General features: G+C 42.9%; 3 protein-coding genes across 4 annotated transcripts; 2 read left to right on the forward strand and 1 right to left on the reverse strand.

The window, feature by feature from the left end:
• Positions 1 to 9387: 9387 nt before the first annotated feature.
• Positions 9388 to 13015, forward strand: LOC115152012 (ankyrin repeat domain-containing protein 34C-like). Its single transcript, XM_029696446.1, has 2 exons — positions 9388 to 9772; positions 11038 to 13015. Exon 2 carries the CDS (start codon positions 11100 to 11102, stop codon positions 12669 to 12671), a length of 1572 nt encoding a protein of 523 aa, XP_029552306.1. The 5' UTR covers positions 9388 to 9772; positions 11038 to 11099; the 3' UTR covers positions 12672 to 13015.
• Positions 13016 to 30806: 17791 nt separating this feature from the next.
• Positions 30807 to 39712, forward strand: idh2 (isocitrate dehydrogenase (NADP(+)) 2). The gene is made up of 11 exons (XM_029696449.1): positions 30807 to 31015; positions 34573 to 34664; positions 35488 to 35653; positions 35853 to 36013; positions 36092 to 36235; positions 36585 to 36721; positions 38057 to 38208; positions 38346 to 38458; positions 38765 to 38862; positions 39054 to 39146; positions 39323 to 39712. Exons 1-11 carry the CDS (start codon positions 30901 to 30903, stop codon positions 39405 to 39407), a joined length of 1356 nt encoding a protein of 451 aa, XP_029552309.1. The 5' UTR covers positions 30807 to 30900; the 3' UTR covers positions 39408 to 39712.
• Positions 39713 to 39764: 52 nt separating this feature from the next.
• LOC115152013 (zinc finger protein 710) lies at positions 39765 to 48348 on the reverse strand. 2 transcript variants are annotated; one of them, XM_029696448.1, is made up of 5 exons: positions 48284 to 48348; positions 44503 to 46005; positions 43108 to 43299; positions 42854 to 43028; positions 39765 to 42049 (listed from the first exon to the last, which is right to left on the reverse strand). In XM_029696448.1, the coding sequence occupies exons 1-5, from the start codon at positions 48326 to 48328 to the stop codon at positions 41883 to 41885; spliced, it is 2082 nt and encodes a 693-aa protein (XP_029552308.1). In that variant the 5' UTR covers positions 48329 to 48348; the 3' UTR covers positions 39765 to 41882. The 2 variants fall into 2 exon arrangements, with proteins under 2 accessions (XP_029552308.1, XP_029552307.1); XM_029696447.1 differs by having other exon boundaries at positions 44473 to 46005.
• Between the last annotated feature and the right edge of the window lie 23741 nt (positions 48349 to 72089).

Consider the following 72089-nt stretch of genomic DNA (forward strand, 5'->3'; position numbering starts at 1 on the left):
CATCCATCTCTGTAACAACACAAAAAAATATGGGATATTTCTACCTGTTATGGAAAAATATGTTAATAAATACTGTGGTGAGGTCTAAAGAAACCCCAGTTTAAGAGAGAATTCATCAAGAGAATGAAAATAACAAGCTCTTTTGATAATGAGTAGCATTGAAACAGCTCCTTCTATAAAATATGTTCTGTAAACCTTTCAAGTCCTCTCTGTTTGGACATGGAACAGAGGCAGATTTATTTCAATAGAAGTACACTATATATTAAAAAGTATGTGGAAATCCCTTCAAATGAGTGGATTTGACTATTTCAGCCACACCCACTGCTGACAGGTGTATACAAATCAAGCACACAGCCATGCAATCTCCTTAGACAAACCTTGGCAGTAGAATGGCCTTATTGAAGAGCTCAGTGACTTTCAAAGTAGCATCGTCATAGGATGGCACCTTTCCAACAAGTCAGTTCATCAAATTTCTGCCCTGCTAGAGCTGACCCGGTCAACTGTAAGTGCTGTTATTGTAAAGTGGAAACTTCTAGGAGCAATAACAGCTCAGCTGTGAAGTGGTAGGCCACACAAGCTCAAAGAATGGGACCACCAAGTGCGTAGCGCATAAATATCACTACCGAGTTCCAAACTGCTTCTTGAAACAACATCAGCACATCTTATTTTTCCTTTATTTAACTAGGCAAGTCATTTAAGAACAAATTATTATTTTCAATGACAGCCTAGGAACAGTGGGTTCAGGGGCAGAACAACAGATTTTTACCTTCAGCTCGGGAATTCGATCTTGCAACCTTCCGGTTACTAGTCCAACGCTCTAACCACTAGGCTACCTGTCGCCCCATGAGATGGGTTTCCATGGCTATGCAGCTGCACACAAGCCTAAGATCGCCATGCGCAATGCCAAGTGTTGGCTGGAGTGATGTAAAGCTCACTGCCATTGGACTCTGGAGCTGTGGAAACGCGTTCTCCGGACTGATGAATCACGCTTCACCATGTGGCAGTCAGATGGACAAATCTGGGTTTGGTGGATGCCAGGAGAACGCCACCTGCAGAATGCACAGTGCAAACTGTCAAGTTTGCTGGAAGAGGAATAATGGTCTGCGGCTGTTTTTAATGGTTCGTGCTAGACCCTTTAGTTCCAGTGAAGGGAACTCTTAACGCTACAGCTCACAATGACATTCTAGACGATTCTGTGCTTCCAACTTTGTGGCAACAGTTTGAGGAAGGCCCTTCCTGTTTCAGCATGACAATTACCCTTGCACAAAGCGAGGTACGTGCAGAAATGGTTTGTCGAGAACGGTGTGGAAGAACTTGACTGACCTGCACAGATCCCTGACCTCACCTAGGGCTGTGGCGGTCACAACATTTCATCAGCCGGTGATTGTCAAGCAAATAACTATCGTTCTCACGGTAATTGACTGTTAATTAACAAAAACACATTTAGCATCTTCTGGCTTCCAAAGATGCAGACGTTTGGTATATGTACATTTTAATCCATGTAAAATAGCCTACACCTTTACAATAAATCTATTATTTATTTTAGACAGGTCTAAAGAAGCATGATATGAAGAAAATGTAGTCTATTTCAGAAGAACAGAATAACATATTGTCCTTAAGTTAGGTCCATCTGGGTTTGCCAAATGGCTGTGTGCTACACTAGTTCATTAAGCAGACAAGATTTGCTTAGAATTTTGTGGCATTATTTTAAATAATTGTATAATTTGAAGAATACAATTGAACAAAGTTTAATAAAATAAAAAGTATATTTTCTCCAAACGATTTGAGGGAGTGCGCACATGCAGTTATTCTGTGTTGAGCTGTTAACAAATAAATAGGTACTCCATTAAGTTTCATTTAGAGTTATTAATGTAACTTTAGCTGTTCTACAAACATTGGCCTATATGTTTTGAATTGTAATACATTATAAGGCTGCATGATGCGACTCTAATGATGATTTGAAAAATGCTGCTTGAAAGGCATGAGCTCAGATTTTTTTGGCACAGGCTGTACACACTTCATCAGTCTCTCATTCACAATTTGACAAGCACTTGATAATGCCTCTAATTCCACGGATGCATCCCCTTTGTGTGGTCTTAATGCACCCTAAAGAAATCAATGCCCTTTAGCCAGTGACTGTTGTGCCCTTGGCTCAGAGTGCTGCATTGTGCCCTTCTCCCTGAGTCCTTCACACTCCAAAGCACCTCCCCCTCACATGTCTGTTTCACCTTTCTCTGTTTCTTGCTCCTGTTTCCTAGTGCTTCCCGGGTTTGACCCTTCTGCCTGCCCTGAGCCTGCCTGCCATTCTATACCTTGCCCCACCTCACTGGATTATTGACCGTGCCTTCCATGACCCTGAGAATGCCGTTCTGGACCCTTTGCACCTTCTTTGGATTACTGACCTATGCCTGCCTTTGACCTGTCATTTGCCTGCCCCTGTATTAGAAATAAACTTTGTGTCTTCGACACTGTCTGCATCTGGGTCATACCTGAAACGTGATAACATGATCGGGTTTTTCTTACAGGCTACAAGTGAAGACAGACACATCGGGGATGCAACTGCGCACATCCTTATCCAATTACGAGGTGCATACTGAAGATATTGGAAGAACTGTCCACATTGACTTTGTCAGCCAACAAGATGAGTAGGCTTAACGAACAGCAAAAGAACTAGCCTATGTCAATCTACTACCCGCATTGTACAAATTTTGCCTATTCTATTCTGTGAAAGAAATTAATATTCAAAACATAGTCTGGGACAGTTGGGGATACGACAGATCCCGATTAATACAACCACTAGCATCAAAAATACTTTTTTACGCAATGTGGCTGACACAACAGATCAGAATGTTTAGTTTAAAATGTTAAACTACTAGTCTATTACTTCACATTATAAGCACAGCAATGCACACATGGCAGTAGGCGCGAATGTATAGAATGTCATATTTTTGGGGGGGGGGGGATTTTCATACATAGCAGTTTTACCCTGGTTTTAGTGTTTAGAAATGAAATCACTTCATGTATCTAGTCCTCCCATTTAAAGGTGCCATAATATTTTGGAGAAATTCACTTATGTGAATTAAAGTAGTCAAAAGTATTTGGTCCCAAATTCCTAGCCACCATATTCCTAGTACTTGCAGTTTGTTTTGGTTGTGTTTCAGATTATGTTGTTCCCAATTGAAATGAATGGTAACTAATGTATTGTCATTTTGGAGTCACTTTTTTGTAAATAAGAATAGAATGTTTCCGAATACTTCTACATTCATGTGGATGCTACCATGATTACAGATAATCATGAATGAATCGTGAATAATGATGAGTGAAAAAGTTACAGAGGCACAAAATCATAGCCCCAAGACATGCTAATATCTCACCTTCACCAATAACAGCGAAAGTTAACATTTTTTAGGGGGGGTATGATCTTTGTTCCTGATTATCCATAATCATGGTAGCATCCACATTAATGTAGAAGTGTTCATAAACATCTTATATTCTTATTTAGAATGGGGCGGCCGAAAGGTTTGTGGCTCGAATCCCTGGCTGAGAAGGTAAAAATCTGTTCTGCACCTGAACAAGGCAGTTCCTAGGCAGTCATTGTAAGAAAGAATTTGGTCTCCTTTTTTTCAATTTTCGCCTAAAATGACATACCCAAATCTAACTGCCTGTAGCTCAGGCTCTGAAGCAAGGATATACATATTCCTGGTACAATTTGAAAGGAAAAACTTTGAAGTTTATGGAAATGTGAAAGGAATGTAGTAGAATATAACACAATTCATCTGGTAAGAGATAATAGAAAGAAAAAAAAACAACAGTTCTTTTGTATTTTTTGTACCATCATCTTTGAAATGCAAGAGATGTATTATTCCAGCCCAGGTGCAATTTAGATTTTGGTCACTAGATGGCATCAGTGTATGTGCAAAGTTTTAGACTGATCCAATGAACCATTTGTATTTCTGTTCAAAATGTTGTATCAAGACTGCCCAAATGTGCCTAATTTGTTTATGAATAACTTATGTTCAATATTGTGCACTCTCCTCAAACAATAGCATGGTATTCTTTCACTGTAATAGCTACTGTAAATTGGACAGTGCAGTTAGATTAACAAGAATGTAAGCTTTCTGCCAATATCCGATATGTCTATGTCCTGGGAAATCTTCTTGTTACTTACAACCTCATGCTAATCGCATTAGCCTACATTAGCTCAACCGTCCCATGGAAGGGACACCGATCCCGAAGATGTTTTTAACTGGCTTGCCTAGTTAAATAAAAGGTAAAAAATAAAAAAATGGGAGGACTTGATACAGTTGCGGCAAAATATATTGGCACCCTTGCACTTTTCTTCATTAATTCCCATTTTCTTCTAAAATAAGTAAAAACTTGTAAATAAATGTTTGTATACCTTGTTATTGGATTTTCAACATTGGAGAACCAATTGTATTTTTGTAAAGTTAAGTTTACAATTTTAATTACGAAAATAAAGACAAACGGCATTAACAAAATGGAGCTAGTACTTAGTTGCACAGCCTTTGGCCAAGATAACTGCAGACAAATGATTCTTGTATCCATCAATGAGCTTGTTGCACCTTTCTACTGGCAATTTGGCTTACTTTTCAGCAGCGAACTGCTCTAATTCTTCCACGTTTGAGTGATACCCTTCACTAACTGCTATTTTCAGCTCTCGTGTTTCTTCTTGAACTGTTCCTGGGTGCTTTTTGATGTGTGTTTGTGGTTGTTGTCCTGCTGGAAGACTCACAACCTTCAATAGGGACCCAGTTTTTGAACAATGGGTTGACAATTGGACTCCAAAAGAGCTGATAATCTGATGATTTTATGATACCTTGCAAACGTTTAAGGCCCTCAGTACCAGAGGCAGAAAATCAAACCCACAGCATTATCAAAGCTCCCCATATTTGATTGTAGGGAGGGTCAGGATGCCAAGGTCTTTTGGAGTGATATGTTCAACCCAGTGTCCAAAAACTCTGTCTCTGTTGAAGGTTGTGGAACTTCCAGAAGGACAACAACCCCAAACAAATGTACCATGGAATGTTTCAAGAAATAAAAACGCTGAATTTTTCTGGAGTGGCCAGCGTCCAGATCTGAATCACATCCATAACCTGTGGCGAGAGCTAAAAACAGCAGTTGGTGGAGGGCACCCCTCAAATATTGAAGAATTAGAGCATCTTGCTGCTGAAAAGTGGGCCATATTGCCAGTAGAGAGGTGCAGCAAGCTACAAGAAACATTTGTTGGCAGTTATCTTGGCCAATGCCTGTGCAACCAAGTATTAGCTCCAGGGTGCCAATACTTTTGTCCATGCCATTTGTCTTTATTTTCAAAAATAAAATGGTAAACTTAAGTTTACAAAACAAATTGTTCTGCATTGTTGAAATTCCAATAACATTGTAAATAAACATTATTTGTCAAGGGTGTGTATGGGAGGCAAATTCAGGTGCAGGAGAGCAGAGTGTAGTGAACAGGCGCACTTTAATTCCGTTCCAATAATGACAGCACATAAAAACAATAACGTGCCAAAAACACGGAACACAGCAAAAGTAAAGCGCCTGACAATATCCACAATACAAAACAAACAATTACACACAAAGACACGGAGGGGAACAGTGGACTAAATACATGCAGTAATTATGGAATGAAAACCAGGTATGTAATGGAACAAGACAAAACTAATGGAATATGAGAAATGGAGCGGCGATGGCTAGAAAGCCGGTGACGTCGACTCGCTGCCCAACAAGGAGAGGAGCCGACTTCGGCGGAAGTCGTGACAGTATTTCAATTGTTTTACTTATTTTAGAGGATATTTTAATTATTTAAGAAAACTGAAAGAGTGCCAATATATTTGGCCACAACGGTAAGACTGGGGCAAAATTGATATGTATAAAAATACCCTCAAATAAAAGATGACATTCTGTACTGTCACATCATATGAAATATTTGATTTCAAATCCAAAATGATGGAGTACAGGGCCAAATGTACATCATAAGTTGGCATGGCATCTGAGTAGAATTCAAATTTCAACTGTCTCACTCATGTTGATATCAGTTGATCATAAAAAAGACCATGCTAAACTAGTACAGAGATCTAACTTGTACATTATTATTTTGGGATATGTCTTGCTGTTTCCTACCATTAGATGTGATTCCATAAGACTGTATCTTGGGAAACCCTCCAGATCTCTTGGGATTTCATACTGTACTTGTGGGTTGTCTAATTAAAACAAAATAAACTCTTAAATGTCTTCATTTTAAAAGATGTTGTTCCATTTATGTCAAGCTTGAACTTTTCATAGGTATGATCCAGAAATACACCCCCTGTTCTTTTAGCCCATCGAGAAGCATCGCATGGTATCAGAGTCGAGAGACAAAATCCTATATTTAGAAGGAGGCAGTGCAGCAGGTGTGATGTTAGCCAATTAAACTCAACTCCAGGATGTACTTCACATCAACTGAGTTGAGCGGCGACCAATGTCCCCTCTCATTTTTTTCATCACTGAGCAAATTTCATCTCTGCTGAGCGCAAACTTCAACATTGTGAAAATTCTGTGCAACTTCCGGTGCGCATTTACTGTGACCGCTGAGGCCGTACCTGCTTTAAGTTAACAGTGGCCAAGTAGACTAATGTGGTTATTTGATCATAATGTAGGCCCTCCAGAGTGGCCTACCATCAAAAACAAAATGGATCCCATAACATTTTAACATAGAAATAGCTGATCTGTCATCCAGTCTACAATAGCAGCAAATGTGTGGTGTTCAATGTAGGCCTACATTCCATGATACTTTTGAAAAAGGCTTGACATTAATCTGTTAATCCACTTGTCCTTCAGACAAGGAGGTGACTGAAAATGTTGTTGTTTGATGCAAGAAACCCACTTTACAAATAAAAATGCATTATTATTCCCATAACATTATTAGAGAGAATCAGACAAATTATGCTACCATCTGCCTTTTGGCTACGTAACTTATTCAAGACTGTCTCAAAATACAACAGTGCCCCTATAAGACATAAAAAAAGCTCTTTACCTGACTGGCTTTTCAAAGATGGCTAGAAAAGCACACATTATTTGCTCTTGTAGGAAGCAACCACTCCCCCATTGTTGACTAGAAATCAGCTATAACTGGGCTAATAACTCACTAACTAGCAAAGAATATGAACAAATATGCACAGGTGGAAACATGCAGCTCTCACTTTGACATAATAACAAGCGCATCTACTCATGCTATAAACACAGTCTAGCTCAAAGTGAATGGCACAGATCCATATATGGTAACAACTATTTGCATGTAAGGTTACTGCAGCTCTGATTGGTTATGACAGACAGGTCTGTGTAGAGTACAGGCCTGAGTCATCCCAGTCAATGCAATATAATCCTACTCCAATGCGCTCTGCCTACAATAAAATCTCTTACAGTTTTGTATACTAAGTCTTGCATAGTTCGTTTTGTTTTGGTATGTAACATTGAAAGTGGCTAATATTGCGTTGATTTGATCACAATTCCCACAGTAAAGGGAAATGTTGATAGTGTTAACTAAAGGGGAAAACTAGAAAGTTGAGTGAAGTTCAATCTCATGCATCTCTGCATGAGCAGAAATGTCTTCTGCGTGGCGCGCAGCTTAGAGGGAACATTGGCATCGACTAGTGTGTGCTGACATCACATGAAAAAAAATACAGATTTCAGCACACAAAAATACTGTGTAATTGTGTGCTATTCTTTGGGTGCTGAAATCCGTAGTTTTTATCAAAACTTAATTTTACGTGACGGTGGAGCTCCAGTCCACCCACACTAGTTGCCGCTCAACTTCGTGGATGTGATGTATATCGGGGAGTTGAGTTTAATTGGCTAGTGCGATGTAAGATATCTGAAGATGGGAACTCGTCCCATGGGTGACAGCGCTTATGCTCTCTGTTTTAATTATTTATTTCCCCTTTAATATGCAGCAGACGACAGCAGCGTTGGGGCAAAGATCATATGGAGACTGCTGATGTCTGTAGTTCCCAAGTTAATGAACGCGCTTAGACCGGTAAGCTTGGGGAATATGGCTTTGCCCTGTGTTATGATCCCCACTCCATAATCTACCTCCCTGAAGTGGCACCAGTGTGGATTGACTATCCCCTCACCTCAAAATGATACAGACTGTCTTATTTCAGCATCTACATTATTCTAATTATCATGGTATATTACAGCCTCTCTGCTTACACCCACCAACAAAGATCCCTTTTTGTTGCTTGACAACACTCATCAGAACACCTTTACTCCATTATATTTTACCTCTCAGAGATCTACATCTAGGCAATGCCCTTTCCTTGGATTACCTCTCCTGTTTAAGTGGTGTCTGTACCAAGAATCATGTGGACTGTTTCTACACAGAATAGCCAGACAGCCATAATGACTTTCTATCAGTTCCTGGGATGAACACAAGCATGGAAGTAGGTGACTCCCTGCTGTTCCATAAACCACCTCTCCCATGTGCCTCCCTGGTAAATAACAACATTTCCCAGGAGTCTGTCAAGCAATCACTAGGGGGGGGGGGGGAAATCACTGACATCCTTGACTGTTAAAGTCCTGCAACATCAGAGTGGTGATAAATCTGTCCCCTATAAGGAAAAATGCAGGGGTCATAAGGGCTAATGATCAATGGGCTTTGGGATTCTTTGTGCAAATGGAAAACATCAACAAATACATTTGGGTAAAGGACATAAGAGCCCTCCTGTTTCTTGGTGCAATGTTATTGTTCTGATTACCTGTTCCTTGCAAAGCTGAGAACTCCATAGCTCTCATCAGGAACTGCTTCTCTGCTGTCTCATAGCAACCTATAAATAGAAATGTCCCTATTAGGCAGTATGGCTGTGATGGCTGGAACAAGTTGAGGCCCCTTTAATTGTGCTGTAAACATGTCCTGTTTTCAAGATGATGATTTACCCATTATTTTTTTTTGCAATATAATAAATCCAAGACAAAAATGTAAAAAAACATCTGCAATGTGTATTCAAGAAATAAACATGAGTGTATTTGTTTTTGTGTTCAGGAGGGCTAAATATTGCAACCAATTTACAATTTTGATGTCTTGGACATGTGGACACCCTGAGATGACATCAGCACAAGTATACCACTTCTGTCATAGGGCAGACAAGTGACAGCCACCTTCCCTGGCTCAACATCTGTGATGTTAATATGAATGATCACATGAAACTGTATAACTTCCAGTGTTCAAAAATATTCAATTATACTTTTTGTATATACTGAATCTTGATTCTCCCTATGTTGTGGGAGTGGGACATAAGCTAATCTATAAAAAATGTTTTGTCATTATATATAAACATGTGTTATAAAACTGTGAACCTTTCCATTTTATTGGAAGGTAGAACTGGATTGTTTGTGTGATGCATGACAGAGGTTCTCACCAGACGCAATCTTTATTTTTGTCGACTCTGACGTCAAGAAAATGCACGTTTCATTCACCAGGCAAAAAAAAACAAGTTATTTACAACCTCAGTATCTTGAGGTTGTGGTTATTGAATGCGCAGTGAAAGGAATGCCGCCTAATGGATTGATTTAGTGCGTTTCCATAACAAAAGCGAGGAGCATGATGCGCTATGCTGCCAGAGCTCTGAACCTAAACGAGGACAGTATTTGAGAAGCTCCGAATAAATTCAGGGACTATAAAGAAGAACCTTGTAGTTTCATTTTTTCCCCCATTATGTTTCAGGGTCGCTAATGACAAAACATTGGGACACCTTTGAACATGACAAGCCTGCATCAGGTAAGATAAGTGGTGGAACGACACTTACACCTTCTTGACATCTTGAACATAAGAATATGTGGATTAATGCAGGTTATTTTCACACAAAAAAACGTAGTCTACATATTAATATACTATTCATGTGATGTCCAATATCCAAGGCTTCATACCAACATTTTAAAGCCCACACACTTTTGAGTAGACTAGTATACTATAATTCGATAATGGAAGATAGTTTAGCTAATGAGAATATTAAAATGTGAGGAGTCCATGGTTATGTGAGGAGTCAAAATAACACTTTAAATTGTGGTCCTTCAGGTTACTTGTGTTGATAACAAGTTTGCTGTTATTTTAACGACATAAAGGAATCATAGTAAGAACTATATGCCTGTAAAAAAAGTCGCCTAAATTGTACAACAGATTAGGAATGTTGTAGTGAAACGTTTTCTAACAGATGCGCGTCTCTAACACAAGTTATCCAAAATGAGGCCAATGGACAGCGACGCGGTATAGCCCAGTCTAATGGGAATCTATTCAACAGATAATGCACGTTAGGTAGCCTACCCGAAGAAGACATCTTAGTTGTCGTTGAATCGAGTACGAAAAAATAATCTGAACATTACATAGATGTTTTTGCTGAAAACATGTGACCCGACTCAACTCTTCTAGGATGATTAACGCTTATGGTGACGATGTTTTTTTTCTACAACCATATGATTATCTCAATATGTCATGTTATTTATTATTGGTCTTTTATGATCGAAAAGTTCAACTAATTAATTTATAGGCTTGGATCTGGTAATTGGTCAATTACAGAGCAACATTAACAAAATAACATTACAATATTGAATACTAGGCTATTGCCCATCTACATCTAACAAGCAATACATTCAAGATAAATGGCTTGATTACATATAGGCTATAATGTACATTCTTCCATCGAATTGATGTTTTACACAGGGATATGGAAGCTTACAGAAGATACACAAGTTTAGGCCCCTATTCACAAAAGTATATATTTTTCATTGCCACTAGCACAGTTTACTGTTTTGACAATAAAACTACCTAAATAGGTATAAAGTTCCTTCCACAATTTCCATACCTGTTCATGTCTTAATAAAATAGATTTTTAGCACACAGACTGCCTCCTGGTGGTAGTCTTAGGAGAGGCTTGGAAAGTATCCATTGTGCTTGTGTGTTGGTGATAATACTAGATGGATGAATCAGTAAGCCGACCTATATATTAAGCAAAATATCATGCAAAATAATCTATGCTTTGTTTGAAGGGCTGCAGGTTGTGACTGCCTTTCACCACTGAGGGAGGGCACTATCTGTGGTTGTCTTGGCGATGATGGCAGACATACTAGAGCTGCGGACAGACGCGAACTCTCTCCTGAAGGCGGTGTGGCTCCGACGCCTGCGGCTCACCAGGGTCCTGCTGGATGGGGGTGCCTATATCAATGAGAGCAACGAGCAAGGAGAGACACCGCTCATGGTGGCCTGCATGTCCAAACACAATGACCCGCAGAGCGTCAGTAAGGCAAAGCTGGTTAAGTACCTACTGGATAACAAGGCTGATCCCAACATCCAGGATAAAGCAGGCCGGACAGCCCTGATGCACGCCTGCAGCCAGAGGGCGGGACATGAGGTGGTGTCCCACCTGTTGACCAATGGGGCAGACCCAAGTCTGGAAGACAGGAGTGGGGCCTCTGCTCTGGTCTATGCCATTAACGCAGACGATAAGGAGACCCTAAAGGGTCTCCTAGACGCATGTAAAGCCAAGGGCAAAGAGGTCATCATTATCACCACAGACAAGTCACCCTCTGGCACCAAAACCACCAAGCAGTACCTGAATGCCCCCCCTTCCCCAGAGCTAGAGGATAAGGGCTCCCCTGCATTCTGCACCACTCCCTCTGACATTGAGCTCAACACCTCCTCCTCACCCAACTCAGCCGAGCAGCACAACACTATCTTCAGTTTCCAGACAAAGTTGAAAACATCGTTCAGCACAGCAGCAAAGCTTCCCAATGGGCCGACTTCTCCCACACGGCGACCAGCCAACCCCAAGCGTGCTCGTTTACCCCAGCTGAAGCGTCTGCAGTCAGAGCCCTGGGGGCTGATCGCTCCCTCCGTCCTCGCTACAGCTGCGGCCCACGAGGAGAGTAAGAGAACCACCTCTGATGAGGACGTTGTCACAGGCATCAATGGACTTTCTCTGTCCAAGAGATCGACTCTGTCTCGACAAAACAGTGTGGATGGCAAGGATGTGTTGTTTCCACAAATTTCGTCCTCATTATCTGTCCCTCCAACTTCCAAATCGGCATATGAGAGGAGTCTGTGTCAGCAGCACCAGCCCCTAGCCCGGCGTAGCACCGTCCCTGCAGAGCAGGACAGTAGCAGTAACAGTGGGCCAGACAGTTTGAGAGACACGGTCTACAGGAGATGGCTGGGCACTGACCACTATGACTCAGACTCCCAGCTGTACTCAGACTGTGGCATGCTGGACTCTCCTAAGGTTCCTCTAGAAAGGAAGAAACTCAACGGGTCTCCATTAGCCATGCTGACCAACTCCAGGGAGTCCCTAGACATCAACAACAGCACGTCATCTCTCAGCACAGCACGACGGTGCGCACCAGGCCTCCTGGAGAGGCGAGGCTCAGGGACCCTGCTGCTGGACTACATTTCCCATACCCGGCCTGGCCATCTACCCCCCCTGAACTTCAACCCCAACCCTCCTATACCTGACATTGGAACCAGCAGCAAGCCCTCGTCTCCTCTTGCCTCAGGTTTCAGATCAATAGCTCCAGTAGCAGCAAACTCACCAAATAGAGGCCAGCTCAAGTCAAAGAAGAAACTTGTAAGGAGGCACTCTATGCAAGTGGAGCAAATGAAACAACTCTCTGCTTTTGAGGAGCTGTAGTGGGACTCATTGTTTGTAGATGTAGCAATGTTCACCACATAAAAAAAATGTTACTTTTCTAAAGGAAATGTCCTGATTTTGTAGATTTTTATTTTTATTTCAACCTTTCCTCTTAGAAAACCAGTGTAACAAGAATATAACTTGCTTATACAGTTGTAAATGTTATGAATGCTCTTAGAATATCAGCACCACCTATTCAACATTACAGGTTAGACACTAGCAACATCTCAAGGTAACAACTGACGTCTGAGAGATTCAAAAGCATTACATTTCTAGACATTTAAAAATCACAAAAACGATTTGAATGTAACCATATTGTCACGTCCTGGCCAGTATAAGGGTTAATTAGTATTGTAGTTTGGTCAGGACGTGGCAGAGGGTATTCGTTTTATGTGGTTCGGGGTGGTGTGTTTTGTTGAAGGGGCATTTGGTTTAAGTATTCCGGGGTTTTTGGGCACTGTTTGGTTTTCAGGTATTCTATGTTTAGTCTAGTATGTCTGTTTCTATGTTTGGTTAATTGGGGTTGGGACTCTCAGTTGAAGGCAGGTGTTGTCTATCTGCCTTTGATTGAGAGTCCCATATATTAGGGTGTGTTTGTTATTTGTGGGTGATTGTTCTGTGTTTAGCCTTGTGCCTTACCAGACTGTTTTTTGATCGTTCGTGTTTTGTTATTTTTGTACGTTCAGTTTGAAAGCAAATAAACATCAAGATGAGCCTGCACATACCTGCTGCGTTTTGGTCCTCCTTAACAGACGACAACCATGACACATATGAATAATAATTACTTGTTGGCCAATCAAGTCCTTTAGATGTGCAATCCTAAGGACACATACAGTAGGAGGTACATGTGTAGCCAACAAGCCAGCTGGTTGTGTAGAATTATGTTATTCATTCAAAATGCAGATGGGCTTACTAGAAATACAAAAAAAATGTGTTGTTATGTTTTGTATGTTGTAGCTCTAGTATGAAAGGGAGTTTGATTGTTTTGTGGTAAACTTGTATACAGTGCCTTCAAGACAAATTATCGGAAAAGAAGGTGGATCAAAAAGTTATTTATAAGTCCCAATGCAACCAAAAGGTGTTTTGTTTTAGTGCCGTTGGTTTCCTGCCCAATATGAAAGGCTCAGAAAACATACAAATCCTATGACTTATATGCCTTAAGTACAATTAAAGAGATTATGGAAATCAGCACTTCATTATCATAAATTCTAAATTGCCCAAGAGAAAAATAAATGTTGTTTCTCCAAATGTTTTGTAGATATAGCAGGGCATGTATTTTCATACATCAGTTCCATGACAAAACATAAACTCAGCAAAAAAAGAAACGTCCTCTCACTGTCAACTGCGTTCATTTTCAGCAAACTTAACATGTGTAAACATAACAAGATTCAACAACAGACATAAACTGAACAAGTTCCACAGACATGTGTCCCTGAACAAAGGGGGGGGGGTGTCAAAATCTAAAGTAACAGTCAGTATCTGGTGTGGCCACCAGCTGCATTAAGTACTGCAGTGCATCTCCTCCTCATGGACTACACCAGATTTGCCAGTTCTTGCTGTGAGATGTTACCCCACTCTTCCACCAAGGCACCTGCAAGTTCCCAGACATTTCTGGGGGGAATGGCCCTGGCCCTCACCATCCGATTCAACAGGTGCCAGATGTGCTCAATGGGATTGAGATCCGTGCTCTTCGCTGGCCATGGCAGAACACTGACATTTTACATTTACGTCATTTAGCAGACACTCTTATCCAGTGCGACTTACAGTAGTGAATGCATACATTTCATACAATTTCATACATTTTTTTCTGTGCTGGCCCCCCGTGGGAATCGAACCCACAACCCTGGCGTTGCAAACACCATGCTCTACCAACTGAGCATTCCTGTCTTGCAGGAAATCACACACAGAACGAGCAGTATGGCTGGTGGCATTGTCATGCTGGAGGGTCATGTCAGGATGAGCCTGCAGGAAGGGTACCACATGAGGGAGGAGGATGTCTTCCCTGTAACGCACAGTGTTGAGATTGCCTGCAATGACAACAAGTTCAGTCCGATGATGCTGTTACACACCGCCCCAGACCATGACGAACCCTCCACCTCCAAATCGATCCCGCTCCAGAGTACAGGCCTCGGTGTAACACTCATTCCTTCGACGATAAACCCGAATCCGAACATCACCCATGGTGAGACAAAACAGCGACTCGTCAGTGAAGAGCACTTTTAGCCAGTCTAGTCTGGTCCAGCAACGGTGGGTTTGTGCCCATATGCGACGTTATTGCCGGTGATGTCTGGTGAGGACAGGCCTACAAGCCCTCAGTCCAGCCTCTCTCAGCCTATTGCGGACAGTCTGAGCACTGATGGAGGGATTGTGCGTTCCTGGTGTAACTCAGGCAGTTGTTGTTGCCCTCCTGTACCTGTCCCGCAGGTGTGATGTTCGGATGTACCGATCCTGTGCAGGTGTCGTTACACGTGGTCTGCCACTGTGAGGACGATCAGCTGTCAGTCCTGTCTCCCTGTAGTGCTGTCTTAGGCGTCTCACTTTTTTTGCTGAGTTTAATATCTGGACACTACAAACGTAAATACAGACTTTAGTGGTTGTTGTTCCCCTAGAATATAATTTACACTTATGGCAACTGAAGTAAAAGTTAATACAGCTGCCATGTAACTTAACTGTGAGATATTCCTTCTGTTTAAACATTAACATATTTTGATGCATAGTATTTTTGTATGTAGTTTGCTGTATATTCTAAATAAATGTCTCTAAAGCACTTGTCATTCAACAGTTTCTTACCAAATGCAATGATTTTTGAATGCATTTCACTTACAGAGTTCATCATCATCAGATTGTAATATGTGTTGACTGCTGTGTATAGTTTCATTCTAAAGGCTAGGCCAGTCCTGGTGGTAATCAGGTCCATCATGCCAGACCAACCATGGAGGCACTCAAGTCCCACAGCTTCTTGGCAGCTGCCCTGAGGGGCCACAGTTTGAGGTGCAGTCACTTTAGCTAGGATAGAAAAAAAAGTCAACTGCAATGTCTCTCCTGCCCTCTATCCACCATTCATAGTGACAATAGCGGTTGGTGGATTGTTCGTCCAGATCTGCAATAGGCTAACTAGCAATCATACCACACAGCTCAAAAAGCTCCCCTATTGATCTTGTTTAGGGACAATACAATTATCCTACCTAAACTAGCCTAAAGCACCACAATGCAATGAACAATTGCATTATTATTTTCAAGGGAGTACAACATTGTACTCTAGGCTGCAGTGAAAATCTCATTTGAATATTGGAGCAAAAGGGCTGTGATTTGAATGTTTCATTCCACTTGGATCAGTTGTGGGCCTACTCTCTGCAGTTTATAAGGTTTAGAAAGGCACAGTAGCAGGCCAGTCTGGCTGTATTCTTATTTCTGATACTGAGATGCACTGTCTGTTGTGGATCATCATTCTCCCAAGTCGTCCTTTAATAATGTGGCTACATATGCTCCAAGCATGCCCAGTTATTCAGGAACGCCTAAAGAACACTGATTCCTCTCCGATGGTAAATCTAGCATCATAATGTTGAAAATCTGATTGCCCTTAGCTGATCATTCTCTGCAGCCAGCTCTGATCGTAGTGTAGTGAAACAGGCAGGGAGAGTGAGCTCATCGGTGGTGGTCAGCGAACCCTCAACCTTCTGGCCCGTAGCCCTGCTTGGCCTCTACTGTGCCACTTCAGCATGCTGAAGTGGAAAGTAGATATCCACGTATATAAACACAGGTTCCCTACAGTTATTATTATTTTGGTCTTGAACATTATTTGTAGTTAATTTTATGTGGCGGAGGGAGTGCAATTGTTTTTACAGTACAAGGAGAGGGTCAAGTAAATGTCCCTTAATACAACAACTCCTTAAGTCTATTGACACACCCATGTGTCAATCTAAGTAACATAATAAAAAAATCCCCATCAAAATCCGTCAGTTTAAACTAATGATTTTCTTTTTTTGCATGGGTTGCATTGCAATCTGCTTCCGCCTATGTCGGCCATCTGCATCTGCGTTGGAAAGTGGCCGAGCTACAGTGGTGTTTGTCAGACCTTGAGACATCCCGAAATTTGGTCTTATCACGAAAAGGTCTGTAGCGTCTGAACGGTTTGGCCTACAAACTATTATAGAAAGATGAGACTCTCACGAACACAATGGTGTTCTCCGATTTGCTCTATGACACCCACAAGTGTCACAGGACTCGTCTGAAGGGAACGCATACAAATTAATGGAAGAATGGAGGTAGTTTTGTGGCAACAAAAATATAGGACAGATATAGGACAGACACTTCAGAACTTTATTATTTTTCGGTATTTATGAATGTCTTATTCAATGCGTTTCTATAGGCTATAGTAGTAAAGGTCAAGGAAAATATTATATACCCCCAAAAATATACCTAAAGGGGTCCTAAAATTCCTAATCAAATAGTTAAATGATCCATGGTATGGCCATGTTAAAACTATTCCATGTGTTAGCTTTATGCATCTGTTCAGAGAAAGAGATGAAGCCTGGGCCAAGTACCATAGAACCAAAGATCAGACTGATTGGGAATCCTATAGAAAATTAAGAAACGCCAGTAAAACTAAAATTAGAAATGCAAAAGCCTTGTTCTACATGGATAGTCTTATAAAGAATTAAAAAATTAGCACAGCAGTTTTGTTAATACACATACTGTATTACCTTTTAAAATAGGTTAAATAATCAACCCATTCAGCAACTAATCCTCCAGGACATTCATGAGCCAGCAGATATAGCTTATGTTTTTAATCACTATTTCTCACCTATTAGCTCATCTGTTACCTCAAATAATAATTCCACCCATAATTCCATTAATGCTACAGTGCCTTCGAAAAATTCAGACCCCTTCCCTTTTTCCACATTTTGTGACGTTACAGCCTTATTCTAAAATTGATGAAATAAAACATTTGTCATCAATCTACACACAATGACCCATAATTCCAAAGGAAAAACAAAGAGCTCCGAGACAGCATTATGTTGAGGCACAGATCTGTGGAAAGGTACCAAAAAGGTTCTGCAGCATTGAAGGTCCCCAAGAACACAGTGGCCTCCATCATTCTTAAATGGAAGAATTTTGGAACCACCAAGACTCTTCCTAGAGCTGGCTGTCCGGCCAAACTGAGCAATCGAGGGCGAAGGGCCTTGGTCAGGGAGGTGACCAAGAACCCGATGGTCACGCTGACATAGCTCTAGAGTTCCTCCACCAATCTGGCCAGGTGGAAGCCACTCCTCAGTAAAAAGGCACATGACAGCCTGCTTGGAGTTTGCCAAAAGGCACCTAAAGGACTCTCAGATCATGAGAAACAAGATTCTCTGCTCTGATGAACCCAAGATTGAACTCTTTGGCCTGAATGCCAAGCATTACTTCTGGAGGAAATCTGACACCATCTCTACAGTTAAGCATGGTGGTGGCAGCATCATGCTGTGGGGATGTTTTTCAGTGGCAGGGACTGGGTGACTAGTCAGGATAGATGGAAAAATGAACGGAGCAAAGTACAGAGACATCCTTGATGAAAACCTGCTCCAGAGCACTCAGGACCTCAGACTGGGGCGAAGGTTCACCTTCCAAAAGGACAATGACCTTAAGCACACAGCCAAGACAATGCAGGAGAGGCTTCAGGACAAGTCTTTGAATGTCCTTGAGTGCCCAGCCAGAGCCCAGACTTAAACCCGATCTAACATCTCTGGAGAGACCTGAAAATAGCTGTGCAGCGACACTCCCCATCCAACCTGACGGTGCTTGAGAGCTTCTGCAGTGAAGAATGGGAGAAACTCCCCAAATATAGGCATGCCAAGTTTGTAGCGTCATACCCGTGAAGATTTGAGGCTGTAATCGCTGCCAAAGGTGCTCCAACAAAGTAAAGGGTCTGAATACTTCCGTAAATGTGATATTTAAGGTTTTTTTTATACATTTGCAAACATTTCTAAAAACATATTTTCACTTTGTCATTATGGGGTATTGTGTATAGATTGAAGAGAAGAAAAAAATAATTTCATCCATCTCAGAATAAGGCTGTAAAGTAACAAAATGTGGTAAAAGGGGTCTGAATACTTTCCCAATGCTCTGTAGGTCTTTTTTTCATGTATTTTTATTTAACCTTTATTTAGCTAGGCAAGTCAGTTAAGAACAAATTCTTATTTACAATGATGGCCTACCCCGGCCAAACCCGGACGACGCTGGGCCAATTGTGTGCCTCCCTATGGCACTCCCAATCACGGCCGGATGTGATACAGCCTGGACACTTGGAACCAGGAGATCAACACCGCAAATCAGAAATGTAACTTTATAAAGATTAAACCAACTGATATACTGCCTCTCCTCAATTAAATTAATATCAAGAAAGGATCTGGCCTGGATGGACTGGAACCCATATTTATAAAGTGTGCTGCTAATGTTATAATGTATCCTCTAGTCTAGCCGATCTATTCTACATGTCTTTAACAACTGGGGAAATACCTTTTGTATGGAAATGTACCCAACTGACCCCTCTTCCTTAGGCTCACATATCTATAGACCTATATCAGTAATCAGTAATTGTCTTTGAGAAATTAATACATTACCAAATATATCAGTACCTAGAAGTAAATTTCACCCTTTCAATCTGGCTTTAGACCCAACAATTCTACTCCTACAGCATTAGTGACACTAAAATATATATCATCTGACCAACGAAAACTAACTGGTGCCATTTTTATTGATTAATCAAATGCATTTGATTTAGTTGATTATTCTGTCCCAGTGGTCACAGATGTCAGTTCAATGTCTAGGTTTGATTTGCATTTGGTTGAGTTGTCAACTAATGTGAACTCAAAAAAAATTCACCATGGATTTAGGTTAAGTTGGGTGAAAAAGACAAAACACCCTTACGTTGATGACTTTTTGCAAATCCAATCAGTTTATCACGTTGATTCAACGTCATCACATGGAATGTTTGTGTTGAAATTATGTGGAAACAACATTGATTCCCAATGGGATCTTACTAGGCAAACTTTAAAACATTGGTTTTACTAACAATTGACTAAACTGGATCCATACATATCTTATGACTAGAGAAGGACACAAATCACAACTTCTGGACTCCGTAGAGGAGTACCTCAAGGCTCAGTATAGGCCCCCCTTCTTTTCTCTATATTCATAAATTAATTGCCTCTAACTTGTCAGAATTTAAATGTTCACTTATATGCTGATGATACTTTTAATTGATACTTTTAATTGATACTAGTAATTTTTTCAACAATTGTTTGACAGATTATTTCACATATAATTCACTGTATCACAATTTCAGTGGGTCAGAAGTTTACATACACTAAATTGACTGTGCCTTTAATCAGCTTGGAAAATTCCAGAAAATTATGTCATGGCTTTAGAAGCTTCTGATTGGCCAACTGACATCATTTGAGTCATTTGGAGTTGTACCTGTGGATGTATTTCAAGGCCTACCTTCAAACTCAGTGCCTCTTTGCTTGACATCATGGGAAAATCAAAAGAAATCAGACAAGACCTCAGAAAAAAAACTCAGGAAGGAGACGCGTTCTGTCTCCAAGAGATGAACATACTTTGGTGCGAAAAGTGCAAATCAATCCCAGAACAACAGCAAAGGACCTTGTGAAGATGCTGGAGGAAACAGGTATAAAAGTATCTGTATCCACAGTAAAACGAGTCCTGTATCGACATAACCTGAAAGGACGCTCAGCAAGGAAGAAGCCACTACTCCAAAACCTCCATAAAAAAAATACAGACTACGGTTTGCAACTGCACATGGGGACAAAGATCGTACTTTTTGGAGAATTGTCCTCTGGTCTGACGAAACAAAAATAGAACTGTTTGGCCATAATGACCATCGTTATGTTTGAAAGAAAAAGGGGGACGCTTGCAAGCCGAAGAAAACCATCCCAACCGTGAAGCACAGGGGGGGGCAGCATCATGCTGTGGGGGTGCTTTGCTGCAGGAGGGACTGGTGGACTTCACAAAATAGATGGCATCATGAGGGAGGAAAATTATGTGGATATATTGAAGCAACATCAAGACATCAGTCAGGAAGTTAAAGCTTGGTCGCAAATGGGTCTTCCAAATGGACAATGACCCCAAGCATACTTCCAAAGTTGTGGCAAAATGGCTTAAGGACAACAAAGTCAAGGTATTGGAGTGACCATCACAAAGCCCTGACCTCAATCCTATAGAAAATGTGTAGGCAGAACTGAAAAAGCATGTGCGAGCAAGGAGGCCTACAAACCTGACTCAGTTAGACCAGCTCTGTCAGGAGGAATTGGCCAAAATTCACCCAACTTATTGTGGGAAGCTTGTGGAAGGCTACCCGAAACGTTTGACCCAAGTTAAACAATTTAAAGGCAATGCTACCAAATACTAATTGAGTGTTTGTAAACTTCTGACCCACTGGGAATGTGATTAAAGAAATAAACGCTAAAATAAATCATTCTCTCTACTATTCTGACATTTCACATTCTTAAAATAAAGTGGTGATCCTAACTGACCTAAGACAGGGAATTTTTACAAGGATTAAATGTCAGGAATTGTGAAAAACTGAGTTTAAATATATTTGGCTAAGGTGTATGTAAACTTCCGACTTCAACTGTATCATCATTAATTGAATTTAGACTTACAAAATGACCAAACCCGGTCACAGGCTTGGATAACACTGGAGGCCCCTTTGTTCTCCACAGAGATGGGTAAAGCTGCTTTTAGTTTTTTTGCGCCCCTTTATGTGAAAAATATATATTTTGATTTGTTTAACACTTTTTTTGGTTACTATATGATTCCATATGTCATAGTTTAGATGTCTTCACTATTATTCTACAATGTAGAAAATAGTAAAAATAAAGAAAAACCATTGAATGAGTAGGTGTGTCCAAACTTTTGACTGGTACTGTATGTTTGATGTATTTATGCAGGGCTCATCTAAAAAAATAGAACCTAGTCTCAGTATGACTTCCCAGTTCATTGTTATTAATATTAGACAGTAGTTGCCTTATTATTCTTGTTTCTATGCATTTTCTTTCTAGGTTTGTTTAAGTTTTTCATTTGGATACTTGAAAATTATATGGTGCATCTCAAAAGACTTCATTGCGCAAAAACCTAAAATAAATAAATAGATTTTTTAATATATTTTTTTAAACCTGTAATTGTAATAAGAGCGATCCCTGTCGGATGTCCAAAAAAAGTATTTATTGCTTTACTGTAGTTCTGCATATTATCAGTATTGTAACAGCTTCTGACTATAGAAGTAGCCTCTGATTCAATGGTGCACGCGTCTATTCAAAGTTATAAAACCTGTGGTTAATTCAACTAAAATATATTACCATCCCATACATACCAACTTTGTCAAAATACAGTAAAACTGTTTACCAATGTGATATAATGTGCAATCAGGAAGTACAGGAAGGTCACGGGAACAACTTGTTAGAGCGGTCAGTGCTTTGGAATCCTTGGGATGTCCCTACCCTAAACTCTAACCCTAACCTTAGGCCCTACCCTTAGCCTAACCATAACCCTTACTTAAACCTAGTCTCAACCAGAAGTTACGGTTTTCAGGGCAAATGGAAAGAGAGCATGTGACGTGACTTGCGCTTTGGACGTTAACAAGGCGACACTCCATATGAACTCCTCCTCCACATTTACTGGATTGGTTGAACAGTGCAGAAGAGAACCTCCTCAGACACTTTTTTTTCTTCACGTCAAAACCAGTATGTAGGGGGATCTAGTTTCAAGCATTTCTTTTAAGCCTTCTATGTTAAGTTACCCTAACCTTTTTTTATTTAACTATGCAAGTCAGTTAAGAACAAATTTGTATTTACAATGGCACTAAACTCATATATAGTTCCATGAAAATGTTTTAACTGGTACCGGGGATCATCAGATGTGTCTTGTGAGGCTTATGGGCATCCTAGAGCAACACAATCATACCTGTGAGAGTCTCCACTTTCAATAGTGGTTATAATAGTTTGTAGGCCAAACCGTTCTGATGCTACAGACATTTTTGTGAGAAGACCGATGTTGGAGATTTTCTGGATTTTTTTGTATTATGTTATTTTGATTTCCGTGGTGGCGCAAACATTGTAGGCCAAGGGTTAAAGAATGATTCTCTAAAAAACAACAAATTAATCCCTTTGAAAACCTCATATGTGGCATTGATAGGAGTCAGTAAGAAACATTTATGCTAGTTTCAAAATTGGCTACAAAGTGTAAATAAGATCATTTTTGTCATAAATTCAGTCTTGTTTAGAAAAGAGTTAGTAACCTGAGTGTGTCACAACGAGTCAATTGTAGGTTGGGTTTGGATTACAATTATGTCAACAATTCATGCCCCCCTTTGCCAAGCTCCATGTGGAAATCACCCCTCTGCCCACTTCGCTTCCCTTCATGTTTCATCTGCCGTTTGAGACTGAAAAGTCCAATACGTATTGACCATGCCTCCGGCTCTGGTTCGACAATGCATGCTTCTAACAGGATGCACAGCCAACTATAGCTGGCATGCACTGCTGAAGGACCCTGCCGTGCAGAATAGGTGGATGGAGTTCGTTGGTCCCCAGTGGTGGTGAGTATACCGGTAACTAGACCATAGACTGCTGGTTATGTATCTGACATTATTTTTTGCTTAATGTCTACTTAAATGCATATAATGTCCAGGGCATAACCTAGCCTGGTGGAACCTGCCTGATCGCTGTGTTCACCATTCTATTGGACTTCACATTTTATGATATCTGAAGTGAAATAAAGGTGAACACATCGATCTGGTTGATTCCACCAGGCTAATCATAATAGACATTGATAATGTAATCAGTGCTCTATGTGTGTGTGTGTGTGTTTGTGTGTGACCGACCAGTATCTGAGCTGAGCTACGCTGCTATGCCCATCAATGAGGCTCTGGCAAAGGCCTCACCTCCAGCCTCACCTCTTGTCTTGTCTTGTCTTATCACCAATGGTTGTTGATGGGAAGAACAGAATAAGGTAGGTTTAGTCTGACCTGTTCACACTTCAACATAGTATCTGTTTGTGTGTCAGATATCACCTACTCTAACTGACATTGGTAATAGAACAGCAACTACGTATGTGTGTATGTCTTCACAGATACCTACATTTGGGAGACTTGCAAGATGTGATAGAGTCCAGACTGACAGACGGGCTTGATGCTGATGTCTCAATGGAGCGAGCCCTTGCACTCAGCAATAAAATTATACAAGACATCTATAACTTTTTATCATAACTTGTTACTATTGAATCAAATGGTAGTATCAAGGGTGGGGGGTGGTATATGACACCATACAGGAAGGTATGATGACTGACATGTTTGGTAAGGTGGCCCGTCTGGAGGCGGCAAGGTAGCTCCAGCACCACCAGACAAAAAGTTGATAGGTACACTATCTCTATCGGCTGTGAATGACAATAAATGATGAAAGACGGGTGTAATATTTGCAAATTTTTATATTAGCAGAACACTGCTTCTACTATATTATGTGAAGGATGGTTTATTTTACATGGAACTTATACTTGAAAGTCATCAAAACACTTTGTTTAGAATATCTATAGCAATTTCATTCTTCTCCGGTCCGGAGCGAGCAGTCGCACTTCGCTTCGCTCCACAGGTAATATTACACTTCTTTACATTACAACGGTTTGGTTTGTTTGATCTGAACAATTTTTCTTAGCTATCAAAGATAATTGTGTAGTTTAGAGTAATTAGAGTAATTAGCTGTTTTTTCGTCCTCCTAACGTAGTCAACACTGCTAGCTGCTAGCTAGTCAACACTGCTAGCTAGCCAACCGTTACCGACTAGCAGCGCTGTAGATACTAATACATTACAACGGAACGATTTGACTAGTGCAGTGTTAGCTAGCTAGCTACATAGCTGTCTTTGTCATAGCTTGATAATTGTGTAGTTTAGTAATTATCGAGGTTAGCTAGGTTAGCTAGCCAGCTATTTCCGTCCCCCGCGACGCCATTGTTCCATACCTAGCCAACTATTACCGACGAGCAGCATTGTAGAAACTAAATACATTACAAAGGAACGTCTTGATTAGTGTTATGTTATGTTAGCTAGCTACAAAGTTGCTTTTGTATAATAGCCAACCTCTACCGACTAGCAGCACTGTAGAAACTATTACATTACAACGGAACGACTTGATTAGTGTAGTGTTGTGTTAGTTAGCTAGCATTTTCGTCATTTTAGTCAATAAGATTTTCGCAACGTAAGCTTAACTTTCTGAACATTCGAGACGTGTAGTCCACTTGTCATTCCAATCTCCTTTGCATTAGCGTAGCCTCTTCTGTAGCTTGTCAACTATGTGTCTGTCTATCCCTGTTCTCTCCCCTCTGCACAGGCCATACAAACGCTTCACACCGCGTGGCCGCTGCCACTCTAACCTGGTGGTCCCAGCGCGCACGACCCACGTGGAGTTCCAGGTCTCCGGCAGCCTCTGGAACTGCCGGTCTGCGGCCAACAAGGCTGAGTTCATCTCAGCCTATGCTACCCTCCAGTCCCTAGACTTCCTGGCACTGACGGAAACATGGATTACCACAGATAACACTGCTACTCCTACTGCTCTCTCCTCGTCTGCCTACGTGTTCTCGCATACCCCTAGAGCATCGAGCCAGCGGGGTGGTGGCACTGGAATCCTCATCTCTCCCAAGTGGACATTCTCTCTCTTTCTCCCCTGACCCATCTGTCTATCTCCTCATTTGAATTCCATGCTGTCACAGTTACCAGCCCTTTCAAGCTTAACATCCTTATCATTTATCGCCCTCCAGGTTCCCTTGGAGAGTTCATCAATGAGCTTGATGCCTTGATAAGTTCCTTCCCTGAGGATGGCTCACCTCTCAAGCTGCGAGCTGCGAGCTCACAGAACAGGGCTCCGGGCAGCCGAGCGGAAATGGAGGAAAACTCGCCTCCCTGCGGACCTGGCATCCTTTCACGCCCTCCTCTCTACATTTTCCTCTTCTGTCTCTGCTGCTAAAGCCACTTTCTACCACTCTAAATTCCAAGCATCTGCCTCTAACCCTAGGAAGCTCTTTGCTACCTTCTCCTCCCTCCTGAATCCTCCTCCCCCTCCCCCCGCTCCTCCCTCTCTGCGGATGACTTCGTCAACCATTTTGAAAAGAAGGCTGATGACATCCGATCCTTGTTTGCTATGCCAAACGACACCGCTGGTCCTGCTCACACTGCCCTACCCTGTGCTTTGACCTCTTTCTCCCCTCTCTCTCCAGATGAAATCTCGCGTCTCGTGACGGCCGGCCGCCCAACAACCTGCCCACTTGACCCTATCCCCTCCTCTCTTCTCCAGACCATTTCCGGAGACCTTCTCCCCTACCTCACCTCGCTCATCAACTCATCCTTGACCGCTGGCTACGTCCCTTCCGTCTTCAAGAGAGCGAGAGTTGCACCCCTTCTGAAAAAACCTACACTCGATCCCTCCGATATCAACAACTACAGACCAGTATCCCTTCTTCCTTTTCTCTCCAAAACTCTTGAACGTGCCGTCCTTGGCCAGCTCTCCTGCTATCTCTCTCAGAATGACCTTCTTGATCCTAATCAGTCAGGTTTCAAGACTGGGCATTCAACTGAGACTGCTCTTCTCTGTGTCACGGAGGCTCTCCGCACTGCTAAAGCTAACTCTCTCTCCTCTGCTCTCATCCTTCTAGACCTATCTGCTGCCTTTGATACTGTGAACCATCAGATCCTCCTCTCCACCCTCTCCGAGCTGGGCATCTCCGGCGCGGCCCACGCTTGGATTGCGTCCTACCTGACAGGTCACTCCTACCAGGTGGCGTGGCGAGAATCTGTCTCCGCACCACGTGCTCTCACCACTGGTGTCCCCCAGGGCTCTGTTCTAGGCCCTCTCCTATTCTCACTATACACCAAGTCACTTGGCTCGGTCATATCCTCACATGGTCTCTCCTATCATTGCTACGCAGACGACACACAATTAATCTTCTCCTTTCCCCCTTCTGATAACCAGGTGGAGAATCGCATCTCTGCATGTCTGGCAGACATATCAGTGTGGATGACGGCTCACCACCTCAAGCTGAACCTCGGCAAGACGGAGCTGCTCTTCCTCCCGGGGAAGGACTGCCCGTTCCATGATCTCGCCATCACGGTTGACAACTCCCTTGTGTCCTCCTCCCAGAGTGCTAAGAACCTTGGCGTGATCCTGGACAACACCCTGTCGTTCTCAACTAACATCAAGGCGGTGACCCGTTCCTGTAGGTTCATGCTCTACAACATTCGCAGAGTACGACCCTGCCTCACACAGGAAGCGGCGCAGGTCCTAGTCCAGGCACTTGTCATTTCCCGTCTGGATTACTGCAACTCGCTGTTGGCTGGGCTCCCTGCCTGTGCCATTAAACCCCTACAACTCATCCAGAACGCCGCAGCCCGTCTGGTGTTCAACCTTCCCAAGTTCTCTCACGTCACCCCGCTCCTCCGCTCTCTCCACTGGCTTCCAGTTGAAGCTCGCATCCGCTACAAGTCCATGGTGCTTGCCTACGGAGCTGTGAGGGGAACGGCACCTCCGTACCTTCAGGCTCTGATCAGGCCCTACACCCAAACAAGGGCACTGCGTTCATCCACCTCTGGCTTGCTCGCCTCCCTACCTCTGAGGAAGCACAGTTCCCGCTCAGCCCAGTCAAAACTGTTCGCTGCTCTGGCACCCCAATGGTGGAACAAGCTCCCTCACGACGCCAGGACAGCGGAGTCAATCACCACCTTCCGGAGACACCTGAAACCCCACCTCTTTAAGGAATACCTGGGATAGGATAAAGTAATCCTTCTAACCCCCCCCCCCCCCAAAAGATTTAGATGCACTATTGTAAAGTGGTTGTTCCACTGGATATCATAAGGTGAATGCACCAATTTGTAAGTCGCTCTGGATAAGAGCGTCTGCTAAATGACTTAAATGTAAATGTAAATATTACTCTTTAAGCTATCTTGCCATAACTGATTTGACAGAGAAATATCAGCTAGATTGGATAGCCAGCTTCAGCCATCACCAAACTATGCTAGATAGCTGCTGTCAGCTTGGCTAAACACAAAGTCAGCGCAAACTTTAGCCTACACATAGAACTGACCATCTTGAGATGGTGAGTCAGTCAGGAGGGAAGGAGTCCTCAACTTCAAAACTTTGTTCTCGCCATAGCAAAGCTAGCCTAGCTTACCTCGCTGTACTCACTACTGCATTTGTTTGTTGTGATTGCATGGCAAAGACACACCCCCATCAAACTTCTTAGGATCCCTCAACCTTGATCCATCATCCTCTACATTCTTCACTGCCTCAGCATACGACACCTGTACTTCTCTGGCACTGGCCACCTCAACCTGCCTATTTCACACCAGACACTTCTGATCCCCAGTAATATCAGCACCCCTACAGTTGACACGCACAACTTGTTCACCCAAACAATACATTCCTCTGTCCCATGCGCTCCTGCACACTCCTCACATCTAGGAATATCCCTCCTACACACTGCTATAACATGACCATAAGCATGGCACCTGAAACACCGTAGTGGTTTCGGCACAAAAGCTCTAACAGGATACCTGACATATCCTAACATGACTTTGTCAGCCAAAAGGCAGCGATCCACTTTCTCCAAGAATGTCACTCCTACTGGGCCAGAATCATTGTTGTCATAACCATTGGGAAAAGACTCAGGGATCTTCACCACACCTGCCACCTCACTCATCAACTTCACTTTCTAAGCTATCGGAGCACACTTTGCACTGTTTGTACTTAGCGGAATCTTCCTCGACACACTGTTTCCCTTTGCACTCAGCTCCTCTCCTTCTTCCTTGCTTTCCCATCTCCGCTTCCGACCAAGAAACGGGGTCTCCTCCACTCACCATCTTTCCGGGCTGCTTCTCTCTCGTCATAACCGCCGGTCTCCAAAGACAATTATCATACATTTCTGACAACATACATGAAAATTGACCATGTCTCCATTTCCTCCTCTTAATGTTTTTAACTCGGCAAGTCAGTTATAAACAAATTCTTATTACGGCCTTACCCGGCCAAACCTGGACGACGCTGGGCCAATTGCACACCACCTTATGGGACTCCCAGTCACGACCGGATGTGTAGCCTGGATTCGAGCCAGGGACTGCAGTGATGCCTTTTGCACTGAGATGCAGTGCCTAAGACCACTGCAACACTCCGGAGCCCCATTTCCGCCATCCTCGCAGATAACCCTTGTTTCAACACAACACAATACATCTTCTGTTAGCTAACATGACAAAGCCATCCAGCTAGCCAGCCGCCATAATATCTCCAATCGAACAGCGGAATCATATTGGTATAAATGAATTGTATGGGTTGCCTATCATTTCATATACAATATTCATCCAGCAGAGGTTGCTCTAGGCCCACTCAGGTTCTAGAAATGCATTCATATTTTATTCCAGCAGGTGGGGCTGATAGAACAAATTGTCAAAGGATTTTTCAAAGACCTACAACTGTATAAAAACCACACTTAGGAGATAACATCTTTCTTGGGCCACATTTATGCAATGTGATTACTTATATATTGCCTATTGGGTGTCATCTACACAAAAAGATTGCTAGATCGAATCCCCAAGCTGACAAGGTAAAAATCTGTCGTTCTGCCCCTGAACAAGGCAGTTAACCCACTGTTCCTGGCCGTCATTGTAAAAAAGCATTTGTTCTAAACTCACTTACCTAGTTAAAAATAACCTCTTTCACATGGAGAAACTTATCCTATAAGTGTAGAATGTCATGATTTTTTCTCTCTTACTGGTTTGTATTGTGATACAGTATGTTATGCTAGATTTAGATCATTTGAAATGTTTTTACATTTCACTAGGGTGTACTAGAGAGATGTGGGTAAACTGGACATTGTGTCATCTCTGAAGCAAGACCCGAATCTTGCATGCGCTGGCAATCTGTCACGAGACGAGAGACTACTATGTGTGCCATCCAGAACAGAAGGTGCCCTAAAGATATGTACCTGACCTTTGTACCGTAGGGCCTTTTGTTGGGTGATTCTTCATCTGTTAGACTATTTCAACTGTCATTGGTTGAACTGCATTCCAACTGTATTCCAAAACTGTTTACATTCCAAGGGTCCAAAGGTTGGGTGCTCACTCAAGTCATCACATTATGTCATAGCACTGACTCTCCTCTGACTGGCCTTTCATCTAGATCACTGTAATAGTGAAAATGAATGCAAACATCTTGTCCAGGTATCTAGAGGATAACCAACCACAAGCCCATCTATTCGGAAAATTGATACATTTGTGGCCTTCTGCGTTTCAAAGTGATGCAGTGTTTTTGTCCTTTAATGCTCCCTCTTCCTTGGGAGGTGACCTGGCTGCTCTGAGCTGAGGGGACTTTAATATGCTGCAAGCTTTGACTCCCACATGACTACACACTACCCATTCTTTCTCCCAGTATGGTAACCCGCCCCAGCTAAAATTAGGGCCCTTCACTGCGATGACTGAGGATATGGAATGTGAGAGGATTGTTTCTGCTTCATAAACCAGTCCATACACCACCCATCTGGGCCTATCAACCCATAGAATATATAACCTACACTGAATTTGGACTATCAGCATAGTGCCTTTGCTCTTACTGCTGAGAATCAATTATACCTACATAAAGACACTCGTCTATTCACTTTATAATCTATTACATCTATACATGGCTGCATGGCTATTCACTCTATAATCTATAATCTATTCGATCTATGCATGGCAGCATGTAACATTCTGCCTGTATGACGGTCCAGGCTTCTAACATCAAATAAAATTGTATTTGTCACATGCGCCGAATACAACAGGTGTAGACTTTACCGTGAAATGCGTACTTACGAGCTCTTTCCCAATGATGTTAAAAATAAGACATTTTTAAAATGATAACACAGGTGGAATAAAGACCACAAGAATGCGGCTATATACAGGGAGTACCATATCCCGTACCATACATCTCCATGAACGAAAATGAACTGGCCCTTATCTGGAGTCTAGACAGCAGTACTAAAATGAAACTCATAAATACTCTTCTGATTGGGGATGGTCAATTAGAAGTCCCTCCCTCCTCTATGACTTTTGACGTAGCGTCTAGCGTGGGGAGGTGCTACGTCTATCGCAGTGCGCGGCATTTCATTTCGACCCTTCTTTGCTCGGAGTTTGTCGGATATCAGCTGCTAGTAATTTGGGCAAGCCATGGCTGGATACTTGAAGGTCCTCAGCTCTCTATCTAGGTCGGCGGCCACTTTCTCCAAAAACCCCGCGGTACTCGCGCCAGCTGCAACCTGCCAGAGTTTGCAACAGAGGAACTGTGAGTTTTGAGCAAAATGTCCGACCTTTAACATGGTTACATGATATTTTACAAAATCATACAGAAAGTGAATGTATAATGCCTATCGCACAACCCCGTCAAATAACGTTGGCCTAGTCACTGTATGGAAGCTAGCCATAGACGGAAGAGGAAGCGAGACTTCTCATTCATTTTTTCTGGTTCGTATGTATGAACTAAGTAGACCAGACCCAGTTGCAATCGCATTGGTGGCTTAGCTAGTAGTCTAGCTTCCTCGCCGTTACTTTTAGCTAGGCTGCATCTTGCGCCACATTTGGCCCGTTTTGGATTGTTTGTTGGTGAAGTAACTGTTGCTACCATAATGAAATATTCGTCAGTTCGCTAAATTATCCCATTAATGCAGAGTCCCACATTTGCTCGGTGAATGGAGTTAGGTAACGTTAGTTGTCAGAAAATTAACTCTCCTCGCAAACAAAGTCAGCTGCCTTCCCTAGAAACCGCTAGCGAGGGGAAGACGAGGGTCGAGGGAAATGTCTTTGTCTGCGTCACTCTTTATTGGCCATAAAAATAAATCACATTTGCTTTGGCCTAAAAAGTAGAGTGAATGTACATACTGTTAAATAAATCAGCCTATCTCAAGATTAGTTAAAAATACTCTAAATATTTGAATCTAAAATGTGACCATTCGCCACGCAAACAAACCAATTGGCAGCAATTGAAACGAAGACCCCAAGCCACCTGCCCATGCCAATCATGCATGTGAACTGTGTAAACACGCTGTAGAAGTGTCAATCAATTAGAAAGATTGAATATGCATTGATACAATTGTTTCCAAACAGTTTTCAAAAGTTTACACCTCCATTGTTTGAGCGCTAGCTACTTTTTTTTCCTAAGAAACTTTCCACAAGGTCAGCCTATAGTGGGACGCTCTGCAATGGCTGCCACAAGTGTTCAATGGCCATCAAATCCTATTTTCTGCAGCAGCATAACAAAATCATGTCTGAACTGTGGAGTCGATCTAGGAAGCAGTTTTACACGCACTGGAAAAATAAATCTGACCCTCGTTGTCCTCCTATATAACCTTCCAGAATAACTTTTAAATTAGAAAGTCCAAAATATGGTATTTAGGCTAGCTGTTTTGTTAGATAGCTATAAGGCCTATAATGCCCTGCCCCCTCTATTTGACTTTGAAGCACTGTATAAAGTAGCAGGTCAATTGAAGGGCAGTTTGTCTTCCCCTGTCTGCACATTCTACAGTCAGCTGTCTCTGAATTATGATCCTGATTTTCACCAGATTGCAGAAGTCACTGATTTTCTTTGTATATGGTTATGTGAGGATTCAATCAAATTGATGGGCTCTAGATAGTTTGAAGGCTTTGGTCCTGTTAAAGCAACACACTATCTATCCAGTCACACAACCTTGTTGTGGTTGCAAGGACAGAAAATAATCATAATTTAAACACTGATCATGGATGGAAAACGTTTTCAAAATATGGGGTATTTTTTGGGGTCATTGTATTTTGGTGTGACATTATTTTACCTCATGTCTTAGGACCAATGTTTTTTTGCCTGGTCATGCAATACAGATCATTGGTCTGATTTGTATTCTATTGATTCAATTGACATGTAGATCAAATTCAATGATCTATTTTTGTTTTATTTGATATAAGACGTTAGTTTAAAAGTTGAGTGATATAAATAATACAGAAAATGGAGTCATAGAAATGTTCGTAGTGGCACATGTTTTGGTCATCTTTTTGTACCATACACAATCCCTTCAAATCAATGACTACTTCATTTGCTAATTGAATGCTTCTTGAAGAGTAGCCAAGTGCAGTTATGAGCAGATTACTAAAATGTAGGCCCTATGTTTTAAAATGACCATAAACATAATCGTAACAGATTTTAACTAGCAGAATATGCATAGCAAAGGTGTGTTGACCTTCGAAAGGTTCAGCTGTCACTACAGATTCCACTTTGTTGTTAGAAACTGCATATAATCAGTGTTACATAATCACCGTTCACCCATCCCCCTACAGACTGACGTCTGCAGTGAATCTGATCTATACTGCTTGTGCAGACAGATTTAGGGTGTTCTGTAATTCAGCCAAAATCATCAGCTTTAAAAAATATGAGTTTGAGTTTATTTTTTATTTTTACTGGGACAGTGCACATTATTCAACGTTTCAGTAAAAGTGCCTGTTTTAGCCAGCCGGCTTTATTTATTTATTTATTTATATATATATATATATATATACACACACACACACACACACACACACATCTACCCATTATGCATTGCAGCAAGACACAGATGGGTGGTAAATCTGTCTCATTCAGGCTTCACCCGGTGTCTGTATGCTTTTCACACCTGGCAAACTTGTGCTCAAAACACATCTTCTGAGTTCTGCTACATGTTCACTACGGTATTATAAAGGATAGCCTAATCCTTGCCTATTGTGGTGGCTCTTCACGCAAAGTAAACTATTGTCTCTCAATGGATGAAGCTAACATGCTTGCGGGAGAAAGGAATAGGCAAAGCAGTCAGTGTATATACCCAGATCTTTGCTTGCGGGCAAGGTTAGCCTATATGGGCCTTGTTTTACTCAATCTCTTTTGCTGCCAGGGTTTGTTAATGTCCAACTGAGTTGTGAGTAGGTTGTTTTGACAGGTGCATAGTTGCAGTAAAGGTCTCATGTTCGTGTGTATACTTGGTATAAAGGTTGTCATACAGCATAGATCCACGTGATGGTGTTATTTCATCATTCCGCTGGATACCGCCATTTTGTTTCTCCTTAAGTATAAACACTATTCTTGGACGTCATGGGGAGCAGTGGAAGCATAGCCTTGGCAGGAACGTTAGAAAGTCACTTGATTCCCTGCACCTCCCCTCTTCCACTCTGTCTCCACTGCATGGTCTAGCTGGGAGAGTGGGTGAGGGCCTGCCTTCTCCCAGGGCCACTAAAGGGCAGAGCAGTGTGGGAGCAGAGACTTGTTTTACTAGATAATTGGACTACTAGTCTGGGTGACTCAAAGGGCAAGATGCATGGCAGCTACAGATGAATGAAAATATAAATGTATTGCTGTCAATATTCTGTATGTATGGGCATGAAGAGAGCTGAATATGTTACTGTCCATGGAGAGATGAAACCATGAAGTGTAAATGACAGTGCAGTCTCTTTGTAGGATGAGGTGACTTTGATCACATGACTCCCCTAATTTAGAACCAACTGTTTCTTGAACCCTCACAAACGGCATGAGCCTATTCAGGGAACATTTCACGAGACCTTTAGACGCTGTATAGGCTATTCATAGAGACCATGTCAAAGAAAATATTCCAGTATGTAGTATTGGTTCTCATAGTTCTTCGGGGGCCATGTTGCAGTCAAACCGATGTATTGTTTTTATATATAAGTGTTTGTGGTAATAAACTATAATCAGTGACTGGTTGCTCAGCAGTTTTTGTACTTAAAACACGCCAACGTTGACTAACGTGCTCCTTAGTAATGTGTGTAGGTCAGAATTGTGATGACAGGCAGTTTCCATTTAATGCACTGTTTTATTTTTATGTTGGACAGATGGGGACAAGCGCATCAAGGTGTCCCAGCCTGTGGTGGAGATGGATGGAGATGAGATGACCAGGATCATCTGGGAGTTCATCAAAGAGAAGGTGCTGAACTTGGAGGAGGGGAGGGGGACGACAGTGGCCTGTCAGCCCCAGGGAAGGCCTGTCAGCCCCAGGGAAGGCCTGTCAGCCCCAGGGAAGGCCTGTCAGCCCCAGGGAAGGCCTGCTCTGACTAGTCTATTTTCACACAACTGACTGATGCATAGATTCAGAGTGAATGAGTGTGTATGTACCTGAGTGCAGGGAGATTGTCTGTATGATGTGGGAGGAAGGGTTTCTGTAAGGTGTGTCACCCACTGGCTACTCGCCTCTGGAGAGGGCAGATGGTGCGTTGGCTCAGTCTGAACATGGAGATTCATAGGATTAAAAAACATTACTATTGTTTGTCAGAAAAATGTTAAATGTGTTTTGTCCCCCAAGTAAAACAATATGGGTTCACACTACACATGAATGAGGATTTGGTTATTACATCTGTCAATAGATATGGTGCGATCTATATTGCATTAAGTCATAGTATTTTTAATTTTTTTTCTTGTAAATATTGGCTTGACGTCTTACTGTTTTTTATTTTTATTTAATCTTTAACTAAGCAAGTCAGTTAAGAACAAATTCTTATTTACGATGACTGCCTAACCCGGACGACACTGGGCCAATTGTGCTGTGTCCTGTGGGACTCCCAATCACGTCTGGTTGTGATACAGCCTGGAATTTCGACCCTTATGTGCTTGGACTGGGGTGCGTCCATTGACTAAAGCACGTCCATTCTAAGTTCACTGACATAAACACTGTCTGAAATCCTGTAGAGCAGTTGACAATGTAAAGAAAGAATGGGTTCTTATTCCTCTGTCACTATGTTCTGCTTTTCCAGCTCATCCTCTCCAATGTGGATGTGGAGCTGAAGTACTACGACCTGGGTCTGCCATACCGTGACCAGACTGACGACCAGGTCACCATCGACTCTGCAATCGCCACCCAGAAGTACCATGTTGCTGTTAAATGTGCCACCATCACTCCTGACGAACAACGAGTAGAAGGTATTTGAATAGCATATAAGCAGTGTTTTTATAGTTTTGCTATAAATGTTTAATTCCCTCTCCAAATGCTCCCTTTAAGGGTCACTTGGCTTAGAGAGCAATCACACATTGCACTATTTTTGTAGTTAAACCGACAATAGGAACCTATGGTTGGTGTTTTAAATGTTGCTGTTTTGTGAGAATTGTGGTTTACCATCAGAGTTCAAACTGAAAAAGATGTGGAAGAGCCCCAACGGAACCATCAGGAACATTCTGGGTGGCACAGTCTTCCGTGAGCCAATCATCTGCAAGAACATTCCCAGGCTTGTTCCAGGTTGGACACAGCCCATCACCATTGGCAGACATGCCTTTGGTGACCAGGTCAGTTCCTTCTAAATTGGAGATATTTTAATATTTTATCTTCATTATGTTATTTGTAACCGATCCATTGTTTTACAGTACAGAGCAACAGACTTTGTTGTCAGCCAACCAGGCACATTCAAGATGGTCTTCTCTCCTACTGATGGGAGCAAAGGCCAGGAGTGGGAGGTCTACAAGTTCCCCGGAGGTGGCTGTGGAATGGGCATGTACAACACAGATGAGGTAAGTTCAGCACTGTGGTTTGTTTTGCCAACTAGATACATTTTTTTGTCAGACTTTATTTTGCCACAGATTTCTCCATTCATGAAATTATAGCAGTAGTGAATAGAGTGAGTTGGCCTCCTGTAAACATGCCTTAACTGTTTGTTTACCATCACAAGCAGGATTCTGTTTGATTTTATGCCGTCAGAGGTCATGTGGCAGACTTTCAACTTGTCTAGTGGAAATGGAAGTGAGAATTGGGGGCTAGTTGAGGGTTAAGAGATAGAAGGTTGTTAACCTCTTTTACTGCTGCTCATATGACCTGCATACTACGTTAGTGGAGCCCTTTGTACACTTTCTATTCCATCAGTCTATTTCAGGCTTTGCACATAGCTGCTTCCAGTACGCCATTGGCAAGAAGTGGCCCCTCTATCTGAGCACCAAGAACACCATTCTCAAAGCTTATGATGGCAGATTCAAGGACATCTTTGAGGAAATCTACCAGGCGTTAGTATTTGTTGCTTTTTATGATCTTATTAGACTCAACATGTATTGGGCAGTGGTCCTGGAGAATGATTGGTTGAAACAGCATTCCAGACCTGTGTATATAAAACAATTGGGCAGTGAAATACCAGTACCTCAGCCATGCACACTTTATTAACTAAAGTCTAATATTGGGTTTCTAGCATATTGGCCATTATTAACTGGGTGGTTCGAGCTCTGAATGCTGATTGGCTAAAAGCCGTGGTATATCAGACTGTATACCACGGGTATGACCAAACATTTGTTTTTACTGCTCTACTTATGTTGGTGACCAGTTTATAATAGCAATAAGGCACCTCGGGGCTATGTGCTATAAAGCCCCACAGTGGAGGTGTTATAATGCGCTATTTACGCAGATTCTAAAATGCTAATTGGCATCAGTAGACATCATGCAAAACTACAAATCCCTGCGAGCTCCTGCATGTCATCTTTAGCTGACACCTTTGCTCACGGGTTTTGTGTCAATTTAAAACTTGCACAACAGTTCACAGAATTTTCCATTTAAAGAAATGTTGCCTATTTATTACTACATTTAACTATATAATGTTAGCTAATCTAGAGATTCTTACTTTTGCCTCGATTCGGCGGTCTCGTCCAAATCGTCATGGAATTTGTAGTTCTTTATGATAGCCACATTAGCAGCTAATTAGCGTTTCATTTGGGGGGTGGGGGGGGGTGGAAATACAGGCGACTATATTGAAAAGTCACATTGTCCTAGATTGACATGGTTATCAAACATCACGCCAGGGCAAGCCTACACGACACCCAGCCCTTATTTTAAGTGTTTCTAAAATTCCCTATGGGGAAAAATGAATGGTGGAAAGACCATTGGAACCATTTCCCTGTTTGACCTCTAGGTTTTATGGGTATTATGACTCATACTGTGGTACTCTATATACTGTGGCTAAGGGCTGTATCCAAGCACTCCGTGTTGCATCGTGCAAAAGAACATCCCTTAGCTGTGGTATATTGGCTATATACCACACCCCCTCTGGTTTTATTGCTTAAATATACACCTTAGGGCTGTTCTTAGCCACAACGTGAAGCAGTTTGCCTGGATACAGCCCTTAGCTGTCGTATATTGACCATATAACACAAAACCCCAAGGTGCCTTACTGCTATTATAAACTGGTTGCCAACATAAATATAACAGTAAACAAGTAGTTTGTGCCATACCAAGGGGTATATTGTTTGTTATACACCCAGCTGGAATGCTGCTTCAGCATCCAGGACCTAAACTACCCAGGTTATAATGTTTAATGCAGTGCTCTCACACTACCATGTGTTTTGTGTCCATAGGAACTACAAGCCAGAGTTTGACAAGCTGAAGATCTGGTATGAGCACAGGCTCATTGATGACATGGTTGCCCAGGTGCTGAAGTCCGATGGTGCCTTCGTGTGGGCCTGCAAGAACTACGATGGGGACGTACAGTCTGACATCCTGGCTCAGGGTGAGGGATTAGGAACACCTCAGTTTAATTTCAAATGGAATAGAAATTATGATCCAAATGGTGAATGCAGTAGAGATTGGAGTAAGAGAGTCCTATAACAGACTATGGGCGACGGTCATACTGTTTGGGCTCCATAGGTTTCGGCTCTCTGGGTCTGATGACGTCAGTGCTGGTATGTCCAGATGGTAAGACCATTGAGGCTGAGGCAGCCCACGGCACAGTGACCAGACACTACCGCGAGCACCAGAAGGTTAGACTCATTCTAACTTCCATTACAGCCCTAGATTCATATTTAGAGAAACATAAATCATGTTCTGTGGTGCGTACAACAGTCAAATTACAGTGGCTCTATTTGAATGTCTGTTTGATTTATGTATGAATAGTGCCATCTTGTGGTGGACAATATGCTGCCAGAATGACTTCATAGGATGAAAGAAATGATCCATCAACATGGGATTATTGGAGTCATGTCCATGCTTTTACATAATCTGTAAAGTATCTGTATTTCCATTGGTAAACTGTAACCTAACTTTACCCCTTCTGTATCCACCTTTAGGGAAACCCAACCAGCACCAACCCCATTGCCAGCATCTTTGCCTGGACCAGAGGGCTTGAGCATCGGGGTAAACTTGATGGGAACCCTGACCTGATCAAGTAAGAAATTAATGCAGCTTGTCATTTTCAACTTGTCATTTTTTTAAAACTAATATTGTCACTAACTATATAATGGTGTACTGTCCCCCTGTCCTATTCCATTAGTGTTTGCCAGGCAAATGGCAAAGTGTTTTTATATTCACAAGCCAATTGTTGTGCCCATTACTGAATCTTGTCTGTTTGACCTGCAGGTTTGCCCTGACTCTGGAGAAGGTATGTGTGGAGACCGTTGAGAGTGGTGTTATGACTAAGGACCTCGCCGGCTGCATTCACGGACTTTCCAAGTGAGCTCCTTACTATTGCGTTGACCAAATTCTTAATCTAACATGTTTATTAATGCATGGATTGTATTATAATCATGGGGGGGAGTCATATTCCCCTATTGGAAGTTTTATGATTCTCAGGGACAGGGTCCTGACTATGAGGACTGAGTAACTTGTGTTCTGATCTGTGATTGCAGATGCAAGCTGAATGTACACTACGTCAACACTGAGGATTTCCTGGATGCCATCAAGAACAACCTGGACAAAGCCCTGGGCAAATGAAGGATTTCAATTTAGAGTACAGCTAGCCTGCAAATGACAAATGTCATTCTGTTTTTGTACCTTATTTTTAATTTAGGTCAAGATAGCCACATGTGTATTGTCTGAAGGAAGAAGTCATCTGTAGAGCATTATTCAGTGTACCAGATTAGGTCCTTCTATTCAGAGCTCTGTTGTTCCATCTAGCACTCCTTCCTTCCCATGTCTCCGAGGTTATATTTTTATGTGAAGTACTGTATTATACCTTGGAAGAAACTTGAAGGCCATGTCAAGAATATTTGCTAATAAATCTTCCTTGTTGGATCTTATGCTTGTATTCTGCCTCCATTTTAATCTTATAAAATAAAAGGTGCACACTGATTTAAAGTTTTAAAATAAATTTATTATTTTACAGTATTGTCTGGAACACATTTTTAAATTTCTATCAACAGCATATTTCCACACCAATGTGTAACACAGAAAGCCATTCAAGTTCCAGATGTTTTTTTTCCATTTGTTTCATCACGAGACATTAGTTTTTTTCCCCCACAAAAATGAGCATTTTGTATATTAAGCGCACTATATCAACATTGTGTATGGATACCATAATGGTGTTACAACAAATGGCTGCTTCAGACAAGAGACCATGTCCGTAACAAATCTACCCAATAGTCACAAACTGAACCTTCCCCCTACTCAGACTGGCAGGTACTACAACAGCCCTATGCCTTACTTTGAGACTGCGTAACTGCAATATTGTATACTACATCTCTCAATTTATATAGGCTTATGTATACAGCAATTCAGCTTTTAGCTGCAAATGTGTACAATTCAAAATAAACCTTGCATATATACCTAGTTTGCAGGTTGTTTTAAAGCGAAGCACAGGGGGGAACAATATAGGGGATTTCCCAAGTCATTTTCTGCTCGGTCCGTGGCCCTGTCACATGTTGGGAGGTTGTCGTTCATCACTTTAGACCAGTGTGTAGTATGATGGATGGCACAGTCCTGGAGACACAAGGGCACTTTATTTCTGTCTAAAGTTTTTTAGGACAGATCCTGTTGCGATTCACCCATCAAAACCACAATGAGTATGCAGGGGCTGTGTTTGCGTTTGAGAAATGTTGCAGTCTGTTCCATGAAGGCTTGCATGGGGCATGAATTGTGAAGGATCCTAAAAAGAGAACTGCGCTAGTGTCTTCTCAGTGGTAATCGTTTGGAAAAATCTACTGGGGGGAGCATGAAGCCTAAAAAGTAATTGCATGAAGTCTGCTATTGGGGGATGTGAAATCGAATGTCCCAGCTCTACAAAGCAGAGAGTGGGTGCCACTAGACTGCTATTGTCCTCAGCTGTAGGGTTTGGCAATGTGGCCCAACATTGGTCAGATTCTTTGGCACATGGTGGCTACATCAGAAGGGCAATTTGAACATATTTTATTTTGCTTTTAACTCACTTAAAGATGTGGGCTGCATCAATACAATTATTTAACTCGGGATCAATAACAAAAATGTCTGCCAATGCAGAAACTTCAAATCAAGCTGGTAACATGGGTCCATAAAGTGATGACATGCGCAGAACCAGCCAACTCGAGGAGTCTGAATGACACTGGCCGAATGATTCTTTCTGCACATTTCAAATACGACAGAATATGAAATGAACATCCTATGTTATCTAAACCTAGAACTGTAGTTGAAACTACTCACAGTATAAATGTAAAACAGAAGTAAATAAAAATAAAAGTTGGTTGGCTAACCATCATGAGAACTGCTTGAACGGTATCAGCTTTGGTAAGTGACATGAACAGAGGACACATTTACTTGACTGGCTTGTATGCATCATTGTTTATGTTAATAAAAGCAATAATACTCAGCTGTATTCTAATTTACCCACACAGACTTACTGGGGGATGGCTCAGAATGAGTAAGTGCATTTTACTATCACATTTTAGTAATTTAGCAGACACTCTTGTCCAGAGCGATTTACAGTAGTGAGCAACTTACAGTAGTGAGTGATTACATTTTCGTACTGGTCCCCCATGGGAATTGATCCCATAATCCTGGTGTTGCAAGTACCGTACTCTACCAACTGAGCCACGTCTGTACTGTATGGGTGTTTCCCTACAAAGTGTGCTTACAGAGTTAGGCCACCTCTGGGGATGTATGTTGAGTATGTCTCTCCCAGAGGTTTAGATGATGGTTTATTTTCAGATATGACCCCTTTTTCATGTGAACACTACATTTATCAATCACAATGTTGTGGCAGCTAGAGCTGAAGTCACATTTCAGCACAAAACAAACAGACCGATGAGAACTGTCTCTCACTCCCAATGAATGCCAGAGCGAGAGAACAAATTCTAGTGTATACGAATGGGCAGACTCCACCACTTTAAATCATGCCTTTACAGTGAGTAAAAGCTCATCACATTGCTGTCAGCTGCTAGTGGCACTAACTTCCTTTATTAGTTTACATTTCTACTCAATATGGGGTCTTTTAATCATTCATGCAGTTTTGTAGCGCCCTGCACCCTTGGCGTAGCTGCTATAATACTCAATTTCAGACAGTTTAGCGATGTCTGGTGTGTTGTTACTGGCCAGGTTCTCTCGTTCGCTGAATTCAAAGTTGTCTTCATCATAGTCCTCCTGGTTCTCTATGTCAGGTTGGGCTTCTGAGGAAGGAAATACACAGAAACACACATGAGCCCATCCTGTCCACACACACACACACACACACACACACACACACACACACACACACACACACACACACACACACACACACACACACACACACACACACACACACACACACACACACACACACACACACACACACACACACACACACACCCATCCTGTCGACACACACACACACACACACACACACACACACACACACACACACAAGCCCATCCTGTCCACACACACACAAACATACGAGCCCATCCTGTCCACACAACCGCACACACCCACACACACACAGAGGACAGTACAGTCCTCCCCTGCCTCCCTATCCCTCTCTACCGATAGAGACAGGCATGTCTAGTCCAAGCAATTCTATATTTGCGAAACACTAAGGGAGGGGAGCGGCAGAGAAGCACCAAATCACTTGTCAGTAGATTACATACATGCTGAGTTAAAGTACATTAAGGGCAGACTGACTAAAAACACAATGAAACACGGAGCCCACTGAAATGTCTAGTGTATCTGAGACATAAACATTCTGTACCAAGAAACAAAAATCACATAACTGAATTAGCTAATTCAAGATCAAATCATAACTAACAAGGTACATAACTGAATTAGCTAATTCAAGATCAAATCACAACTAACAAGGTACACAACTGAATTAGCTAATTCAAGATCAAATCATAACTAACAAGGTACATAACTGAATTAGCTAATTCAAGATCAAATCATAACTAACAAGGTGCATAAATTGAAGGATAGTATCAATGAATAATGTTAGTCACCTTGTCCGTCTGGTGAAGCATCCAGGATGCCGTGTTTGACCTTCATGTGTCGGCTCAGATTGCCCTTCAGGTTGAACTTGCTGGAGCAGTAAGGACACTTGAAGGGCTTGCTGCCAGCGTGGAGGTGCATGTGGCCCAGGAGGTTGTACATTCTGTTGAAAGATTTGCCACACACCTGGAACACAAGAGAACAACACTCAATCTCAACACTCTGGAAACAGTGGAACTCAACCCATGCTGTCTACTCTTCTTACCTTGCATTTGAAAGGCTTGACAGGCAGGTGGACGATCATGTGTGTTTTGAGGGTCTGTTTCTGGACAAAGGTCTTGAAGCAGACGTGACACTGGAAGGGCCTGATGCTGGCGTGGATCAGCATGTGCCTCTTGAGGTTAGCAGAGAGGGTGAACTCCCGGGCACACACATCACATTTGAATTCCTTCATACTCTGGGAAAATAAAGAGGATTGGCTCTTTAATTCATTTGGTTGAATAAAGTTGGTATTATTGTTGATAAACAGCAAGTTCCGGTTTGAACAGCAAGTTACACGTTGAAATTAACACTAAGATTCGTGGTTGTTATAGTCATTTATCAGACGATCAAGCTTTCACACAAAAACACACAGACATAATAGGTCAAGAGGTGTAACTGCCGTAGGGTAGATGTGAAATCCTTGCATAATGGCTGCATCTTGATACATACACGTTAGCACCACCAAGTGTTGGTTCCCTAAGCTTGTGATACTCTCACAATATGGAGAGGTGCATGATTAGTATTGAAAAGCATGTTAAAACATTAACATGAATGTTTGGATACACCTACATTCTGATGAACGCTAAAAATAAATCTAATTGTTTGTGACAATATGTGTAAGCCAAAATGTAAGTAAATACTCTGTTAATGTGACACTACAATTTCTCTGACTGAGGCTTTAGGCCTAGGATGAATCAGTGTAGAGATCAGAGCAGTGGAGGCTGCTGAGGGGAGGACGGCTCATAATAATGGCTGGAACGAAGCTAATGGAATGGCATCAAACCTTGTGTTTGATACCATTCCACTTATTCCACTCAAGCCATTACCACGGGCCCGTCCTCCCCAATTAAGGTGCCACCAACCTTCTGTGGATCAAAGCATAGACTGTAGCATCAGGCATGAAGGGTGGTATGTGTTTGTATGACAACTCACAGCACAAAGCACATGCTGGAGTAGGTCAGACCAAACACAACAAACCAAGCATTTTGAAGGCTATGTTTACACTGCAACTGCTTCAGGCAATAGGAATGATCTGCCATTGGGTATTTTGATATACCTCTGAGTTCACCTAACCCTGTCTGTCTCTGCCTGTTAATTAATTCAAGTTACTGGGAATTCATAGAAACAGCTCAGAGAGTGTTGTTCAGTGAGCAGCATGCTATGGATCTTTTCTCAGGGTTTATCGCATCAATCAAGAAATGTGTGATTCATTAGAAGCGGAGATCTTGATGACCTTCTAGAGCTGTTGTGACCCCTGGGTGACCCTGTGAGAGCCTGGACTACTCTGATACTCTGAGCTGGAGTTAGAACAGGGGTTGGTACAGAATAATGTAATATATGGAAAATCAAGTCAGTGGGGGTTTAGTACCTGGTCGGCGAGGGCCTGTGGTGTCAGTACCTTGTGAGTGAGGGAATGCTGCTTGAGGTGATGGATCTGGACAAACTCCATTCCACACTCTGGGCAGACGTAGGGCCTTACGTTCTGGTGCTTCATGAGGTGGTTCTGCAGCTGGCTGCGGTAGGCAAAGGACTTGTTGCACTCAGTGCACTGGTAGGTGGTGGGGCCCTGGTGACTGGTCTGGTGGCGCTTCAGGTAGGCGTGGGTGGGGAACTCCATAGCGCACTGGGAACACACATGGCAGTGGCCGTTTTCGTGTTTGTTCTCGTGGGACCGGAGCTCGCTGGGGTAGGCGAAGCCTCGGCCACAGAAGCGGCAGCTGTAGGGCTTGACGTCCGAGTGCTGCAGCATGTGCCTCTTCAGGTGGCTGGTCTGGGTGAAGGCCTTCTTACACACGGTGCACTTGTGTGGCCGGGTGCCCTGGTGGGTGAGCAGGTGGGTCTGGAGGTGGCTGGGCTGCTTGAACAGCTTTCCGCAGTGCAGGCACTCATGGGGCTTAATGCCGTTGTGGCCCAGGATGTGGGTGACCAGGTTGTACTTGGAGGTATAAGACTTCTCACACATGCGGCACTTCCATCTCTTCAGGCCCTCTCCCACATCCACGCAGTAGGACTCATCTATCTGGACGTTGACGTCCAGCCGGTCGATCTGCATGCGCCTGGCTATCCCCTCAGCGTCTGCAGCCCACAGCATGCCCTGGCTGCTCTCGTCATAGTCCCCCACGGCTATGTCAGCAGACTCATAGGCCACCTCGCTGGACTCAAAGTAGCGGTTCATGACGGGACTGGGACTGTCTCCCCTGTCTCCTCCAGTCTTGAGGTTCAACACTCCTTCTTCCTCCTCAGCTACCTCCCCTTCTTGTCCCTCTCCTCCTCCCTCCCTCCTCTCCTCTGGCCCCTGCTCTGGCCGTGCGTCTGTCTGGGTCTGACTGGACGTCTCTCTCACACACACAGCACAGTTACCACAGCTCTGCTCCTCCTTCAGAGGCCCTCTGTGAGTGGCTGGCTCATCTGTCTTGCCTGGGCTGCTACGGCTCTTCACCATGTGGATGCAGGACGGAGGGGTGTCAGACTCTCCCCGCTCCCCTTTGACCTGAGTCTGTATGTTGGGGACTCTGTGAGGGGGCTCCACTGGCGCTCCTCCTTCACTCCTGGGTCTCCTGGTCCTCCCTCTGGGTCCGGGGCGCCTCCTCTCACTGCTGTGGGGCTCCGACTCCCCTACAGGCTCAGCCAGGTAGTCCCCGTTGGCTCCAATCAGCTGGTCAGCGTACTCATACTCCATGCCCTCTGGAGTAGGAGGGGTCCTGCCATAGTCCCTGTGCTCGCCCATGTAGAAGCCATTGGGAGCGATGGTGGCTCCAAATATCTCATTCTGGGAGATAAGGCCCAGGACAGCAGCCTGGGCCAGTGACAGCACCACCACGGGTTCTGTCTGTGTTCCTGCATCCACCTGGCCCTCCACCACCTTGGGGTAGCACCGCACCAGACGGCCACTCTCCTCCTCCTAACAGAGAACACACACACAACACTGATCAGGTCAGCACACAGCAGCAGACCACACCACACAAAGACATGCATTCAACATTGTGAGATTGCTTTATAATATACTGCCATTGTATAAGCCACGTATTGCTTAAGTACAAGGACTGACTGTCAGATCTCTCTAAGTGATACGTATTCCTAAGAAATCAATGGTAGGTGTGTGTGGTGGGAATAATGATTGATAGTTCATAAGATCCCTGAAGTGGTCTGACACATTTTTTTTTAATGCAACTCCCTACAGCCTGCTAAAGACAGTCAGCTGCATTCTGACAATGTCTTGCTTCTTTGCTCTGAATCCAGCAGAGAACATTAGATGGAGGAGATAAGGCAAATCGGTACTCGAGCCCCGTTTCCTTCCTTGACAGCCTTTAAAATCATAAGGAACACAAATGGGATGCAGGCCTAACCAGGAAGTGGACTTCCGTGGCCTGTCCACAGAGCTTCCTGTGGAGTCCAGAGTGGCCCTGGCCAGGCTGACCATACTGGGTTCATCATCACTGGGCTGGAGGCTGGGGCTATCTATCAGTCCCATTCGTGAGGAGCAAGCCTAGCCGTCTGCCTTGCACTGCTAATAGTAGGCTAACACCAAACACATGGTTTCCTTTCACAGTTCACCTCCACTGCCACAGGGCTTCCGTTACAAGGTGGTACATGACATACTCAGTTATAACTATGACAGAAATATGATTGAGAGGAGAACTGATTAAGTATGCAATACTTATACATAAGAGTATTGTTATGGTATACACCAAAAAGCAGCATTATGGTCTACAAATGATTGTGTTTGCCCTCTAGATGATTGAAAAGGCAAAACAGAGTGGAACTAGAAGAAAGCTAAATGCTGGCACAACCAAGCTCCAGCTCCATAATAAATGACAGGTCCCTAGTGTACCCCAATACCTTCAGGTAATTCCCTTCAAACCTGGTGTAATGATGGGAAAATACATGAGATAGACCCTAGCCTCTTTATACACCTTAGTCTAGGACCCTCAAACTCAACTCTGGAACTCGTAGCCAGTTCCACTGCATTTTTTCATTGTTCCCCTCTAATCAGGATCTGATTTAGATCTAGGACACCAGGTGGGTGCAATTAATTATCAGGTAAAATAGAAAACCAGAAGGCTCCAGACTTCGTAAGGTAAGAGTTGAGTACCCCTGGTCTAGGACATAGACTTCAACAGATTATGAGCTGCTATCTTTCATAATACAATACTGAGGAAAGAGACAGAGAGGGGATGGAGACAGAAAAAAAGGAGGAAGAGAAAGGAGGGAAAGAGGAAAGAGTGGGGGGTAGACCTGGATGCCCTGGTAACCACATCATTTATAATTACTCCTTTTAAAGTAGTCAGACAGAGACAGACTTTGTGTTTGTGAGAGGAACACAGAGAGTGAGGTGTGTATCTCTCGTATCTCTTTTTCTGTGTGTGTGTGTGTGTGTGTATGTGTGTGTGTGTGTGTGTGTGTGTGTGTGTGTGTGTGTGTGTGTGTGTGTGTGTGTGTGTGTGTGTGTGTGTGTGTGTGTGTGTGTGTGTGTCTGTGTGTGTGTGTGTGTGTGTGTGTGTGTGTGTGTGAGAGAGAAAGTAGGAAAGGGAGGAAAAGAAAGAGAAAGCGAGATGTGGGCAGGGGAGGAGTGGAGGGAGAGGGAGCGAAATGAGATGCAGAGGCTGAAAGATAAAGAAAGAGGGGGAGGGGAAGGGAGAGATTGAGTGAGCATGTGAGAGAGATGGGGAGAGGGAGAGAAAGGAAAAGGAGAGGGAGGGGTGTGGGAGGAGTGAGAGAGACAGAGAGACAGAGTGAGTGAGTGAGTGAGTGAGTGAGAGAAAGGAGGGGAGGTAGAGAGGGGGAAGGAAGGAGAAAAGCACGACAAAATGAAAGGCAGGCAAAATGAAAGACAAAAAGACAAATGACAGAGAAACAGAAAGGCAAGATAGTAATTGCAAGTCTATACTTATACATTTGAAATTGTATGTGAAAGAAGGTTTAAGACAACATATCAAACAATCAGAACAATATGAATACAGCTTAGTAGAGGTGTGACAGAGAGGAGAGAATAGTTAGTAGTCTAGTCTGGTGGTCTACTCTTAGCTGTAAAATATGTTCTTGCTGCAGTACTGTATAAATGTAGAAAAGTAATCTCCTTTGACTTAGAGAGAGACAGTGTAACCACCTTTAAATCAACATACAACAACCCCACTGAACTAGTATTGTAATCACGGTCTCAGTTTAGGCTAACAACTCACCACATTGTTCCTGGTGTGATGTTTGAGGTGTTTCAGGGATCTCATCCTTCAGGAGAACTGAGTGGAGTAAAAAAAATCCGGCTCCTATTTATATCTGTGGGAGAGTGGGGCGGTCCCACGACTCATCCTCCTCCTACTGTTGCTGTTATCAGAACTGACTGTGCCTGCCTGCCCCCCCCCCCCACACACACACACACCATTTCTTTCTTTCTCCCTCCCTCCCTCCCTCCCTCCCTCCCTCCCTCCCAGAGCTCACTTCTCTTTATCTCTCTCCCCCTCTCCTTTTTCTTTCTCTTCCTAGTCTCTCTCTCTCTCTCTCTCTTTCACTCACACAGACACACCGACAAACACACGCACATACAGCGCACACATTTTATCTCTCTTTCTCACACACACTATTCAGCATGACCCTTCAACAGACGTTTGTCTTTAAGGCACACAGAAACCCAAGCCTATCTTCTCTTTATCACACTCATACTTTGCATTTTCTTTAGCAAGCCTAATCAAACACACAAACAATTATAACATCTAATCGGTAGTTCACGTACACACACAGACACACACATTCACACACATGCACACAGTATAGGTGGATGTGTCTCTGTCAGTGGCTAACTGTCAAATAAGATATGCTAACATTTGAACTTTCCAGAGAACATGTATATTTCTGTCTTTATTTATTACATTTAATTAATTAAACGCGAGACAGTTTGAAGTGTACAATGTCTGAGATTCAGTAGAAAAATGAGTGACAAAAGAAAGAGAAGGAGAAAGAAAGGAGAGAAAAGCAGTCAGGAAAGAGAGGGAGGGAGTGAGACAGACGTGGGGGAGAGAGAATAAGGAAGAAAGAGGGAGAGGGAGGGGGAGTGAGGCAGAGAGGAGGGAGGACGGTGGGGTGAGGGAGACAGAGACAGAAAGAAAAAGAGAGAGAGGAAAGAGAGATGGGGGAGGGGGAGGGAAGAACAGAATGCAGCAAAAAAGGAGGAAGAAGGGAAAGGAGAGACGGGGAGAGCAAAAGCATAAGAAAGGATGTGGTAAAAGAAAGAGAAAAAGAAAGAATGAAAGAAAGAAAAGAAAAGAGGAGGGAGGGAGGGAGGAGTGCTCTAGAGGGGGTGGGGATGGGGAAGAGAGATAAAGAGGGGGAGGGCTGAAAGAACATGCAGTGAAAGAGGGAGAAGGGGAAGGGAGGGCTAGAGGAAAGAAGGAGAGGGAAAAAGAGAACAAAAAGGGGGTATGGTGGAGTGTGAAATAAAAAGAAGAGTCCATCAGCAAGAGAGAGAGAGGGGGAGTGCAGAATGAAGGAGAGAGGGGTGAGAGTGAGGGGAATGGAGAGAGAGGAAAAGAGATAGAGGGAGGGAGCGAGCAAGAGAGTGAGGAAAAGGAAAAACAGCAAGGGAAGACATTAACTATTGAACTTCCAGATTTCTTTCAGGCTGTGTTCAGAAAGAGTGCGGCAAAGTATCTGCGGGCTGGGCTTTGGGTGTGTGTGTGGGAAGGCAGTCAGTGGTCGAGCTGATCTTGATAATGAGACAGGTACACTATTATGAACATGCTTCTCTTTAATTCAGAAACAACTGATCAATATCCCTGATAGGGGGCTACTATCACAACACACACACCGACACACAAACACACAGTCTACAGTAAATAAGCATATGCTAATCCTGATTGTATGGAGGCAGGCTGTTCATAATATTCTCCACTAAATAACAGGAAAGGGCAAACCTTGAAAACCTTGATAAATAATCAGTGGTTGGGAGTGCTGAGAATGAGAGAGAGATAGAGAGAGGAAGGGAGAAGGAGATACGGAGATAGGGAGTGAGAGCGAGGGAAGGAGGGGGAGAGAGAGATTGAGTGAGGGTGTGATTGAGGGGGAGAGATAGCAGGAAGTCAAGAGAGAAAATAGGAGAGAAAATAGAAGGAGAGCAAGGGAAGAAACAAAGAGATAAGAGGCTGAAAGACAAAGAAACCACATGGAAGAAACAACAAGGGACACGTACATAAAACAACACAGAACTAGCCTATGGGGAAAATGAAAAAGACGACAAAAGTTTTGGGAAGGAACACACATTCTCTGTTCCAGGCCCGCATCTTTACAACACCAGAAGAAATGTATAGTTACATACCTCAATATTATTTTGGACAATATTATATTGATACTTTAACTCCAAGTATCGATTTGTACTTGGAGTATCGAGGTAACGTTAGCTAAGTAGCGTTAGCTAAGTAGTGTTAGCTAGCACTAGTCAGCTGTACCAAAACTCTGGTATTTCTCATCTTATACCTTGTTCTCCACTTTATTTCTAACTAATGAGCCAACATGTTTTCAGTACTTTTATTTCGATGACTGATCAAAACGTATTTTCTAATGCTCTCTCTTGTCTCTGTAGCAGACATAATGAGCAATAATATTATGTTTGTAACACCAAATCGCAATAAAATTGCTCTATCGAATTGTAGTAAAACAGAATCGTGAGAATCGCAATACATATCGTATCGGCACGTAAGTATGGTGATAATATTATATCGTGAGGTCCCTGGCAGTTCCCAGCTCTATCCAATTGCCCATTTGCCGGTAAATGTGGGGCTGCTGTTGGAAACCAGCACTAATATGATAGAGAGAGAGAGAAACATACAATGAATAATGAGAGCCTGCTCATGTCACTCCTCTCTGTGTTTCCACAGGTTTCCACATGCATCACATACTGAGAGAAACAGAGGGAAGTGAGCCATGGCCCAGCTCTCACTAGTGTATCTACTAACACTCAACTGGGGTTTCCACTGTGTGTGTGTGTGTGTGTGTGTGTGTGTGTGTGTGTGTGTGTGTGTGTGTGTGTGTGTGTGTGTGTGTGTGTATGCGTGCGAGCGCTTCTGCGAACAGACGCACACTGACATCAACACACACTTTCAGGTCCCTCCACCACCCTACAGCTCTGAAACAACACACTTGACATGGGTGTCTGTGTAAGTTACTGTAAAAATGTTCCTTTAAATTTCCTCACAGACTGGTTCTTTACATCTGTAATAAGAACCATAATATAGCCAACAGTATCATATCTCAGTGATAGTCAGGTTTGATACAATTTATTCTGGGAGAGAGAGAGACTCAGCTACCAGGGGTCAGGATGGACTTCTAGTGATGAGTAATTATTATGTGAGACACTCATTGACACATGCAGAAACAGTCTCAGGTTAGTCTCAGGTTAGTCCTTCTCCATACATTGAGTATACCAAACATTAGGAACAACTTCTTAATATTGAGTTGCACCCCCCCTGCCCTTTTGCCCTCAGAATACCTACATTTGTCTCTCATGGACTCTGCAAGGTGTCGACTGCTTTCCACAGGGATGCTGACCCATGTTGACTCCAGTGCTTCCCACAGTTGTGTCAAGTTGGCTGGTTGTCCTTTGGGTGTTGGACCATTCTTGATACACATAGCAAAATGTTGAGTGTGAAGAATCCAGCAGCGTTGCAGTTCTTGACACAAACCGGTGCACCTGGCACCTACTATCATATCCCGTTCAAAGCCGCTTAAATCTTTTGTCTTGCCCATTCACCCTCTTAACGGCACACACACGCAACCCATGTCTCTATTATCTCAAGGCTTAAAAATCCTTCTTTAAGCTGTCTCCTCCCCTCATCTACACTAATTGAAATGGCATCAATAAGGCATCCCAGCTTTCACCTGGATTCACCTTGTCAGTCTAAGTCATGGAAAGAGCAGGTGTTCTTAATGTTTTGTACAATCAGTTTATGTTCCCCTGCCTCCCGTGTATTGAGGTCACACATGTTTCATGAGCTGAAATAAAAGATCCCTGAAATGTTCCATGTGCACAAAAAGCTTATTTCTCTCATATATTGTGCACAAATTAGTTTATATCCCTGTTAGTGAGCATTTCTCCTTTGCCAAGATAATCCATTCACCTGACAGGTGTGCTATATCAAGAAGCTGATTAAACAGCATGATCATTACACATGTGCATCTTGTGCTGGGGACAATAAAATGCCACTCTAAAATGTGCAGTTTTGTCACACAACACAATGCCACAGATGTCTCAAGTTTTGAGGGAGTGTGCAACTGGCATATTGACTGCAGGAATGTCCACCAGAGCTGTTGCCAGAGATTCATTTATCTATCATAAGCCGCATCCAATGTCGTTTTAGAGAATTAGGCATTACGTCCAACCGACCTCACAATCACGGACCACGTGTAACCATGCCAAACCAGGACCTCCACATCAGTCTTCTTCATCTGTGGGATTGTCTGAGACCTGCCACCTAGACAGCTGATGAAACTGTGGGTTTGCACAATTAAATAATTTCTGCACAAACTGTCAGAAATCGTCTCAGCGAAGCTCATCTGCGTGCTCATCGTCCTCACCAGGGTCATGACCTGACTTCATTTCAGCTTCGTAACCGACTTCATTGGGCAAATGCTCACCTTCGATGGCCACTGGAGAAGTGTGCTCTTTACAGATGAATCCTGGTTTCAACTGTACCGGGCAGATGGCAGACAGCGTGTATGGCGTTGTGTGGGCGAGCAGTTTGCTGATGTCAACATCGTGAACAGAGTGCCCCATGGTGGCGGTAGGGTTATGTTGTGGGCATGCATAAACTATGGACAATGAACACAACTGCATTTTATCGATGGCAATTTGAATGCACAGAGATACCGTGATGAGATCCTGAGACCCGTCGTCGTGCCATTCATCCGCCACCATCACCTCATGTTTCAGCATGCGAGTCGGCGTGCTGGCATAATTTTTTATCAATATACAGTACCAGTCAAAAGTTTGGCTACAAGGGTTATTCTTTATTTTCACTATTCTCTACATTGTAGAATAATAGTGAAGACATCAAAACTATGAAATAACACATATGGAATCATGTAGTAACCAAAACATTGTTAAACAAATCTAAATATATTTTACATTTTTCAAAGTAGCCACCCTTTGCCTTGATGACAGCTTTGCACACTCTTGGCATTCTCTCAACCAGCTTCACCTGGAATGATTTTCCAACAGTCTTGAAGGAGTTCCCACATATGCTGAGCACTTGTTGGTTGCTTTTCCTTCACTCTGCGGTCCAACTCTTCCCAAACCATCTTAACTGGTGATTGTGGAGGCAATGTCATCTGATGCAGCACTCCATCACTCTCCTTCTTGGTCAATTAGCCCTTACACAGCCTGGAGGTGTGTTGAGTCATTGTCCAGTTGAAAACCCAAATTCTAGTCCCACTAAGCACCCTCGACAACTACTGTGATTATTATTATTTGACCATGCTGGTCATTTATGAACATTTGAACATCTTGGCCATGTTCTGTTATAATCTCCACCCGGCACAGCCAGAAGAGGACTGGCCACCCCTCAGCCTGGTTCCGCTCTAGGTTTCTTCCTAGGTTTTGGCCTTTCTAGGGAGTTTTTCCTAGCCACCGTGCTTCTACACCTGCATTGCTTGCTGTTTGGGGTTTTAGGCTGGGTTTCTGTACAGCATTTTGAGATATCAGCTGATGTAAGAAGGGCTATATAAATACATTTGATTTGATTTGATTTGTTTTGCACTTTTTTGGATAGTACATGATTCCATATGTGTTATTTCATAGTTTTGATGTCTTCTCTATTATTCTACAATGTAGAAAATAGTAAAAATAGAGAAAAGCCCTGGAATGAGTCAGTGTGTCCAAACTTTTTATTGGTACTGTATACAACGGAATGTTGGGCAAGTTTTCAGGCCTTTTGGGTGGGTTTTGAGTGGTCATTCGCACAGAAATGTTTTCTTGACCTGGCAACCCTGCCCGCTGGAATATACTCGCTGATGACCAGAAGATTCTAGACTGCTGATGAATGAAGATTCCACCAGAGAAAAGGACAGGAAAGTGCTTGAAGATAGTTATAATGTTGAATGTTTTGGATAAATTAAACCACTACAACTTGCTCCTCACCTGAAGCTTCTGTTCCATGTTGAGGGATAGTTTTGAACAAGATTTTGTTGAGTTTGTCAGACCTAGACTTTGGCGAACTACAATGTTGCAAAATGTGCTAGCTCTGTTAGCAGCTAAACTAGTTAGCATGCTAACTGCTCCATTCACTTAAAATTGAGCATTGCTCTTTGCTAGGCTTTAAAGCTAAATGCAATTTTGAATTATTTTAAAGGTTCACTATGCAGAAATCGCTCTGCCATTTTCTGGTTACTAAAATTCTAATAGTTTGTCTAATTTCAGTTTGTGACAAAAGAAGCAAGTATAGTGTAGAGAATCATTGCAACACCTAAACCACTGTGAAATATCTTTTCAATAACCAGAAATATTGTATTTTCAGCTGTTTGAAGCTGGTGTACAAAACCAAAATTATAAGATGCAAAAAGTAAACTTAAGAACGAGAAGCATAGAAATTGCGCACATATAACATATCTACCACTTGTTAGACTTGCTTTCAATGAGAATGACAGATCTATAACGTACATTTCTATGTGAATTTGGTCAGGTCACTCAAAAAGTTAGATATTGCAGCTTTAACTGTAAAATAACTCTTGAATTTAAAACTATTACTTTCCCCTCATGCCTTATGTTTTGATAATTAATTTAAGTTGCACTAGATGCATTGTTGTTTGTTTTATTGCACATTTAGCCCTTACTTAATTTACTCAATGAAAAAGTCTGTTCATGCCACATTGTTGGATATTTTTTTCCCCTATCTGTGTCCTCGTGTACTGCACGCCGCCACCTCGTGATGGTCTGAGTGCATGTAGAGTGCATGTTCCATTGAACGATTGGTGAGAAAAGCAATTTTAGTTGATTTCATGTTGAAATAATGTTTATTTTGAACCAAAGCTAATTGAATGAATGTAATTTGTTATACTTGAACTTTACTATATTGTAATTCTGTTGATGCTTAGTCTATCTCTTTTGGCCTTATGCAAATACTTTTTTCCTTGGAAGGACGTTGAGCCCTTTATTTGCCGCACTTACACTACATGACCAAAAGTATGTGTACACCTGCTCGTCAAACATCTCATTCCAAAATCATGGACATTAATATGAAGTTGGTCCCCACTTTGCTGCTATAATATCCTCCACTCTTCTGGGAAGCCTTTCCAATAATTGTTGGTACAATGCTGCGGGGACCTGCTTCCATTCAGCCACAAGAGCATTAGTGAGGTCGGGCACTGATGTTGGGTGATTACGCCTGACTTGTAGTCGGCGTTCCAATTCATCCTTAAGGTGCTCAATGGGTTGAGGTCAGGGCTATGTGCAGGCCAGTTAAGTTCTTCCTCACCGATCTCAACAAACCATTTCTGTATGGACATCGCTTTGTGCATGGGGGCATTATTATGCTGAAACAGGAAAGGGCCTTCCCCAAACCGTTGCCACAAAATTGGAAACTCAGAATCGTCTAGAATGTCATTCCCTTCACAGGAACTAAGGGGCCTAGCTCGAACCACGAAAAACAGCTCCAGACCATTACTTCTCCTCCAAACTTTACAGTTGGCACTATGCATTTGGGCATGCGGCGTTCTCCACTTCTCCAGAGTCCAGTGACAGAAACAGGATGCATGGGTTTCCATGGCGAGCTTTACACTACTCCAGCCGATGCTTGGCATTGCGCATGGTGATCTTAGACTTGTGTGCGGCTGCTCGGCCATGGAAACCCATTTCATGAAGCTCCCAACGAACAGTTCTTGTGCTGACATTGCTTCCAGAGGAAGTTTGGAACTCAGTAGTGACCGAGGACAGACGATTTCTATGTGCTACACGCTTCAGCACTCGGTTGTCCCGTTCTGTGAGCTTGTGTGGCCTACCATTTTGCGGCTGAGCCGTTGTATCTCCTAGACGTTTCCACTTACAGTTGACCGGGGCAGCTCCAGCAGGGCATACATTTTCGAACTGACTTGTTGGAAAGGTGGCATCCTATGATGGTGCCACATTGAACGTCTCTGAACTCTTCAGTATGGCCATTCTACTTTCAATGTTTGTCTATGGAGATTCCATGGCTGTGTGCTTGATTTTATACACCTTTCAGCAATAGCTGAAATAGCTGTATCCACTTATTTGAAGGGGTGTCCACATACTTTTGTTTATATAGTGTACTGGTATGAGGAAACTATTCCCACTCATTGCTCTGCACATTTCAGTGTAGACTCACATATCTATTGTACTCACTTTGGTTTCACTGTGGGTTATTTACTAATGTGGTGGGATTGTTGTATTATTGAATGGGTGAATTGATTGTATTTAACTCTAGATTTTTCATACATTTCTGAAACAGATTTTGTATTGCTACATTGTATTTCTATCAGGTTTAGATTTAAAGGGTTCACCCAATAGATTATAATTACTCAGATTATAATTACCTAGAAATACTATTGACTGCCAAAAAGTTGTTGTTCATAACAAGATTATTATGAGTTTTTTTCTTACTCATTGTCGTAACATGGTTATTACAATTTTCTGTCGTAACTATACTAATTTGAGCGCTTTGTATATTGATCGATCATATTACTTTATTCCTATTTATATTTTAATACAAGCCGGCATTATCTTTTACACTTTACAACTGTCCCCCGGTCTTATTATTAACCCATTCTGCTCCAGCAGAGAACCTTGACTGGTCCAACCCTTGAATGTGGTTGAATGGTGTGCACAGCAGTACTAGACATCACAAGTGCTACATAACCCTACCAAACGTATCATACTAATTTGAGTGTTTACTATGTTTTGTCTAGTCTATGAGACCAGGCTGCTCTGCTATCAGGTGAACCATGATAGGAAACGACACATGGACAGGTGAGCACCCAACACAGGGCTCAGTCCTCATCTGAGTACATACTATGCAGTAACTTTAAGTGTCAGATATGCATGATCTAAAAGTGTATTCAGACAAAGTTGGCCTGTAGGTGACTCACACAGACAACGCTTACTCAAGCAAACAAACAAGTATTTGCAGCAAATGCGGCATTAGTGATTTATCAATACTGATTTCTGAAATAATTTTTTTAAACACTGTTAGATTCTTCTAACAAATCAGTCTCACAGACGCAGAGAGACAGGATGCAGAGATGGGCAGAGCCAAAATCGTAAATAAAAGATTACTCCCCTCATTCAGCACAGGGCTACTAAATGGAAGGACAGAATATTAGGAATGAAATAGCTCTGCTAAGAGACAACATTAGAGAAAGGAGTGTGAGGAGAGCTGGAAAAAAAGACTGAATATAAAGAAGAAAAGACATAGTTGAGGGAGGAGAGGAGAAGAGCATTCAGCAAGGAGGATATAAAAGGAACAGAGAGGGGGGCGAGGGAGTGAGACAGAGAGCTATGGAAGGAAAGATAGAAAGAGGAGAGAGAGCATAAGAGAGTGAGAGAAAGAGGGGGGCATGGGAGAGCGAGAGAGAGCGAGAGCGGGAGTGGAGAGAGATTGAGAGGAGAGAGATATCAAGAGAGAGAGGGGGGAGGGAGGAGTGGAGGGAGGGGGAGTGAGTGAGTGAGTGAGTGAGAAACAGAGACAGAGGACGAGAGAGAAAGACAGAGAAGAGAAAAACAGAGAGGGGGAAGGGAGAAAAAGAGAGCCACAAGAGACTAAAAAACAACAATAAAAAGCCTCTGTCTGCCTGTAACTCTCTCTCTATATATATGTACAAATATGAATTTTACTATATAGATATCTCTAGATCTTTATACATTTATGATGGAGTAGAAGACGGCAGCACAGCATATAGCATGGACCTCAAATTATCTGAATCGATAACTAAATGTAAAGTGGCACCATGGAGGAAGGAGCCATATATTTTCATATAATTTATAGCCTACAGCTTCATATCAATACAAGGTTTGTGATAGATCTACCCAGATATCTCATCCCAAGGACTTTGAGCCTCAGACTCACACCATGCAGAACATGTAAAGGTATCTCTCAACTGAGGTATAGTCTCATCAAGTTTTATCCAGTCATTGTGTGGACAGGCCCTGACACTTAGCACACCAAGAGGTGGAGTAAGGACAGTGTCCTACATTACTCCCATGTAGATTTACTCAAGGTGAGGCCCATGACGAGCCAGTGAAGCCTATTAACACTAGAGGTCTCTGGAGTGCCTAGTGTTGGGAAGAGCCCACCTCATTCACATGGACTCATAAACAGACTGCAGGACCGAGCTGCTGTTGTCCCTCTATGGTCCTCCTTACTCGTTTGTATTATTCCTTCACCTCCCGGTAACAAATTTCAGTCCGAATTACTTTTCCTTCGTCCAAGTTTCATTCTTTTAAATCAAAACCCTTTGTCTATCTCTTCTTTTGTACCTTCCTCCTGTTTCCATGGTTACCCCTCTGCTCTGTACACTATCTATCTCTTCCTCCGTTTCCCTCTCTGTCTCTCTCACTCTGTTCTTATCTTTCTCATTTTGCTTTCATCTCTGCCTCCCTTCCTCCTGCTTTATCCCACACCCTCCTCTCTCCGGCTTTTATCTCTTTTCACTTTCATCTGTCTTTCACCTTTCTCTCCCCTTCAAGCCTGCCATTCCATCATGCTGGTTTTTGGTTCTTACTTATGGAGAGAAAGTTTTATCGGTTTCCCTGTCAATTCTGCATTTTTAATCATTTCCAATTTATACAACCCACTTTCCATTGCCGTCATGTTTTTCTATGCTGTCAATTATTGTCCAAGAAAGAATGCGTGACTGTAAGATAGAGACCAAATGTGCTTAGTTAGACTACTCTTTAACCATCATAAAAAAAATCTAGATTTAACTGGTTGATTTGAAATAATTTATTCTGAGTAACAATCATTGACTGAGGTTGCTCTATCCACCTTACTATAGCTTAAACATATGTTACAAAACAAATAACTGTTTATTCATTCATGCTGTCTGTATTGGTAGTTAGGTGGAGTGCAGTCCCAGATAATAGTAATTACTTTATTTATATAGCACTTTTCAATACAAGTAACAAAGTGCTTCATATCATAAAATAATACAATTTAAAAAGCAAACAAAGAAAAAAAGACAATATTAAAATCATACAGTACATTGAAATCATACATTAAAAGCATCTTTAAAAAAGTGTGTCTTCAGCAGGGATTTAAAAAGAGGCACTGAATCTGCAAGCCTGATCTCCTCTGGCAGACAATTGGAAAGTCTAGGGGCCCTAATGGTAAATGCCTGGTCTCTTTTCCTTTTCAACCTAGACTTTGGAATGGTCAACAGTGCCCTGCCAGGGTACAGTATCTCTGGCTGCATCCTGGCTTGTAGGGAGATAAAATCTGTGATTTAGGATGGGGCTAAACCAAGCCAAGCCTTAAATGTGAGTCATACATTTTTTTTAATATACTGCTCAAAAAAATAAGGGGAACACTTAAACAACACAATGTAACTCCAAGTCAATCACACTTCTGTGAAATCAAACTGTCCACTTAGGAAGCAACACTGATTGACAATAAATTTCACATGCTGTTGTGCAAATGGAATAGACAACAGGTGGAAATTATAGGCAATAAGCAAGACACCCCCAATAAAGGAGTGGTTCTGCAGGTGGAGACCACAGACCACTTCTCAGTTCCTATGCTTCCTGGCTGATGTTTTGGTCACTTTTGAATGCTGGCGGTGCTTTCACTCTAGTGGTAGCATGAGACGGAGTCTACAACCCACACAAGTGGCTCAGGTAGTGCAGCTTATCCAGGATGGCACATCAATGCGAGCTGTGTCAAGAAGGTTTGCTGTGTCTGTCAGCGTAGTGTCTAGAGCATGGAGGCGCTACCAGGAGACAGGCCAGTATATCAGGAGACGTGGAGGAGGCCGTAGGAGGGCAACAACCCAGCAGCAGGACCGCTACCTCCGCCTTTGTGCAAGGAGGAGCAGGAGGAGCACTGCCAGAGCCCTGCAAAATGACCTCCAGCAGGCCACAAATGTGCATGTGTCTGCTCAAACGGTCAGAAACAGACTCCATGAGGGTGGTATGAGGACCCGACGTCCACAGGTGGGGGTTGTGCTTACAGCCCAACACCGTGCAGGACGTTTGGCATTTGCCAGAGAACACCAAGATTGGCAAATTCGCCACTGGCGCCCTGTGCTCTTCAAAGATGAAAGCAGGTTCACACTGAGCACGTGACAAAGTCTGGAGACGCCGTGGAGAACGTTCTGCTGCCTGCCACATCCTCCAGCATGACCGGTTTGGCGGTGGGTCAGTCATGGTGTGGGGTGGCATTTCTTTGGGGGGCCGCACAGCCCTCCATGTGCTCGCCAGTGGTTGCCTGACTGCCATTAGGTACCGAGATGAGATCCTCAGACCCCTTGTGAGACCATATGCTGGTGCGGTTGGCCCTGGGTTCCTCCTAATGCAAGACAATGCTAGACCTCATGTGGCTGGAGTGTGTCAGCAGTTCCTACAAGAGGAAGGCATTGATGCTATGGACTGGCCCGCCCGTTCCCCAGACCTGAATCCAATTGAGCACATCTGGGACATCATGTCTCGCTCCATCCACCAACGCCACGTTGCACCACAGACTGTCCAGGAGTTGGCGGCTGCTTTAGTCCAGGTCTGGGAGGAGATCCCTCAGGAGACCATCCGCCACCTCATCAGGAGCATACCCGGGCATTGTAGGGAGGTCATACAGGCACGTGGAGGCCACACACACTACTGAACCTCATTTTGACTTGTTTTAAGGACATTACATCAAAGTTGGATCAGCCTGTAGTGTGGTTTTCCACTTTAATTTTGAGTGTGACTCCAAATCCAGACCTCCATGGGTTGATAAATTGGATTTCCATTGATTATTTTTGTGTGATTTTGTTGTCAGCACATTCAAATATGTGAAGAAAAAAGTATTTAATAAGATTATTTCTTTCATTCAGATCTAGGATGTGTTGTTTAAGTGTTCCCTTTATTTTTTGAGCAGTGTATATTCTAAAAGTGACTGGTAGCCAGTGTGAAGAAGCTACATAGGTGTGATTTGGTTACATTTTCTGGTGCCTGTTAAAATTAAAAGCCGAGCTGCAGCATTTTGAACTAACTGTAGACAATGGAGTGATTTCTTACTGAGATATGTACAGTGAGGGGGAAAAGTATTTGATCCCCTGCTGATTTTGTACGTTTGCCCACTGACAAAGAAATGATCAGTCTATAATTTTAATGGTAGGTTTATTTGAACAGTGAGAGACAGAATAACAACAAAAAAATCCTGAAAAACGCATGTCAAAAATGTTATAAATTGATTTGCATTTTAATGAGGGAAATAAATATTTGACCCCTCTGCAAAACATTACTTAGTACTTGGTGGTAAAACCCTTGTTGGCAATCACAGAGGTCAGACGTTTCTTGTAGTTGGCCACCAGGTTTGCACACATCTCAGGAGGGATTTTGTCCCACTCCTCTCTGCAGATCTTCTCCAAGTCATTAAGGTTTCGAGGCTGATGTTTGGCAACTCGAACCTTCAGCTCCCTCCACAGATTTTCTATGGGATTAAGGTCTGAAGACTGGCTAGGCCACTCCAGGACCTTAATGTGCTTCTTCTTGAGCCACTCCTTTGTTGCCTTGGACATGTGTTTTGGGTCATTGTCATGCTGGAATACCATCCACGACCCATTTTCAATGCCCTGGCTGAGGGAAGGAGGTTCTCACCCAAGATTTGATGGTACATGGCCCCGTCCATTGTCCCTTTGATGCGGTGAAGTTGTCCTGTCCCCTTAGCAGAAAAACACCCCCAAAGCATAATGTTTCCACCTCCATGTTTGACGGTGGGGATGGTGTCTTGGGATCATAGGCAGCATTCCTCCTCCTCCAAACACGGCGAGTTGAGTTGATGCCAAAAAGCTCCATTTTGGTCTCATCTGACCACAACACTTTCATCCAGCTGTCCTCTGAATCATTCAGATGTTCATTGGCAAACTTCAGAGGGGCATGTATATGTGCTTTCTTGAGCAGGGGACTATGGTCCCAGCTGCCTTGAAATCATTGACAAGATCCTCCCGTGTAGTTCTGGGCTGATTCCTCACCGTTCTCATGATCATTGCAACTCCACGAGGTGAGATTTTGCATGGAGTCCCAGGCCGAGGGAGATTGACAGTTCTTTTGTGTTTCTTCCATTTGCGAATAATCGCACCAACTGTTGTCACCTTCTCACCAAGCTGCTTGGCGATGGTCTTGTAGCCCATTCCAGCCTTGTGTAGGTCTACAATCTTGTCCCTGGCATCCTTGGAGAGCTCTTTGGTCTTGGCCATGGTGGAGAGTTTGGAATCTGATTGATTGATTGCTTCTGTGGACAGGTGTCTTTTATACAGGTAACAAGCTGAGATTAGGAGCACTCCCTTTAAGAGTGTGCTCCTAATCTCAGCTCATTACCTGTATAAAAGATACCTGGGAGCCATGGGGTCAAATACTTATTTCCCTCATTAAAATGCAAATCAATTTATAACATTTTTGACATGCGTGATAAGAGAATTATCTAATAAGGGAACCTCAGAACGTTCTCATGAATAAAGCCGAATGAACCTTTTGCAGAAAGCTGAGTCCTTGCCTAATTATTTAACCCATTGTCTTACAAACCTTGGGAATTAGTCAAGGCTTATTGATTGTTGATTATTATGATATAAAATTCCGTTATCAGTTTGTTTTTATTCTTTTGTTGTTATTCTGTCTCTCACTGTTCAAATAAACCTACCTTTAAAATTATAGATGGATCATTTCTTTGTCAGTGGGCAGACGTACAAAATCAGCAGGGGATCAAATACTTTTTTCCCTCACTGTACAGTGCATTTGGAAAGTATTCAGACCATTTCACTTTTTCCACATTTTGTTACATTACAGCCTTATTTTCAAATGGATTACATTTTTTTAATCAATCTACACACAATACCCCATAATGACAAAGCCAAAACAGGTTTTTAGAAATATTTGCAAATGTATTAAAAATTAAAGCAGACATACCTTATGTACATAAGTATTCAGACCCTTTGCTATGAGACTCGAAATTGAGTTCAGGTGCATCCTGTTTCCATTGATCAACTTGATTGGAGTCCAACTGTGGTAAATTGAATTGATTGTCGAGGTACAGATTTGGGGAAGGGTATCAAAAATGTCTGCAGCATTGAAAGTCCCCAAGAACACAGTGGCCTCCATCATTCTTAAGTGGAAGAAGTTTGGAACCACCAAACTGAGATATCGGTGGAGAAGGGCCTTGGTCAGGGAGGTGACCAAGAACCGGAAGGTCACTCTGACAGAGCTCTAGAGTTCCTCTGTGGAGATGGGAGAAACTTCCAGAAGAACAACCATCTCTGCAGCACTCCACCAATCAGGCCTTATAGTAGAGTGGCAAGACGGAAGCCACTCCTCAGTAAAAGGCACATGGCAGCCTGCTTGGAGTTTCCCAAGGGCACCTTTTTAAGACAAGATTCTCTGGTCTGATGAAACCAAGATTTAAATCTTTGGCCTGAATGCCTAGCGTCACATCTGGAGGAAATCTGGCACCATCCCTACAGTGAAGCATGGTGGTGGCAGCATCATGCTGTGGGGATGTTTTTCAGTGGCAGGTACTGGGAGACTAGTCAGGATAGAGAGAAATATGAACGGAGCAAAGTACAGAGAGATCCTTGAAACCTGCTACAGAGCGCACAGGACCTCAGACTGGGGCGAAGGTTCACCTTCCAACAGGACAATGACCCTAAGCACACAGCCAAGACAATGCAGGAGTGGCTTAGGGACAAGTCTCTGAATGTCCTTGAGTAGCCCAGCTAGAGCCCGGACTTGAACCTGATCAAACAGCTCTGGAGAGACCTGAACATAGCTGTGCAGCGACGCTCCCCATCCAACCTGACAGAGCTTGAGAGGATCTGCAGCAAAGAATGGGAGAAACTACACAAATACAGGTATGCCAAGCTTGTAGTGTCATACCCAAGACGGTTCGAGGCTGTAATCGCTGCCAAAGGTGCTTCAAAAGGACATAGTAAAGGATCTGAATACTTATGTAAATGTTATATTTAATTTGTTGTACATTTTTAACACATTTGCAAACATTTCTAGAAAACCGTTTTTCCTTTGTCATTTTAGGGTATTTTGTTTAGATTGATGAGGGAAAGAACTATTACCATTTCTGAATAAGACTGTAACGTAAGAACGTGTGGATCTGACGGGGTCTGAATACTTTCAGAATGCACTGTACAATGAGTTACAGTAATCTAGATGTGCTTATCTGATTGGATCTCTGAGACTGAGGCCTGTGAGTAGGTAGTGCTACTCTACATGGCATCGTCGCCTGTAGCCTGTCATCTCTGTGCAGTGATGAATATGTTCTTGTGTAGGGCAAATGCCTCTTCCCTGTACGTGCCTCTGTTCGGAGATAACAACATTTGAACACAGCTGTGGCAGTTTAACGCACCATCCCATCAAGTTTTACCAGGCGACTCTGAACCCAACACACCACTCAGCCAGGGAATGGAACGCTTTGGCTCTTTGGCTGTTGAGGGGAGGACGGCTCATAATAATGGCTGGAATGGAATAAATGAAATGGTATCAAACACATTGTTTCCATGTGGTTGATACCACTCCATTGACACCGTTTCCAATATTACTATGAGCCTGTCTTCCCCAATTAAGGTGCAACCAGCCTCCTGTGCTCTGCAACATGCCATGTCGATGCTGGCGAGAACACTTACCGATACATTTCATACAGACAAATAGTTGAGACTGTGTAGGACTAAGTGCCATGGAGTCAGTGACAAACTTATTCCAAGAGACAGTGCATGTGGTGTGGGAGGAAGTTTTGTGCTGCAGCTTTGACTGAAACTAACCTCCTTCTCCTTCTCTTCTCCTTCCCCTCAAAGTACCACAACTATTCAGGAAAGAGAATAAAGAAAACCTGAATAGAGGAAGAGAAAAATATGGGGTCCCAAGGCGAGGGAAAAAAGAAAAACAATGAAAGAAAACAGGAATGAAAGGCAGCCAAAGAGAAAGAATGAAAAGAAAGGACATAGAGAAGGAGGGGAGACAGAAAAGAGACAGAGAAAAGCAGAGAGAAAAAGTATTGAATGGTCGAATAGAAAGACATGTTTCAGTGGAAATGCATTTTGAAGGAGAAAAAGAAAGGAGGAATACATTACAAAGGCTTTCTTACAGAATATATACAAAGCTAACATAGTCTGGTTATACACAATAAACGCTTTCATCTGCCAATAGAGTGTTTTTAGCACTGCTGTAAGAGACCATTAGTCACCAATGGCTTGCATGTTTTGCATTATATAGAACATCTTGCATTAGCCCATTCTAAGAACACAAGTAAGGTGCAATATTGATGTTTCAGATATTCCACAGATCATATTGAATTGAGAGCAATACAGGTGTCTTGGCAGCAGGTTACTAGTAAAGATGGGACTTCATTGCTTTGTTCTATTCCATAAAATATGAACATCACCATCTATATTTCTACATTTGACTATAGACTACTCTAATACCATCAGCATAACAGGCCTATGCATTTTCCATATATCTCTGTGAAAAATTATGTACAGTTGAAGTCGGAAGTTTACATACACCTTAGCCAAATACATTTAAACTCAGTTTTTCACAATTCCTGACATTTAATCAGAGAAACAATTCCCTGTCTTAAGTCAGTTAGGATCAACACTTTATTTTAAGAATGTGAAATGTCAGAATAATAGTAGAGAGAATGATTTATTTCAGCTTTTATATTTTTCATCACATTCCCAATGGGTCAGAAGTTTACATACACTCAATTAGTATTTGGTAGCATTGCCTTTAAATTGTTTAACTTGGGTCAAACGTTTTGGGTAGCCTTCCACAAGCTTCCCACAATAAGTTGGGTCAATTTTGGCCCATTCTTCCTGACAGAGCTGGTGTAACTGAGTCAGGTTTGTAGGCCTCCTTGCTCGCACACGCTTTTTCAGTTCTGCCTACAAATTTTCTATGGGATTGATGTCAGGGCTTTGTGATGGCCACTCCAATACCTTGACTTTGTTGTCCTTAAGCCATTTTGCCACAACTTTGGAAGTATGCTTGGGGTCATTGTCCATTTGGAAGACCCATTTGCGACCAAGCTTTAACTTCCTGACTGATGTCTTGAGATGTTGCTTCAATATATCTACATAATTTTCCTCCCTCATGATGCCATCTATTTTGTGAAGTGCACCAGTCCCTCCTGCAGCAAAGCACCTCCACAAAATGATGCTGCCACCCCTGTGCTTTGCAGTTAAGATGGTGTTCTTCGGCTTGCAAGCCTACCTCTTTTTCCTCCAAACATAACGATGGTCATTATGGCCAAACAGTTCTATTTTTGTTTCATCAGACCAGAGGACAATTCTCCAAAAAGTATGATCTTTGTCCCCATGTGCAGTTGCAAACCGTAGTCTGGCTTTTTTATGGCAGTTTTGGAGCAGTGGCTTCTTCCTTGCTGAGCGGTCTTTCAAGTTATGTTGATATAGGACTTGTTTTACTGTGGATACAGATACTTTTGTACCTGTTTCCTCCAGCATCTTCACAAGGTCCTTTGCTGTTGTTCTGGGATTGATTTGCACTTTTTTCACCAAAGTACGTTAATCTCTAGGAGACAGAACACGTCTCCTTCCTGAGCGGTATGACGGCTGCGTGGTCCCATGGTGTTTATACTTGAGTACTATTGTTTGTACAGATGAACGTGGTACCTTCAGGCATTTGGAAATTTCTCCCAAGGATGAACCAGACTTGTGGAGGTCTACAATTTTCTTGGCTGATTTCTTTTGATTTTCGAATGATGTCAAGCAAAGAGGCACTGAGTTTGAAGGTAGGCCTTGAAATACGTCCACAGGTACACCTACAATTGACTCAAATTATGTCAATTAGCCGATCAGAAGCTTCTAAAGCCATGACATCATTTTCTGGAATTTTCAAAGCTGTTTAAAGGCACAGTCAACTTAGTTTATGTAAACTTCTGATCCACTGAAATTGTAATACAGTGAATTCTAAGTGAAATAAGTGAAATTGTCTGTAAACAATTGTTGGAAAAATTACTTGTGACATGCACAAAGTAGATGTCCTAACCGATTTTCCAAAACTGTTTGTTAGCAAGACATTTGTGGAGTGGTTGAAAAACGAGTTTTAATGACTCCAACCTAAGTGTATGTAAACTTCCGACTTCAACTGTAGCTTGCTTTGAACAATGACAACTAGGCCTATGAGTAGGCGATATGAAAAAGGTCTCTGAACACATAACAGAATATATTGAAGAGCAACTATTGGGACAGGAGGATATGCTTTTTCCAAGAGAAGTTTTGGCTATTTTTAAGACTTACATACATTTGTGAGTGTTTCTGACAAAATCAAATCCAAAGATGTCTTTTGAAAATTGCATTCACAAAATCACTTATCTAGAAAAGATGGTGCCTGAAATACAATCACACATTGAAAGGGGAACATCTCTGATGAATAATCATGTGAGCGACCATGCCAATCCATCCTTTCTCCATCTGACAGTGATAGCAACACTATTCACTTCTCTGTCTGTGTGCGGCCTCCATGAGGTTAACTCTACACACAGGCACAAATTATGTCATGATCAAGAATCTGATACCGGATATCAGCAATGCAATCTGTAATTGAAAACACTGACCTTCCAGCTCTACAAAGTTGCACGTCACGAACAATAATAACAGTGTTGGCCGATATGAATGATTGTGTAATAACAAGAGGGCAGGCCTACACTTGTGATTTAAACAAAGTATCTATCCACAGCACCCTACAGTAATCACCAATTCTATTTAAAATGTATCACACTTAGGACTGAATCAGAGCTAGAGAGATTACAGTCGAGTTGTAGGTCCACTGCACAGCCACCTCTGTTGACATTGGTCATCTGTTGTCAACAAGGCTTAAAAAAAGCTACTTTTACTCCTACAGTCCCACCGTGACGCCGGCGTGTTTTGGACTTCTATCCCCTTTTAAACATTGCGTTTGAGCCACATATGTTTATCTCTTCTGCATCCATTGATACCAACCATTAGTCTATGTGATTAATGGGGGCTGAGCTAGAGCGGTGTTAGTAAGATAAGGGCAGATTCTGAAGGGGTCCGGGGGCGGTTCTTCTCACAAAATGTCTGTAAAATCCGAATGGTTGAGCTACTATTAATACCCTTCTATGAAAAGCTGAGGGTTTTGCTTGGCGGACCTTATTTTTGTGCTGACATTTGTCAATATAACTCATAAATGCTACTGTTTATGTCAATGTTTTTGTATTCTACTTGTAGCCCTGGTTGTCCTGAAAAGAAAATGGTAAAATACTTCATCATGAGGCTAAATATAAGGGCTGGACATACAGATAAATTAAAGTAGTGAAGAAAACACTGATTTTTGCTGGGGTCCTCGGCCTGATGAGGTTTTAAAGATATATGGATCAGAAACCTCACCCAGACCAAGTCTATAAAATGAATGTTGTCCACAAGCCAAATATGTTGGCGACATACTAAGTGTGATGGATCCTCCTGATAAGTGATATCTTAGAATGTCTTCTCCTTCATTATAGGCATGCAGTAGGCTACACAAGATTGAGAATGTGGAAGGGAAAGAGAAAGACAACATGAGGGCTACAGTTCCTGACCTAGTTAGGTATTTAGATACTCTAAAGCACCACACAGATACAACTGGAGGGCAGTAGCTTAAAAACATAACAAATACAATACAAAAATATATGTTAGTAATCTCTGCATTCTGGTGTGTTGAGACCTGAGTGATGCTGGTTAAGATTGACCTTTAATTGTTAAAGGGATAATTCACCCAATTTAGAAATGTACATATTACACACATTTTGCATGCATCATGTTCAAATCTTCTGTTGGTATTGGTATTTATTAGGATCCCCATTAGCCGCTGTAAAATTATCAGTGTCACAATGGGTGGCTTGAGGAATCAGGAGAGGTGGAGTCAGGCGCAGGAGACAGATGATTCCGGGAATAAACTTTAATAAATATTCGCACGGAAAAAAATGCATGTTACTGACACTTTCCCTCTGTGTACATTGAAGTGTAATTTACCTATGTCCTTTTTTGCTGCACATGACCACGCAGCTGGGCAATAGTTCAGGTGTAACAAAACTTGGGCCTGTAAGACCTGCCTGGTTGACTGAGATGTCAAGAAGGCAGAGCAACACTATCATAGACAGCCCTCTCCCCATTTTAGCAACCATTGAGTCTATATGTTTTGACCATTACAGCTTGCTATCTAGGGTTACACCCAGCAGTTTAGCCTCTTCAACTTGCTCAATAGCCACATTATTCAAAAATAGATCTAAAAGAAGTTTAGTGGAAAATTATGCTTTTAGTTTGAGATATTTAGCACCAGCCCATTGCTAGTTACCCATTCTAAAACTGACTGGAGCTCTATGTTAAGCGTCTCAGTTATTTGTTTTACGGTTGCAGCCGAAATGTATACTGTTGAGTCGTCCGCATACATAGACACACAGGCTATATCCAAGGTCAGTGGAAGGTCATTTGTAAAATCTATAAGTAACTTTGAGCTTCACAATCAACTTTAAATTATTTTGGATGATGCCTTAAAAAAAAATGCCTTTTACACTTTCCCAACAGATCCTGAAATCTCCTGACTACCTTTGGTCTGAGTGGGATAGACAGTAGTTTATTAGACTCAGGAATACCCTCACATCTGGAACAGTGGTCAACCCAGGACATTTCAGGGTGTAGTTTATTATGAATGAGGTTAATCAAGAAATAGAGGCTTTTTAAAAGTACATTGTCACGGATGTCATATGAAAGAGACCAAGACACAGCGTGCGTATTGTTCCACATCTTTATTTCCATGTGAAACTATGCAAGACAGACAATAAACTATAAACAAAAACAAACCGTGATGAAGAGGTGCTACATGCATAAACTCAAAATAATCTCCCACAAACACTAGTAGGAAAAACAACAACTTAAATATGATCCACCATTAGAGACAACAATGACCAGCTGCCTCTAAATGGGAATCATACGAAAACCCCAGCCTAGAACACAACACAGAAAATGTAAACTACACAAAAACCCCAACATAGAAAAAAGAACCTAGAACACAACATAGAAATAAATAAACTAGACAAAACTCCCCAGTCACGCCCTGACCTACTCTACCATAGAAATATACGAGCTCTATGGTCAGGACGTGACAGTACCCCCCCAAAGGTGCGGACTCCGGCCGCAAAACCTGAAACCTAAAGGGAGGGTTGGGGGGGTGTCTAGTGTTGGTGGCGGCTTTGGTGCAGGACGAAGAACCTTCTCATCCCACGGATCCTCCCGCATCGGAGGCGGTTCTGGTGCGGGACGAAGAACCCTCTCCTCCTGCAAACCCGCAGCATCGGTGGAGGCTCCGGGCCGCTGACCGTTGCTGGAGGCTCCGGGCCGCCGGCCGTCTCAGGGGGCTCCGGGCTGTCTCAGGGGGCTCCGGGCCGGGGACCGTCGCCGGAAGCTCCGGGCCGGGGGCCGTCGCCGGAAGCTCCGGACCGGGAACCGTCGCCGGAAGCTCCGGACCGTCGCCGGAAGCTCCGGACCGTCGCCGGAAGCTCCGGACCGTCGCCGGAAGCTCCGGACCGTCGCCGGAAGTTCCGGACTGGGGACTGTCGCCGGACTGGGCAGGCGCACTGGAGGCCTAGTGGCACCAGACTGGTGACACGCACCTCAAGGCGAGTGCGAGAAGCAGGCACAGGACGTACTAGACTGGGGAGGCGCACTAGAGGCCTGATGCATGGGACCGGTACAGGTGACACCGGACTAGTGACACGCACCTCAGGGAGAGTGCGAGGAGGAGGCACAGGACATACCTGACTGGGAACACGCACTTCAGGGAGAGTGCAGGGAGCAGGCACAGGACGTATCTGACTGAGGACACGCACTTCAGAGAGAGTGCTGGGAGCAGGCACAAGACGTACTGGGCTGTGGAGGTGCACTGGAGACCTGGTGCGTAGAACTGGTGCACGATATACTGGACCGTGAAGGCGCACTGGAGGTCTGGAGCATAGAGCTGGCACAACCGTCCTGGCTGAATGCTCACTTTAGCCTGGCAAGTGCGGGGCGCTGGCACAGGACGCACTGGGGTGTGAAGGCGCACTGGCGACACAGTGCGTAGAGCTGGTGCAGGATATCCTGGACCAAGGAGACGCACCGGAGACCAGGAGCGCTGAGCCAGCACAACCCGTCCTGGCTGAATGCTCACTTTAGCCCGGCTGAATGCGCACTGGAGATACAGTGCGCATCACACGGTGCCTGACTAGTCACATGCTCCCCACGGTAAGCACGGGGAGTTGGCTCAGGTCTCAACCCTGACTCCCCCAATCTCCCCGTGTTCTTTTTGGAGCTGCCTGTCGGGCTTCCGTCGTTGCCGTGCTAGTTCCTCGTATCGTCGCCGTTCCTCTCTCGCTGTCTCCGCCTGCTTCCATGGCAGGGTCTTGTCCCTTGCCATTACCTCCTCCCAGGTCCAGGATGTCCTCCACTCTCCTCTCTCCCGGGCCCAGGATCCCTGCTCCTCCTGGGCACGCTGCTTGGTCCTTTGGTGGTGGGAGATTCTGTCACAGATGTCGTATGAAAGAGACCAAGGTGCAGCGTGCGTATCGGTCCACATCTTTATTTCTATGTGAAACTATGCAAGACAGACAAACTATAAACAAAAACAAGAAACCGTGACGAAGAGGTGCTACATGCATAAACTCAAAATAATCTCCCACAAACACTAGTGGGAAAAACAACAACTTAAATATGATCCCCAATTAGAGACAACGATGACCAGCTGCCTCTAATTGGGAATCATACGAAAACCCCAACCTAGAAAAAAGAACCTAGAACACAACATAGAAAATG

Source organism: Salmo trutta, chromosome 17 (assembly GCF_901001165.1).
Source record: "Salmo trutta chromosome 17, fSalTru1.1, whole genome shotgun sequence".
Lineage (NCBI taxonomy): Eukaryota > Metazoa > Chordata > Actinopteri > Salmoniformes > Salmonidae > Salmo > Salmo trutta.

Coding starts and splice junctions, on each gene's coding strand:
- LOC115152012 (XM_029696446.1), top strand. CDS start 11,100: ATGATGGCAGACATACTAGAGCTGCGGACAGACGCGAACTCTCTCCTG.
- idh2 (XM_029696449.1), top strand. CDS start 30,901: ATGGCTGGATACTTGAAGGTCCTCAGCTCTCTATCTAGGTCGGCGGCC. Junction 36,014..36,091: donor GACATGCCTTTGGTGACCAG/GTCAGTTCCTTC, acceptor ATTGTTTTACAG/TACAGAGCAACAGACTTTGT. Junction 38,459..38,764: donor ACTACCGCGAGCACCAGAAG/GTTAGACTCATT, acceptor ATCCACCTTTAG/GGAAACCCAACCAGCACCAA.
- LOC115152013 (XM_029696447.1), bottom strand. CDS start 48,328: ATGAGATCCCTGAAACACCTCAAACATCACACCAGGAACAATGTG. Junction 46,006..48,283: donor ATCACACCAGGAACAATGTG/GTGAGTTGTTAG, acceptor GTTCTCTGTTAG/GAGGAGGAGAGTGGCCGTCT. Junction 43,300..44,472: donor CACAGGCCCTCGCCGACCAG/GTACTAAACCCC, acceptor TTATTTTCCCAG/AGTATGAAGGAATTCAAATG.